This window comes from Lutjanus erythropterus, chromosome 1, assembly GCF_056507025.1.
Source record: "Lutjanus erythropterus isolate fLutEry1 chromosome 1, fLutEry1.hap2, whole genome shotgun sequence".
NCBI classification, from domain to species: Eukaryota; Metazoa; Chordata; class Actinopteri; order Lutjaniformes; family Lutjanidae; genus Lutjanus; species Lutjanus erythropterus.
Window position 1 is genome coordinate 47,421,964 of NC_139317.1, and position 72,089 is coordinate 47,494,052.

Consider the following 72,089-nt stretch of genomic DNA (forward strand, 5'->3'; position numbering starts at 1 on the left):
ATCTAACCAAGCTTCAAGTTATCTGCAGCCAATCGGCATCCTAGTAGGGGCTACTGGCAGCTATGGGCATGGTTTTAGGTGTGACAGCAGTGAGAGACATCGATGGAAGTGACTCGTCTCAAACAAGCAATGGCGGCTTCTGAAAGGTTAGCACAGATACTTGTGATAGCATCAGTTATATCAGAACTGGAGAGAATTTCTTCATTGAAAGAGGAGCAGAAGGGCTTTCTTTTCTCCATGGAAAAGATGTTTTCACTCTTCTGGCCAGCTTCAGCAAGAATTTGATCTGATTGGTTGAAGTTAGACCATAATAGACAAATGGTTCATCTGATCACCTACCAAGTATTTTTTGAAAGTGCCTGTCCATTTCCCAAGGAAATGTTAACTTTTACATGTCAGTAAATGAGACATACATCAGCCCTGCCATCTCTGTCCAAAGATCAAGACATACTGGAAGTTTGCTCTGCATCGCCCAAAGAAATTTGATGTCCATGACACAAAATTGGTTTCCATCTACACAGGCTACATGCATCCAGTGTTGAGTATGCAGCCCTTGGCTGGCACAGTTCTTTGGCTGCAGATCAGGTTAAAATGCTGGAGACCATGCAGAACAGGGCTTGTAAAATCCTACTTGGCTGGAGGTACTCAGGGTACTCGGAGGCTCTCTGTATTCTTGGATTGAGTACTGTAGCTGAGAGACACACTCGACTGTGTCGTGACTTTGGCAGAAAGCTGCTTAAGTCCTCACTGACTGTCAGCCTCCACCCTCACACCCCCTACCCCCCCAAGACAGGAACACACAGGTTGTCAGACAAGAAACTCAAACAAACTGAGCATCTCAAGATGTTAGATGTGGGAGATGACCAATCTGCTGTATGTGTAGACTCCTAAATGACAGTAGATTTTGTGATGTAAGATAAACATCTTAACTCAGAAAAAATTACATTTCTGCCTATTTTAAATTTTTGGTGCATTTTAAATTTTATGGTTTATTTAGTGTGTTTCACTGTGACAACAAAAAATTCAGTGTTTTTAATGACAAGTGTCTTTATGAAGCTGTGATAACGCTGAGAGATCACTAAAGTAAACTTTTCCAAACAGTTTGGAAGGACGACTTCCCAGATGGTTCTGTGTAACAAACCATCTGGTGTGTCAGGTTACACATCAGCAAACTGCTCTCTGATGTCAGATCAAGAATTGTGCTTTTTACGCCGTAATAAATCATCACTTACCCAGTCTGCAAAGCACACCCAGGTTAAAATGACAATCCTGGTGGCCTGGTGGCTCAGCTGGTCCGGGACTGTGGGTCCTGACAGCCGTTGGTTTGATTCATGCCTGCTCATGCCTCTCTTTGCTGCATGTCCTTCCCTCACTCTCTGTCCCCGTTTCCTGTCTTCAGCTTAGCTGTCCTGTTGAAGATAAAGGCAAAATAGTATATTCAAAAGACAATTCAAAAATCTCTGATTTCAGCCTTTTAAATGTGAATATTTTCTAGTTTCTTTACTCATCTCTCAACAGTAAACCGTAAATCTTTGAGCTGTGAGTAAAACAAGACATTCAAGGTTGTCATCTTAGCTTTGGGAAACACTAATTGACATTTTTCACTATTTCTGATATTTAATTGATTAATTTAATATGTTGTATATGTTTTACTGTCTTGTATCAGCCAGGTCGTCACTTGAAATGATAGTTGGTCCTCAGTTGACTCATCTGGTTAAATAAAGGTAAAATTAAAAAAGTAAAGTTAACTTCATGTCCTCCTGTCTCTGTTTCTGTCTCCAGGCTGATCTCTGACTGATGAGGATGCTCTCCTGAATCTCCACGCACGCAACACCCCCACCCCTTCATCCTCCTCATCGTCCTCATCCACGCCACCGCCTCCATCATGAACCACACCCCCAGCCCCCACCTGTCCGAAAGTGGGAAGTCGGCCGGAGGAGGCCTGCTGTGCAGCCTGGGTCTGGGGACCGACAGGGGGATCCGCTCCCCGGACAGCCTTACGCACACCCCCAGCCCCACAGGTGGAACCCCCAGCTCCAGCCCCCCGCTGCTCCTGTCGCCCGGGCTGGGAGGCCTCGGGCTGGGGTCCCTGGGGGCCATGGGCGATGCGGCCGGGGGCGACTGGGAGAGCAGGGAGGAGCTGAGGCTCCGGGAGCTGGAGGAGGCTCGAGCCAGAGCGGCCCAGATGGAGAAGACGATGAGGTGGTGGTCCGACTGCACCGCCAACTGGAGAGAGAAGTGGAGCAAGGTGAGACACTGCTTACTGAGGCCAGCAGAGACAACATACCTTTTTGCACACATTTATTAAAACATTTTATGTTATATATGTCTGTCTTAAGCAGGCTTTAAGCTGTCTTCACTCACTTTTTCTTGTTAACTTCATTGCCAAACCCAATTTTCACTTGCCCCTCACCTCCTTACTCTGTATTTAACTATTACATTTGATATTTGGTTTGCTTATTTCTGGCCCCTCAAGGCAGCTCCAGAACAAACAATGTGTTTAAAGGATAAATCTGTAATATATTTAGGAGTGTCCCGATCCGATATTGATATCGGATATTGGTCCGATATCAGCCAAAAAACGAGTATCAGATTTTATCGGACTGCATCTAAAATCTCAGATATAAGCGCTCTGATAAGCAGTCCATTTTCTGCTCCAGCACTTCTATCCATAGGTGACTCTGGTTGCTGACTATTGTTCTCTGTTTGAGTAACATCACTTCATCAAGCCTTTTCTAACATTCCACACTACAAAATAAGTAATAAAAGTATGTATGATTCATGCTGATATTGTATCGGATCGATATCGGTATCGTATCGGAAGTGAAAAAGTTGTATTGGGACACCCCTAAATATATTTACTGTAATAAATCATGAAATGATGTGTCAGCAGAGATTAAGGAAATATGTTCAGATGAAATACTCTTTTCTCTGACATCAATGCTGCAACCATGGTGTCCTCCAAATTTCTATTCCAGGCCAGAATAAGTCTTTTGTATGCTTAGTTCATGTTAATTAGAGTTCAAATTAATACAGAATTTTCTCTGAATGACTAAGTGTCTGTTTATGGTAGAGTCGTAACAAATCATTTATAATCTTGTAGAAAGAGTAGATGTTTATAACTGTTAAACTGAGCAAAATGTTAATGGAGTTTGGCAGGCAGCCGCTTAACTCATCATCCAGAGTGTGTTATTGCAGAGCAGTGGGCTTTTGTTTTCAGGTTAATGGGCTTAACTTTACACTGACAGACAGTTGTTTCCCATTACTCTTAAACATTCAGTAACGGGCAGTAAAATTTTGGGCACATCTAAATTCAAGTCCAAAAGGCACACTCTCATTCAGAGCACTTAAAACCCAAGAGCTGGAGCCAGAGAGCAGTCCCCTCAGTCACCTGATGATGAAGTTAGCCAACCAGGCTCCCAGCAGCAGCACTAATTCAAAACAACACAACAGAATAAAACAAATTCTGAATAAATCAAAAGATCTCTATTTGTAACACTGGGGAAATTAAACAAAAAACAAAGTAGACTAAATTGTTATTTAATTCTAAACAGAGAATATGAATTGGCTGAACAGAGCCAGAAAACTGAGTGTGATCCTCACCAAATACAGACTCGGTGAGCACCACCTGGCCATAGAAACAGGACAACAAAGACAAACATGGCTGCCCAGAGAGGAGCGCGTGTGTGGTCACTGCTCCAAAGGACAAACAGAAACAGATGCACTTCCTCCTCAATCGTGAGAAATTCTCTTCACTAAGAGACCTCCACTGTGGAGAAATATCAAACATTAAACCCAGCTTTCAAATGTTAACCCCTGAAGAGAAAGTGGCTGTTCTCCTGAGTGAAGGGACAGCAGCTCCTTTACATGACACACTATCCTGGTTTCTGCTGGACTTCAGGTAGTAAATCCAGGTCTTCGGGTTTTTGAAAGTGGGACAGGCTGTTGAATAAATGCACAAAATATAATACAGATACCCAGTCATAACCAGGTTATTAGTGTATGTATATGTTGCTCAAAACTCCATGTGCTAATGTTGACCACGAGGGGATTGAAAGCTGTGTAAAAATCTAGTAAGTGGACCTTGAGTGTAGATTATTTTGTCAAAAAATCAATCGTGGCTGGATCCATATAAATCCTACTGTCCATATGAGCTGTATCAGCCTTAATTGTGCCATGTCTAACTTCCTCCTACAAATGGTCTTCATATACATTTTTGTAGAAAACTTTGCCTGACTTGATTTTTTTAAATAAAAAGCAACGTAACAAGAAAACTTTTTAAATGCGGTCATGACAGCTAAATCATGATGAATGTTTTTGTGGTAAAACAACACAAGCACTTGGTTAAGATTAAGATGGGAATGATGAAATACAAAACAAATCAACACAAGACAGGACATGTTGACTTTTTCAATATTTAACTAAACAATGAATTTATCTTACTGACAAATACTGTGTATGTGTACACACAAAAACACTGTCGTTTATTTTGACTCAATCCCACATAAACTGTCCTGCTTCCACAAATACTCACAATAGCACCATGTGTGGATTAATCCGCTGTTGAAAATAGTCCCCTACAAATACACCGTTTCCTCCTGTTGGAGTGATCTTTCCTAGAAACTGCAGTGAGCAGCTGTTTTAGGAATTTAGTGAGCCTCTTTTTAAAATGGAAGCTATATTAAATGATATATTCTTGACTTAAGATTTACATCCTCAGAGGAACTAATAGGCTCAGGCCTGATAAGTTTGTGTTGTATATATTGACCCAGGTTCGTGCGGAACGTAACCGTGCCCGTGACGAGGTCCGTCAGCTGAGGCAGCGGCTGGACACCCTCACCAAGGAGCTGACCAGCGTCCGACGGGAGCGGCAGGAGTTGGCCGCAGAGAATGAGACGCTACGGCAGGAGGCACTCCGTGGTGAGCGCACAGCTCCTCCTCCGTCTGCCGCTTCTCCATCTTCCTCCCCCGCACACCCTCGAGGTGCCTCCTCCTCCTCCTCTCCGTCCATCCCTCCCTCCTCGCCCGCCTCGTCCTCCTCCTCTCAGGTCCACGCCGACACCAAGCTGGACAGGGTGGGGGAGGGACCGCCAGGTTCCCCAGAGCCAGAACCAGTGAGGGACGTGGACTTGGACAGACAAAAGACGGGTCAACAGAAGGTGAGTCTGCAGTCCACATGTAGATTACAGTAGAGTTTCTCATTAGATCAACTGGTGTCATCGAGATTGAATGTTTTTGTCTACACATCTCTGTGTAAACAAAAACTCAGCTCAGAGAACAGAAACATCCTGATGATAAAATCATCCTGCAGCCTAGATGATGGAAAATATAATTGCTTTAGATATTAGTGCCTGTGTTAAAGGTAGCCTGTGGTTTCTAGCCACATTAGAGCTGTGGCTCCAGTGATGGAAATATCAAATGTCTTTCTGTTGGTCTCCAGACTGAAAGATTTCACCAAGTTTGGATGGATTGCCACAAATTTTGAATCCTCCTTTGGAGATTCCCCTATCTTTCCTCTAGCACCACTGTGTTGACATTTGTGGTTCAAAGTCCAGCTACAGTCACACACTTAGTCTTCTATTTTTGTAAAAGTTTCCATTTGGTACATATATTAATGTCCTCCTCAGGGGGGGCTGTTAAAACAATCTAAAGTGTATTTACAATGTGTCTAACTCCACTTCTGCTGCTTAAACGGTGCATAATCTGGTTGCAGGTAAAGGGTTTTATTTAGTCTCTTAATTATGATTGACAAAGAATGGTTTGTAGGTTAGATGTGAAAATATCAGGAGAGGAGTCAGAGGAAGGTCAGACTTCAGAGAGGCAGCAGGGAAGAGTGGTGTGGACAGCCACGATATTTTCATACCTAACTTTATTTTTTATTTAAATAAAACAAGAGTTGGTGATTGTTGTAACAGCAGAACAGTGAGCAAAGATGTTTTTGGTGAGTTTAATTTTGTTCCGTTTGAATTAGTTGTCACTATACCAGAATTTTAAAGTTCAGTGTAAAGCTAGTATGAAAAGATGATACTTGATACCTCTTTTATTGTCCGGGCAAAAAGAAAAAAAGGCACCAAAAATAGTGTCAGTAACAACCTGCACACAGTGCTGGTACCATCTGTTTTTTAATGTAAGTCAAATTTCAGGCAGGACAATAAAGACTGAACAGAGTTCTTGAATGAGAACTTAGATCATCACTATGAAACACTTGGGATTGAAAAATATAGATATATCAATACTTTTGACAACCATAATGTGAATGAAGATCTGGTTTGCAGCTGTTGACTGCAGTGGTTAGTATACCAGTACCAATACCAGCATCCTTAATGTGACACTAATACCAGTAGAGTACCTCATTTGATACCTTTTTTCTACTTCATCCATTGATACAGATCATGTGACCGGGAACATCCCTGAAATAATTTTGTTTCATGGCATGTCAGCATGCTGAACTGCCGACTGTTAAACACACACCCTCGACTGTTTGGGTTGTAGTTGACCAAATGCATGTTGCATTAAAGCAAAGAATGCTTGCAGTGATTGGCTGTAAGCAAAACCATACATGCAGTCATTTTTTCTAGTTAAAATGATCAAATGCAGGTATTATTTGACTGGAGAGGTTTTCAATACTTCTTGGTGTTGGATGATTTTGATCGATACCTTAAAGAGACAGTTCAAATATTGTTCAGATATTGGCCATAGCAATGTCTGCTTTTTCTCCAATATAATGGGACTAAATGGTACTCAGTCTGCGGTGCTCAAAGCACGGATGGATGGATGGATGGATGGATGGATGGATGGATGGATGGATGGATGGATGGATAAACAGCACTACAGGCCAGGGGAAAAATCTGTATTTTTGATTTTAGGATAAACTGTCCCTTTTGAAAGTATTGAGTACTGATACCTAGCCCTAATGGTCTCCCAATACTGGACCAATTTCAAAAATTGTCTCCAAGTGAGACACAAAAACATGAGGAAAGGTCTAGGTAGAAAAATTCCCAAGTTACCTTTTAATTAATGATCCATTTTCATCTACAAATCCAGAACCTCACACACATTGTTGAGGTTCATACAATCAAATCTAAAATGATTGAAAGTAAATAGTTAAAGAAAATACTCAGACATCAGTACAGCACACAATACAGACAGTACCTGATGATTTAATGAAGATGATTTAATGATTAGTGAATGATGAAATAATGTTTGTTTGATAAGCTCATGTCACTTTGAACAGGATTGTGGTCTTTGCTGCTGACACCAGCTGGTGACTGAACTCACCTTTTTTTTCCTCTGTGTACATGGAAGGAGGCTTGTTTGGTCTCCAGGTGGACGTTCAGGACAGCTTGATGTCAGTAGTTATTAAATGTAGTGACTGTCTCCTTGATATCAGTGTGCTCATGTCCTCTGCTGCTACATGGACAAAGTGACCTGAGCCTCAATGAATGTAGGTCACACCGGCTGCTGCGTCTCCAGCCCTGTTAGATCACTCGCCGAAAGTGTGTGTGTTGGGGGGTTGTCCTATTTATGGGACAGTAACAGTGTGGGTACCCAGGTACAAACACACACACACACACACACACACACACACACACACACACACACACACACACACACACACACACATGCTCTGATCATGCTTGCTTATCCCTGAGGGCTCAGTGATGCTGCAGTACTTCCTCTCTGTCAGCCTGTCCTGTGCAGACCAACCTAAACCTTCTTTACAGACACACACCTGACCTGCTGCCTCGCTCAGCCTTGCTCTCACACACAACACACTCCTGAGGAGAAATTAAGCTTGTATGGGACGTAAACATTAAGCACCATCACGGGTCATATTTCAGCCATCAGCCAATCTGAAATGCTCTATGGAGGACATTTTATTGTGAAAAGATAGAGAACCAGAGTGAAACAGGAACTCAGATGACTAAAAGTCAGTATATTCTGTGGATGGTACATTTTTAAAAACAATAAAAGTATTGTTGTTAATGTAATATTTGTTTTTTAGTGACCTTTAAGGTATATCATTAAATGGCTTTATTAAATACTCGATTCTGATTGGTCAGTTATAGCATTCTAAGGTCTGTTGCTTCTGTATAACAGAGACTGCTGCTGTAGATACTGGAGGGGCAAAAAAAAGCTTTTAAATCACTGAAATCACTTTAAAATGAGTATTTTCTGTCATTTTTTTTTCTTTTGGTACATAAACATGTAACAAACAGGAAAGGGGGTTAGTGAACATGTGACTATTGTGAAATAAAGCCAAGAAAATATTTTCCTGTCCTGCATCATCCTGTCGGGATTTATATCACAATAATGACCTGCTCACTGTACATTATCCCTCATGTATTTCCCACAAGCCTGAGACCATCACCAGTTAAACATCAGCAGCCTGACAGACAGATGCTGCTTTCATGTCATGTGATGGATGGTGGAGATGGGGAAGGTCTGTGTTTAAGAGAATAATAACAGACATATCAAAGGGATAGTTTGGATTATTTCAAGTGTGGTTGTGTACCTCATACAGGAGTACTGGTGTAGGAGGCTAACCAATGTACTGCTGTGGACAGGGTCAGCAACAAAATGTAGTTTAGACACCTAAAAAAATCAGCATCAGTTTAAGTGTACGCTATATTTAGAATATTTTCACTGCTGTACCTTGCTGTCAGACAGACTTTTCTGATTGGAAACAGCTGTTATATAAGCCAAAGCCACCAGACTCCTTTTTGCTGGTCTACCGCTGCCTCGATTTCTTACTTTGCTTGTGTTACTCCCTCCCTCCCTCCCTCCCCTCACCCTCCCTCCCCTCACCCTCCCTAACAGTCAGTTACAGATGTACCTTCAGTGACTCTTTCAGTCCAAATCTGCCCAGCAGTTCACTTCAGCTCACTTCAGTTCCAACAACCCTCCGTCTGTAGTGTTGCAGTGTGTACCTTGTGTATATTCTGCATCTTTGATTTGTTTGTATGACTTCATTTTCTTTTTGTTTCCTATGAAAGGGTTTATTGCCTGTGAATATATGAATAATATTTTGAGTAATTGTAACAGGTTCTCTCAGGTGAAATTGGATCATAACTAGAAATTATTACAATTATTTCTTCTCTGAGCTCTGTGATCTTCCAATGCTGACCTCCTTCACTCATAGTATGTCCTGGAATGTAGCACCAGGGTTGGGAGGATTACTTTAAAAAGGTATTCAGATACAGCTTCTAATTACCTGTTAGAGAATGTAGTCAGTAACATAATCCAAGTATCAAAAATTAAAGAAATGTAAATTACTATCCCTGTGATGAACTGGCGACTTGTCCAGGGTGAACCCCGCCTCTCGCCCAATGTCAGCTGGGGTAGACTCCAGCAGCCCACGACCCTTCGGGAATAAGCGGTTACAGAAAATGAATGGATAGAAGTTGATTACTTTCAGTTTCTTTTGGATTACCTCAATATAAATATAGTGAAATTATTTAGCTGTTTTTTTGTTTTAATATAGTTTTTAGTTAGTTGTTTGATCCATTAAATGTCAGAAAATGGTGAAAAATGTTGATCAGTGTTTCCCAAAACTCAAGATGACGTCCTCAAATGTCTTGTTTTGTCCACAGCTCAGAGATATTCAGTTTACAGTCAGAGAGGAGTAAAGAAACTAGAAAATATTAACATTTGATTGATGGATTGGACAAAAAAAAGTTGTGAACTTTCCACCCAGTGAGGCATTTTTTCACTAGAGGCGTTGATAATGAATTGTCAGCTGTGTGTGCACTGTGCATGGTAGGATATCATTCTTAATTTTAAAATTGTAATCTGAGTAATAATCCCCAGTTTTACTAAGTGTATCTGTAATCTGATTACATCTTTTAATGTCTGTAACTGTAATGGAATATAGTTACCTCTTCATTGTGTCCAAATTACATAATCCTGTCACATGTAATCTGTTACTCTCCAAGCCTGGACAGTACCAGGATCAGTTCACGAGCTTAGTGCATATTGAGCTGCTGTCTTAGTAAATCATGTGCTGAATACACAGATTGCAGCCACAAACTAAATGACAACCACAGCACACATCTGCACATCTGCACATTGCTGTTTTCTAAATGTGGCTCTCAGTACAATACTTTGACTGTTCCCATTTTAACATCTATTGTCATAAATGAAATTTAATGCTTTAGTAGTTGAAAATGTTCTAAAAAGTCTTTTCTTTAAGGATGGGAAACTCCAGGTGTTTTGTCAGACATTCTGTTCAACAAAAGAAAAAGTGCAAAATTGAAAAAAATGACTTTAAAGTTTTTGTTGTTGAGCCAAAATAGTTGCAGACAGATGACTGAATATGTGTCAGTTTTATAGCTTTATATCAGGTTATTGTTTCTACATACTAATCCTGACCTCAGGATTGACCTTATTGTGATTTCTCTATGGCTTTTTGCAGCTACTGTCATTTCGACCCCCTATTTTCTCCAAAATAAAACACATTTGAGAGAAGATATTTGTCCACATGACAAATTATGTCTTTATTGTCACAAAAAAACAAAAATGAAAGTTACTGCCTTTGTAGGGCAGAGTGGTAGTCGTACTCTGAGCAGTAGCTTCAGTTGTACTAACAGCAGCACTCTGTTGTCTCATCTGATAACACTTCTCTGACCTCCTGTGTGTTACAGTTCATCTGGATCTCACTGAGCTCTCAGTGTGTGTTTATAGCAGTGCTGTGTCTTTTTGTGTCTTGGCAGTTGTGCTCTGTCTCACCACACACACACACACATACACACAAATACACACACACACACACACACACACACACACACACACACACACACACATACACACACATACATGCATGTGCATAAGCTGTAACCTCATAATGTGTGTGTCTGTGTCAAAGCAGCACTGAATAAAGATCACCATCACTGCCTATCAGACGTGACCTTCAGCTAGCTCAGGCGGGGTTTCCATGGTAACACACATGCACACACTTGCGCAGAAATACACACTGAGGCTGCAGCGTTCCAAGTAAACCATGATAACATGTCTGTCAGCGGTCATGGAGCGGCAGCTAACTGCTCCTCACACACAGCACAGCCTCATTTCCTGTCTCCCCCCATTGTTCTGCTTCTCACACTGAGTACTCCCACATGTGGCCCAGTACGGTTCTCCTCACCCACATCTGCTACACACCGGCTCCCTCTGTTGGCAGCCAGCTGTAATGACGGCAGCAGCGTCACAGCTGGTTTCAATTTGCATAATAATGCAAATCAAGCATGTGAAGTGTTTACAGAGGATGTTGCTGCTTTTCATCTGTCAGTTTCATGTCTGGCAAAAACAGTCCTGTTTGTAGATTGACCTCAATGCATTTTTTAAAACATTTAAAGGGACAGTTCACCCCAAAATCAAAAATCCATGTTTTTTCCTTGGGTCTATAGTGCTTTTTATCCATCTAGACTGTTTTGGTGTGAGTTGCAGAGTTTTGGATATCAGTCATACAGATTTCCACATTCTCCAGTATGATGGAACTATATTTCATGTGGCACTGAAAGCACCCCAAAACTAAATTTGGAACCAAATCAAACAACAACGTGTCTTTCCAGAAATCATGACCCGGTCACTCAAAGTAATCCACAGACCTTGTTGTGAGCAGTTTCAAGTAGGAACTACTTTCAGTATGTCATTTCCTCTAAAAGCATGCACACTCTTATTCTGAACTTCTTAAAGTACAGATTTGAAAATAATCCAAACCTCTGTGGATGTGAAAATATTCCAGCGATACTTAAAAACATTTTGTGGTGACATTTGTGTGGCTAAAATCTATAATCAGGCTCATTATTTATGTCAAACATGTTTGACTGTGACGGTCGCCCTGTCAGAGGAGACTTTTATTTAAAAGACTCTGGAGTGAGATGTGACTGTCCTGCTTCATCATTCTCCGACCATCCACTGACTCCTGTTCCCAGTGGATGCTGTGAGTAGTTCTGGTCTGGTGATCACAGACAGTTGATGCTGTCAGTCTCTTGTCCAGGATTCTTGCTGTTTCGCTGATGTAGTTAAACTCAGCAGAGGTCTTCTCAGGTCTGCTCAGCGTTGGTGTTGTTAGAAACAGATATCTGCATATGAATGTAGAGTCTGCAGGCAAACTTTTGGTGTCAGAACCATTTTGGTCTTTGTTGTCTGAGTAGTGAGGAGGATTTTTTTTTTCTTGCATGTGAGCAGAGCAAAACAGGTGGAATGCATTGGTCAGAATGGAATGTCTGAACCCACCAGCTATCATCTGATGCCTTTTATTAGCTTTTCACAAATGTATCTGTATGCAGATGTGTGTTTATAGAGATTACCCTCCAACTCCGTTCTGACATGTAAGTTGATAATCAGACTGTAAACATTGACTGGTGCACAGAAGAGGAAGTCTTGTCCTGGATCTGTTATCCATTACCTGTCCTCAGAGGACGGATCATCATCAGACAACAGCTGATGGGTTCTGACATTGGACCGTTCCCACATTATATTTAGTCTAATCTGTTGAGAGGGGTGTCTTAATGTACTGCCATAAGTCTCTGGTCTGTGTGTCAGTCTAATACCCAGGTGGGGCTCAGTGTATTCATTATTAGGGGTGGGAATCTCCTGGCACCTGAAGATTTGATTCAGAAGGCTACAGTGCAATTATGAAATGATCATTAATGCAACTTGATGCATCAAAATCTTTGTTTTTTTTCTCACTGTGTGACTACTTGCTACCTTTAAAATGTAGCATTTTTGTAATTATCCATAATTAGGGCTGTATGATATGGTTAAAAAAGTCATATTGTGATTATTTTGACTGAAATTGTGATTGCAATATCTAATATGATTCAGGGGATTCTTTTAATTTTGTGCTTTAAAATTTTCATTTTTACTGAAGAAAAAAATAAACATTGATGATGAGATATTTGTTGGGAGCTGTACCAAACAAACCAATTTTTTTCCATCTGGAGAACAAGATTTTTAGGTCAAGGCATCTCTGCAGCATCACAGTACCTCAATATAATGATGTTTTCTCACATCTTTCCTTTTGCAATTAATTGTGGATCCATAATCCATAATTAGTTTGCAATGGTGTGCTTGTCCCCTTTCCCTTCACCTACCATGGGTGCAGGTCAGATTGTATCCATTTGCAGCTGCTCATGCTGAGCCAAGTAACATTAAAGAACATAAGCACGTTGAATATGATCATGTTCCTCATGTCTCACCATCCAGTTGGTTCAGCTTAAGGAACATACAGCCCAGTCTTACAGAGTTGTCATAATGTCAAGAATTGGGTTGGGAACTCGGAGTAGAGCCGCTGCTCCTTTGCATAGAAAGGAGCCACTTGAGATGGTTCAGGCATCTTGTAAGGATAACACCTGGTCGCCCCCCTAGGGAGGTGCACCAGGCACGTCCAGCTAGGAGGAGGCCACGTGGCAGACTAAGGACTAGGTGAGGGATTATATCTCTGCCAGGAATGCCTCGGGATCCTCCAGTCAGAGCTGGCTAATGTAGCCGGGGAACGGGATGTCTGGGGTCCCCTGCTGGAACTGTTACCCCCGCGACCCGATTTTGGATAAGCAGTTGAAGATGGAGATGGAGATAGGTTTTAAATTTCAGATTATTGACTTTTCTGCAGCAGGTGCAGTGGTTAGCACTGCTGCCTCACAGTAAGAAGGTCCTGAGTTTGAATCCTTTAGCCAGCAGAGCTGCTTTGGAGTTTATGGCTGGGTCAGGGCCTTTCTGTTTCAGTTTGCATGTTCTCCTCATGTCCACGTGGGTTCTCTCCAGGTTCTCCGACTTCCTCCCACAGTCCAAAGACATGCATGCTAGGTTAACTGGTGACTCTAAATTGCCCGTAGGTGTGAATGTGAGTGTGAGTGGTTGTCTGTCTATGTGTCAGCCCTGTGATGAACTGGTGACTTGTCCAGGGTGAACCCCGCCTCTCACCCAGTGTCAGCTGGGATAGACTCCAGCAGCCCGCAACCCTTCGAGGATAAGCTTTTACTGATGATGAATGAAAATGAATGAATGACTTTCCAGCATTGATTTATAATCTTTCAAAACAGAATCACAGTGCATTCAAGAATTGATTTTTTCCCCCACCCTCACTCAGCATCACCCCTAATCATGTGTGAGTGTTTGTGTAAATTGTTGTTGAGGGTGCAAAATTTTGCATGAGTGCAACTTTTCAGTTTTATTTTTTACTAGGAGCACAGATAACGAGCCGAGCTACAGCTCATCAGATTTCATGCGGTGCTGCTCGGGAGCTGCAGCCAGGCTGTTTTGACACATGATGCACATGTCTTGAAAGTAACGGAGCACAAAGAGTTTTCTGCTGCTGAACTAAATATCCTGATATAAGCTGAACAAAAAGATGAGTCATGGAATGAAAGCTTATGAAAGTTCAATGTGGGAGGTTTTTGGTGAATGTAGATTTCAGATTTTATCGATCTGTCCACAAATATATACAAATATTCATTGTGAATATACTATAGATCTTGTATAATGAGACTGATGTAGTAAATAGCAGCAGAAAGGTGTGCTGAGAGAGGCTCAGTGGGTGAGGTTCTCTCTCTCTTGTGTGTGTTTATGAGCAGTTTCCAGCTCTGTGTCACTGCAGTAATCCTTTGAGAAACATTTACCCTGCTAACATTCCATAACTCCTCACAAAACTTCAGGATAAAGGCTTCCTTTCAGCTTCAGTTCCAGCAAATAAAGTTTCAGTCTCATTCCAAACTGCCCACATCTCTTATTCCGCTCTTCTGTCCTCACTGTTTCCCGCTCCACCCTCTGTCCTCTGCACCAAGGCTGCAAATCAAACCTTTTCATCCAGAGGATCATCTAAGGTTTCCTCCAACGTGCTGTCACAGCACAGCCCCAAAACTCTCGGGTGGGTTCTCATGACCAAACATTTTCACATCTCATTTTATTTAATGGCCTTACCAGAAATTAAATTGGAAATGTGGAGCTTTTCCTCCTCTCCACATAGTAAATCTGTCTTCTTTGGCACTGAAACAGTCAAAATCCAAATGTTTCCCCACCCTCTGCTGTATCTTTAACAGCATCAACCAGATGTAAAATGTGAGGCCTCTGTCTCCCACAGGCTGCATAACACTGTGTGGTTGTTTAAGATAATCATCATGCTGCCTTTAAGAGCTCCTCATAAATACATAATTTTGTGACTGAGAGCTGTAAAGATTTCTGTGGTTGAAAAGTATAACATGACCCTATGAGAGAATAGTGTTTATTGGCAGTATTGTTTGAATAAAGCAGCACAGAGCTGCTTTGTGCTGCAGGGACAGGATGGTGACAGAAATGACCACCAGGCATCTAGTATTTGGATGCATTTAACACTAGAACTACCAAATGTTATATTTTTGGTGATTTTGCTGTTCTGTACACGCAGCATCCGTTGCATATCTATCCATCCCTCCTCTGTGGCTCTCTCTGAGGTTTCTTCCATTTTTTTTTACCTGTGATACAGATTTTTTGGGGAGAGTTCTTCCCGACTCTTTAGAGGGTCTACAACATATGGGATGTTGTACATGGTACAGATTGTAAAACCCTCTGAGGCAAATTGTGATTTGTGATATTTGGCTAAATAAAATTTGACTTGATTACCAAGGCTGCTAATCTGGGCACCATTTCCCAAAGCCTCCTTAGCTAAGGTACACCTTCTGAAAGGTTTACCTTTAGAAGGGCAGTCTGAACCACTCCTAAGCTGTCCCTTAATGATGTGCTCTGTTCATCCTGTTACAATCTGTCTAATCTATGACACTAATCGACACGAAACACCATTTTTTATGTAATGGAGCTAATTGAGGATCTGGCTTTTCTGACTGTGTGGTTAGTCTATAGTAGCCTGAACCCTGAGCACTACCAGCAGAGGAGCACTGTGCTGACAGACAGCACATACACATGCACACACACACAGTGCAAGTGTGTGATGACAACAAATCTGTATTAGACCTTGTGTTTGTATGAGAACAAAATCATTCACCTATTAGCTTTATCATTTATCCTGACCTTTCATGAAGTCTCAGGCTGTGTCATATGTCCTAATTCATATTCTGTTTTATATTTTCTCTGGCTATAGGCTGCATATTCATTGGAACTATCACAGGGTCATATCTGGACTCTTCAATAGATGAAGCAGATGATTTCTAGTAGTCATAGCTTCCTTTGCTGTAATATTATATTGAGGTAAAATGATGCAAGCAAAGGACAGTTTATATGTACCTTGAATCAGTGTCTGTACCAAACTTCATGACAATCCATGTAATAGTTGTGAAGACATTTCTTGCAGAACCACAAATTTGAACATCATGGTGCCACTAGATTTATTGTCTGATAAACATGTGAGTGTCCATGAAATGTCATATAAATTCACCATGTAGATGTTGAGATGTGACAGTATAAATGAAAACGTTGCTGCTGGTGTCACTGGAGGAAAGGTCACTAAAGGTCACGATATGGTGATGTATGGGCACACCTGGGTGGCTCACTTGGTATAGTGTGCACCCCATGTATGAAGACTGTAGTCCTCTGCAGTGGCCCTGGGTCTGAATTCCACCTGTAGCCTCTTGCTGCAAGCCATTCCCCCACTGTCCCTCCCCATTTCCTGTCATATCCTCAGCTGTCCTGTCAATTAAGGGCATAAAAACCCCAAACAACAAGCTATGTGAACAAGCTATTAAAAATGGTTACATGTGTTATGTCTTGCATATCTGTGGATATGGACATTTTGATTGATGTATTTAAAACCCCTCTGAGCAATGTTGAGTGAGGGGGGTCAAAATACACAACTTTTGTGGTGACGTAGCTGTGAGTGTGTGTGAGTTTCAGTAATACACCAGTGTGTGGTATATTAATAACCTCTATTCTGCTCTGATTGTGTCCTCCCTGTCTCTGTCAGGACTTGGAGGTGCTGGAGTCAGTCCTTCGCTCCAGAGCAGAAGGAGACCCCGAAGACTGGGAGGGTCGTGGCGGTGGCGTAAACTTGGCCAGCTCTCGCTCGTCCTCCGGTCTGAGCCGGCAGGAGCGCAGCAGGCAGCTGTGGGAGGACATCGGCACAGTGGAGGAGGACTCTAGCAAACTGAACGCCCTGCAGCTCCGTCTGGATGAGTCCCAGAAAGTCCTGCTGAAGGAGAGAGAGTAAGACAGACAGAAAAGATATGAAGTGGGTCAAAACTACCGCTGTGTCTGTTGCAGCAGTTAGTCCTACTTTACTTTTTTTCTTAACTCATAAACTTGTGATGAAATGTAACATCCATTTCATGGTGCTTTTATTCCACCACATTTCATTTATATGACATAACATAACACAACATAATAAAACAGGTATATCCACTAGTTATTTGGCAGATTGATATTTAACCTACGAAACATGTCTTCAACTTATAAAGTACAGTCTTGTAGCCATTACATGTGCAAACATGAGTACAGCAGTCCAAATAGTGAGTTGGAGCCACAGACTGTATATTAAATAGGTTGTAAACCTTTTTATTATACAATCTATGGTTGAAGCAAGTTGTTTCCAGCCGCCCCCTTCCTCCCCAGACACAGGAAATCTCAGGCAGGTTGCAGGAGCTCTGCACGAGTGCAGGATGCATGCAACAACATAAGCTGACAATGACAGAGTGACGATGAGTTCTCCTGTGTAAGTTGATCAGCTGTTTAAAACTGTCAGTTGTCTGTCAATGTAAAGTTCCGCCTGTTATCCTGAAAACAAAAGCCCACTGCTCTGAAATAACACACTCTGAATGATGAGTTCAGTGGCTGCCTGTCTCACCTCACCACCTCTCATTAACTGTAATAAACATCTACACCTTCTACAAGATTATTTACAGTTCCTTATGACTCATAAACGGACACTAACTCATTTGGTGAACATTTGGCATTAATTTGAACTGTAATTTACATGAAATGGGAATACAAAGAGCGATTCCCGCCTGGAATAGAAATGTCAAAGGAGGACACCACAGCTGGAGTGTTGTTGTTAGAGTTGCGAGTATTTCAAGTTAATATGCTGCCTTCATCTCTGGGATTGCAGTAAATGTATTACAGATTCATCCATTAAACTACCTCACAGTAAATATTTAAAACTAGCTCCACAAGCTGCAAGAAAATTAAAATGTTTCTTTAATCAAGTGCCTCAGTAATAATAAACCAGTTTTACAATAACATAACACTGAACAAGGCCAATCTGCATGATGAATACTTTTACTTTTAAGCACATTGTACTGACAACATTAGTTTAAGGGCCACTCCGCCAATTTTACACATCAACATCAGTTGTATGTGGATCACTGTTCAGCCTGTGACAACCGTTGTATAATAAACCTGTGGCTCTGGAGATTTGTCAAGTATGAATAACAAGATGTGAGCAGCATGTTAGCCCTGCTGTCCACACCACATCCGACCTCCATCACCTCAGCCGCCTCTGTCCTCACAACCAGCTGTCCATCTGTCTGTTATTAGAGGAGCTGAAAGGACAGCGAACAGCCCTTTACCAGGCTGGCTGACAGCAGACATTTTCTGGACTGAAGTAGCTTTTTAGTGGTCTGCATGAGGATTACACAGGAAAATTGTGCATTGCATTGTTTTTATGCCTGTGTGCCGTTAACAGCCATGCCTGAAGGTTGTACTTCCATCTGTCCGTTCAGTTCTCGTGAACACAATACCTCAAGAACACCATGAGGGAAATACTTCAAACTTGTCACAAACATCCACTCAGACATAAAGATGAACTGAGTACATTTTGGAGGTCAAACATCACAGTGACCTCACAAAACACATTCTTGGCCATAACTCAATATTTCATAATTCTAGGATGATGATATACACCATGAGGTGATGACATTTTATATCCATAAGGTCAAAGATCAACTTCACTGTGACATCATTAAGTTCAGCTCTATCAGTCCTCTGTTTTTACAGAGGAGGACACAGCACAGCATGTTTCTACCTGGAAATTATTCACTGGAGTCACACATTCTGATATAGTTATAAAAGTACATTGAATACATTTTATTAAATCCCTTCAAAGTCTTCACTATATATTATTAGATGAGTCTGAACAGACGTGGACGAAAACTAATACTTATTTGGTGGAATAGACAGACCTGTTTATAAGACAAAGACAGTCACGTAAGACATCTCAAGAGACATTTCATTGTCAATAAACAGATGCACCAGTGCCTCCTCATGCTTGTTGTGTTGACAAGTTGACAAACACTAAAACTAAAGGCATTTCCTGAATATTTCTGTGTAGTTTTTGTTTTAACTTCAGTTAACTGAAATGTTTTCTCTCTCACAGTTGTAGGGTTTAGTTTAGTTTTAGTGAAGTGTAATAACTTTGACACCCAGTCAGCATGATGACCACCTCTGCTGACAGTTCTGTCAGATCACAGCAGCTGAAGCACTTTAGAGTGTGAAAATGTGAGACGTTTTAGCTTGATGCTGGCAATGTGCTGAAACGTGAGTGTGATGGGGTAAAATATTGGACTTGACAGGTGTGCAGTGATTAGATTGTTTCTAACTGAAGCCAGAAACAAACACAATCACTGCTAATATAACCTTTCCTCTGCTTTGAAAAACAAATATCTGTGTCCATGCATGGCTGGTTTTTAAGAATGGAGCCAAGGCAGTGTAAGAATGCAGTGTAATGTGGAATTCTTAATGGAGGCTGTAGATGTGAGTTACAGTTCACTAGTTTACTAGTTTTGCCACAGACCTTTTTGTTGTGAAGTGCACTGGGATTCTGAATGTATAAATCCATTTTCAAGTCATCTGCTGAGTCAGATAATAATCCACTCAGGCACCAGAGCAGTGTGACTGAGTGTGGAACATCACTAATGTGTGTTGTGTCTGTGTGCTTTCCCCAGAGACAAGCTGGCACTGAGTAAGAGCATCGAGAGGCTGGAGACTGAACTCAGTCAATGGAAACTTAAATATGAAGAGCTCAGCAAGAGCAAACAGGAGGCGCTGAAACAGGTGAGACATGATGGAGTCAGGAGATCATGCTGACAGTCAGGACCAGGACTGTATGTCTGTGTGCTGGTGTGACATTCTCCATTCTGCTTGGCAGAAAGGTATTCTTCTGTAGGTTTAGTTTCCATAAACAATATAAGTGTGTAGCTTTTGATCTAATAAGGTAATACATTCAATGTTTTGTGCTTTAGGGACTAACTGCAGGATTAATGTTTCATTTCACATAGAGGTCAGACTGTTAAGGCTTAGCTCAAGGATTGGTAGTGCAGGTCAATCAGTCCACCAATTTGCCGCAGACAAAAATTGCAGCTGCAAAACTAATGATATTCCCATCATCCCCAGCTGTACTTTGTGTCTGGTGTTAAACAGCAAATGTTAGCATGCTAACATTCTAAATGAAGATGTACATTAGGGCTGTGCCCGACTCAGCATTTAGTCAGTCGATTCAGATTTGGTTGTTCAGTTCAATCCATTTAAATTAAAAAGACTTTGTCTGATAGAAAATCATCATAGGTTAGGAGCTCACAACATAACATACAAACACAACATAAAAAATATATGGTACAGTCATGAAAGAGTCACATAAAAGTTGCATAAAAATAAATAATTCCATAAATAGATAAGAGCAGATGTGCAAATTTGTTCCTTTTTTCAGTTCAGCACCACCCTGAACTCCTCTATCAGCTTACACGAGTCTGTTTTACCAATAAGACTCATGTTTAAATGCTTTTCTTTGTCATCCGTTATGTGAAAACATCAGATTTCCTCAGTCAGCAGGGAGTAAAAGTGTGTGTCCTCCTGGTCATATTTGAGGTATAGATTCTGAGTGCACCACATCATGGAGTGTGTCTGCTGCCAGGCTGCTGACAGTGTGTCACCTGCCTTCCTAAAAAATAAAAATCCAGAGAATAATAATAAATAGAAAAAATAAAATGGTATACCAACTAACAACAGACTGAAGTGTGTAAATAAATAGGCAAATAAGTTAATAAAAGTTTAATTAAAAGCCCAACTAAAAAGCTAGGTCTTGAGTTTGCTTTTAAAAATACCAACATTCTCTGCAGCTCTCACCTGCTTAACATCAGCACATTATCATGAATCACAACCAGGTTTATCACCAAATAGGTTAACTCATACAAGGAATCTGCCTCAGTGATTTGGTGCATAAGAATAAACATTGTATGTAGAAAAATATAAAGTAAGATTAAAAGCAAGTACTGAAAGTCAAGAAGCACAAACAGAAAATAGATGATTGACCATAAATATTGACAATTGTATAAAAATACATACACTGTATTATTTAAATGAAAGAGTTATACTGATTTGTGCAGGAATGTGTCACCAGTGTGTGTGCAAAAGTTCACAGTCTGCAGTATAAGATTATCTGAAATGTGCAAGATATTAATAATAATAATTAAATAATAAAAAAAGATGTAATCCAAAAACATTTGTGTTAATTTAATGCACCGAGTCCGATGGCTTCGACTTAATGTTACTGTAACATTTAGTATGTGTGGGGAGAGGACTCTGGTCTTATTATGGTGGGCAGGGTCTCAAAAAGTTTGAGTCACAGTAGAGAGGGGTCCGTCACAATCTTCCCCGGCATACAGGTCCTACGGGGATGGCAGATTGCAGCCAATCACCTTCTTGGTGGAGCGAATGATCTGCTGCAGTCTGCTCTTGTCCTTGGCAGTGGCGGCAGCGTAGCAGATGGTGATGGAGGAGGTGAGGATGGACTCAGTGGTGGCGGTGTAACATGAAAGCACGGTTGTGCCTCAGTAAAGCCTCACAGAGTTGTTAGAGTGGCTGTAGACTCTGTCCTGTTAAAATATGTTTGAGTAGGAATCATACTTCAGTATAATGTAGATTTCCACAGCATTGATTCCATCAATCCATCATTACTATAGTTTGTTTTTCCTGTTTTTTCAACACTGTCACTGTAGATAATCTATTGACAGTAGTTTAAAAGCAATCAGTGTTGAAATGGAAGCAACTAAAATAATGAGTGAGTGAAAACAGTATTTCTGCAGCAGATGAGTAAGTCTGTTATACTGATGGAATTATGGCTGTGAAAATGCAGTTTATACTGAATTAACAGTGCACTTAAAGAGTACAGCAGAGTAAAGTTTAACACTTTGCATGCAAACTTTATCAGTGACTGGTGTTTATCTGTTCAGCTTTTATATCAGACTTGGTCCTAACTTTTCTTTGTGATTTTCACTTTGATTTCACCAAATTAGTATCATGACCCCAGCAAGCATTAAAGGTACATTTACACAAAAATGAAAATTCAGTCATTATCTACTCACCTTCATGCTGATTGAAGGTCAGGTTTAGTTTTTTAGTCCACAAAACACTGCTGGAGTTTCACAGGAAAACAGTGTTGCAGAATCTCACCAATAATGGAAGTGAATGGTGACCAGTTTTCAAATGTAAAAAAAACAACAGAATAAAAACATAAAATGCCTCCATTCTGCTCTTCTGGTGTAATTCAAGTCTCGTAAAGACACAGGTTGACCAAAAAATGTTACACCATGTTTTTATCCTGAATCTTCACTGTAGATCCTTAGCTTGGAGCCACGTTCACATGTGCATGCACACTGTCTGAACTGAGTGTGTGGAGGTATTATATGGTTTCTTTCCAGTTGTTTTTATGGTGAAAATTGGTCACCATTCCCTTAAATTGTTTGGGAGATTCTGCAACACTGTTTTCCTGTGAAACTCCAGCAGTGTTTTGTAAATCTGACCTTCAATCAGCATGAGGGTGAGTAGATAATGTCTGAATTTTCATTTTTGGGTGAACTATCCCTTTAATCCCATGGTTAACTCTTAGTTTCAGAGTGTCAAAAACTTTACCATTACACTATTTTAGCAGATTATTAGATTCCTACTGTCCTATCCTACTATACTATCATCCTGTCAGGATTTATTTTGCAATAGTGACTTGCTCACTGTACATTATCGTGCTTGTTTCATGGTTATGTTCCAAAAAATTTATAATTTGGTACCAGAATATTAATTTTAAATTTCCTCTAGAGTCTATAATCAAAACTATGTCCACAGCAATGGTCTGTTATACAGAAATAAGACCTTAGAATGCTGTAATTAACCAATCAGAATTGAGTATTTAACAAAGCCATGTAAACAAGTTGATTGTTGAGGAGTGTATAGGTGTAGTTATAATGTATTATAAGGCCAGTCAACCTCTTGTTTATAACTATCACCCATAAGAGACTTGACATTATGATTAAGTTCTGATAAGTCACATCAGTAAAGTTTTGTGACTGTTGTGCATATTACAGCATTATGTGTGTTTATGAGGATATCCATAAAGCACTATGAATCCATTATAATTCACTATGTATGATCCCATAACACACTATAGAAGTGGTCTTCATAAAGAGTGTTACCCAAGTGTTTGTCATCACTGTGGTTCCTCGGAGGAAATTTAAACACATGAGTCCAAGCCACAGATTGAAGTAGTAAACAGAAAAGTCTCCTTCCTGACACAGCTAATGGAAAAACATGGCTGTACTTTCTCCACTCCTCCGGCCTGATACCATTTTACTTGTCACATTTGTTCGTGATTTGAGTCCAGTTGTACAGCTCGAGGCAGTGAAACCTTTCATGTTGGACAGACATGGTTTTCATCCATCAGCAGCTGGACTTTGGTTTTGATTCCAGTTTGTTCAGATTTGATTGCTCTCAGAGATCTGGAACATGTTTCTTAAACAAATCTGAACCAAGCCTAAAAAACTGTGGCTGGCAGCAGCTCATTGAACACAGAGGCCTGCATGTCAGTGTCTAGTTTTTACTGGACTTCTTTGGTTTCCAAGAATCATACTGCACAGAAAGACGTGTTCCGGCTGTCAGTGGTTCTCTGAGGATCATTGGATCCGGTCTTGGACTCATGGCAGGTTAATTTCTGAGAACTTTTAAATATTATTAGTGTGTAACAATATACTGTTTACATGCATAGTAAGTTAATGACAGATTAGGGATGATGTAGCTGGGTGTGATGTTTTTCAATCTGTTGATGAATATAGATTGTATTACTTTCTGTAATTATTTAAAGAGAACCCTCTAGTACAGTAATCCACTTCTTGAAGAGTTTGTCAGGGGTTCTTTGTACCATAATATAAAACAATTCTCTAGAACCCCTGGGTTGATTCTAGATAAAAATCCTTGGTAGCTAAAAAGGTTCTCTGTAGAACCTCCTGATTGTGTCCTACTTAAAGCCTTTGGAATACAAAACCTCCCAAGTGTGTTCTAGATAAAACCCTTGGAATATAAACCCCCAACTGGATTCTTGTCAGCACCCTTAGAAAGGTAGAAAGGTTCTGGATAGAACATCCATAGGGGGTTCTAAGTGGAACCATTGCACCTTAAAAGGGTTCTCTGCAGAATGTCTCACAAGAGGTTCTAGGTGGAATCTTTCACAGGTGGTTCAAGGCATAACCCTTTATGTTGGGTACTGGGTAGAACCCTTTGAAACAGTTCCAAGTGAACTTTTAAGTTTTTCTCCTATGGGCACAAGCTGAAGAACCCTATATGTGATCAGGGTTGTTTGATGAATGCAAGATTTTTAAGATTTTGTCAGTATGATTAATCGATTAATTGATCATTAATTTTACCAATGATTGATTAAGGAAAGAGCTCACAATTTGCAGCCCTAATCCCTAATTAACACAATGAGATCTCTGGTAATAATAAGTAATGTGGATATCATGACTAAGTAGGTAAAGACAAATAATAGAACAGTCTGTAAGTTTAGATAATTACATCTTTTCACTGTAATACAGCCTTTAAAAAAACAGGAAAAGATACACACTTAGTCCATGTCACTATATCAGTATCTGAAATCCATCACACTATCTGGTGTCATATGTCTCACAGGAGGTTCTAGGTGGAACCATATCACAATACAATATCATACTGATATATTGCCCAACCCCCAAAAAAGAAGAAAAGAAACGAACAAAAAGTAACAGCAAATTACATGTGAAGCAGTTTAGGTAAACACAGATCATATTTACACGGATTAGACTGATTTGTTTTTACAGTCAACTTGTGGAGTCAATCTTTGACTTGATTTGATCCAGGAAAAATTGACTATGGCTGGATCAAAGTGACGGTTTTCAATTTTTTGACTGAATGATTTGGTATGTTTTGTTGGAAGACGTTCATATCTAAAAATACCTCAATGCTTACCATAGCATTAAGGACCTGTGGACAGAAACATGGCTGATGTTTTGGCAGTGTTACACCACTCGGGGGCAGTCCAGGCCCGCAGAGAGGAGAGACACGAGGAAGAAAAGGAGCCAGGACACACACAAACAGGTCTCATGGAAAGTCTCACTGAATGACACAATCAGCAGAGAGAAAGAAAGGAGGGGATAGGTCAGAAGATATGAGAGATGAGTAGATGGTGATGATGGCTGTTTTGAAGATAAAGTGGGTAAAAGAGATGGAGATGGAGATGGAGACAGGAAAGGGAGGGTGAAGTGCTGAAGGTGGAGAGGAGGCATGAGGATGAGACGCAGGCAGAGATGAAATGATGCGATAAGAACGAGGAGGGATGAAGAGGGATGGTAAAGGAGATTGGGTCATCCTTATCTACGCACTTGTTGTCCTGGATACTTCAAGATCACCAGAGATGTTTGCTTCTGTAAATGGCCACCTTTTATGAAGAAAGGGCTTTTTGCTTATAAATTTGAAGGTAACACTAAATGTCAAACAATTACAGAGTTTGGTTGACAGCTGAGCACTGAAGGTGTCCTGTCTCCACATCAGAACAGACCTGTAATACCACTTTATATCATAAGTACTAAACTCTAAATCTTATTTGGGGGAAAGGGGAATAAAAAAAATATGGATGAATGAATGAAAATAGTGTTTATGTTGCAATTAAAACTTTACAGATTAATAGTTGTGATTAGTGGGTGCTCCCATAGCTCAGTTGGTAGAGTGTTTGCCCCCTGTGCTGAGGCCGTTGGTCCTCTGTAGTGGTCGCTGGTTCGATTCCCCCCGTGACCCTTTTGCTGCATGTCATTCCCCATCTCTCTACAGCCTTTCCTGTCATATCTTCAGCTGTCTGTGTCTAAAATAAAGGCAAAAATCCCCCAAAAATAATCTAAAAAAAATAGTTATGATTAGTTATGAATAAAAAGCCCCAAATTACACCCACAATAAGAATGTGTCAATAACTCAGTTTTTACTAAAATGTCAAATAGAGCCTTGTAATTCCACATTCCACATGTAATGTTAGAATTTTTGCACCCTGGAGTTGAATTTTGGCTTCTAAGGAAGCAATCTGAGAACTCATCAGCTATCATCTGACAACAATCTACCTTCTGGGGACAACAGCCAATGTTTTGAGGCTTCTGGTGTAGCCAGCAGATATCCAGATACCAGATATCGGATATCTGGGCCACTTCCTCCTCTGTGCACCGGTCATTGTTTACAGTCTGATTATCGGCTCAAGCTGGAGGCTAATCTCAGTAACAAATATCTGCATATGAATGCTTTTTTTTTTTTTTTTTTTTTTTTTTTAAATAAAGCTAAATCATCATCAGATGATTGTTGATGGGTTCCAGGACTGCATTCTGCCTCTTCTGCTCTCCACATGGACTGTTTATCTGCATGCAGACAAAGCCCACTCACATATGATGGCTAATACTGCTCAGACGACAAACTGAAACCAGAACACTTCTGATACCAAAATCTTGGTCCTTGCATTCATATGCAGATTTGTGTTTATAGAACTTACTAAGGAGGTAAATCAAAGTGCATGTAGCCAAGGTAATCAGTCCCATAACACAGGAAAAATGCCAGAGTCTATTCAGTCATAAAAAGGATAATTTTATGACATATTCAATAAATGGCAAGCTTTAAAAAATGAAAGAAAAGCGAAGGGAGACAGACACAGTTAGAGACCAGCTGGTGAACATTTAGCAGCAAAAGAGCGGATATTTTTCTCAGGAGTTTGTGAAGACCAAGTTAAAAAAAGAGTGAATATGACGGATGTGTCCTGTGGCTGGAAACATGACTCTGTTTGTCTACAATGTTAGACTTTAGACAGAACAACTTTATATTTGTATTTTAGATGTGTTTACAATTTACTTGAAAAATTTGCAAATAGATTAATATGATCAAAAAGTAGAAGTTACATATTCAGGCTGACATCAGATGTTCATTCAGCTGCATCATCTTTAGCATCTTTAGCGTTTAGATCTTCATCAACTACAAACTGATATTGCAAAAAGCATGTAAGATGGTTTGAATACAAGCTTGGATTAACCCTTTTACGATTTGTCTTTTCCTCCCCTTCTTAACACCCCCCAGCTGAACCTGCTGAAGGAAATGCACCAGGACGAACTGGGCCGCATATCTGAAGATTTGGAGGATGAACTGGGAGCTCGAACCAGTATGGACAAGAAGCTGGCTGAACTACGAGCTGAGGTGAGGAGGCACAGAGGTGTAGGATGAAGTTAACAGCAGTGATGGATGGAGGGTGGACAGGTGTACTGTCTTTTTAAGCTTCATTCAGTAACATTTGTTACAGTAATTGATTTGATTTGAAAATCGATCAGCTACCTTTACTCTCAAAAAAGCAAAAAAATCAATCTGAAGCTGCAACTATTAAAGGGACAGTTAGCTCCAAAATTTAAAATGCATATTTTTTTCTCTGGCCTACAAAGTAGTTCTGGTAGATTGTACCGTAGAAAGAAAGTAGTTCCTTCAAAGAGTCTACAATAACAGTGAAAAATGATCACTTTCTTGAAGTGACACTGATACCATGCTTGAACCTGCCTGAGAATCATCACATTTTAAGTTTTCTTTAGTATCAGTTTAATTCAGTGAAGTATTCTGCAAAAAGCAACTGCTACTAGCTAATTTGGCTACTTAGCTACTAAAGGTGCTAATTTTCCAAAATATAAAAAATATTCATATTTTACATATGTTGTGTTTTTGTGTAAGCTACTACTTTGTGTACAATTACTGCCAGGGTCAAGTGCCAACTTCTGATAAATAACTGGCCCTAGTCTGGCCCCTCAGTTCCTCTCTTCCACACGAGCTGTGGTGTGAAGTTCTAAACATTTACAGCAGCACTCTTCCTGTCTAACTACATCCTTGTAACAGTTTATCGCTGAGCTGCAGCTGCTGCTGAGGGAGCACACCTCCCCTCTCTAACCTTGATGTTAGCACCAGGGTTGGCTGGTACACCTGAAAAACATTCGTCCTCTCAGTGTCCTCTCTCTGCGTCTCTCCCCTCAGATGGAGAGGCTGCAGGTGGAGAACGCTGCAGAGTGGGGGCGCAGGGAGCGCCTGGAGACGGAGAAACTGGCCCTGGAGAGGGACAACAAGAAGCTGAGGGCTCAGGCTGAAGACCTGGAGGAGCAGCTGGCCAAGAAACGCCGGCAGGCTGCCTCCGCACTCGACACCGACCTCAAGGCCATCCAGAGTGAGCTGTTTGAGAGGAACAAGGTGGGCAGGACTTCCTTTTTATAGACATTGCTTGAAGGAAAATTCCACTTCATTCCAACTTTTTTTCATGGTTTTGTCCATCATTTCCCTCATAACTGTATTCTCACCAAGTCACACACACTGCAAGAAACAAGATGATCTTTTAAATTCAACAGTAATTTTCTTACCACACCAACATATGCACACTGATGAAGAGATGTCTTTATGTATTTGGAGTTTCTGCTCTGACCTTGTCTTTCTGGAACATCTGTGTGTGCGCGTGTGTGCGCGTGTGTGCGTGTGTGTGCGTGTGTGTGCATGTGTTTGCGTGTGTTTGCGTGTGTGTGTGTGTGTGTTGGAGAGTAGAGAAAGAGAGAGATTGATTGTGTTTTGTGTACTGTTGAAACCATGGTATTGATCTGGACAGGGAATGAGAAACAGGGCAAAGGATTAAGACACTGGACACACACACACACACACACACACACACACACACACACACACACTTTGATTGATAATAGAATCATCTTCAACTCCAGCCAGAGCTGTGGGCATCAGTACTATTGCACAGATTGATGTTCACTGTCACACTGTGATGTGCTCATGTGTATACACACACACTTTTGTGGGGGCAAGAGAGAGCAGAAGTTGCCTTTTTGTATGGACAGTGTGCGTGTGTTTTGATAAAACATTTGTGGTCTGTCTTTTAGGCTGCTGATGGATCAGATGTATCAGAGAGTGTGTGTTTGTGTGTGTGAGACAGCTCATCATCATCTTTGTGATGTGATGCTGGGTTCCCCCTTGTCTTATGTGTTACTGCTAAGGCAACACACACAGACAGGCAGTATTTGTCTAACCTGTCCTGTTAGGTGTGTGTGTGTGTGTGTGTGTGTGTGTGTGTGTGTGTGTGTGTGTTATCTAAGATGTGAACTCTAATCAGTTTTCTATAATAGCTCTGTCTATATGTCATAGTGTTGGTAACAGTGCTTCATTCTTTCTGTCAGTGACACAAGAAACATTTATTTTTTATGTCTTTACTGCTTCAAACTTCAAGACCGCAAACTCTAGCAGATTAATGATGTAACATGACTTTCTCATTGCAGATTGTCAGCAGTATTTGTATAAGTGGTTGCGACACAATTACACACATTAATGTACCATTTCTCAGATCTATTTTTATTACTAACATTACAGCATCTTACAGTTTCTTACATACCTGTTTAAATGCTTTATTTAGAAGATAAATACAAATCAGAACACAACTCTTTCAGCTCTCTGTTTTCAGTCTTCACACAACAACTTCTGTCACTTTTCATGTGAACAACTGAAGTCCACAGTATGACTGTCTTCCAGAAGAGACTGCCTGTAAATGTGTCACGTTATTCCCATAGTTAAACAATTATCACATCTTGTTAGGGCTGGGTATCGGTACTCAATGCCTTTAAGGTATTGACCAAAATAACCCAGCACCAAGTAGTGTCAAAACTTTTCCAGTCAAATAATATCTGTACTCTGTCCTTTTGGTACCCAGATCTAGGAAAAACAAAGACTATTTGTGTAGTTTTGCTTGCAGCCAATCATCAGCTAAGTGTTCTTTGAATAAAGTGACATGTGATTGGCCCAGTCACATATAGTCTGTGGTGGTGAGATGTGGTGTTTTTGACAGAATTGGCAATTCAGTGTGCTGAGACTCCACATAAAATGTAAAAAATGAGGAGGAATTATTTCAGGGAATTCTGGTAACATGATAAAGCACCTCATCAAGCATGGAGAAGACTTCATCATGTAGAAATGGTATCAAATGAAGTACTCTAGTGGTATCAGTATCACTTACAGGGTGCTGGTATTGGTACTAGAAGCACAAGTTTTAAAATGATACTCAGCCCTACGTGTCGCACCTCTCCATGACAGGCGATCACCATCCAGTGTGGTGGTTTGAAACAGTTAGAAACTATGTCCTCACATTGTTTGAACTTGAACTTGAACTTTTCATACAACTTGATCAGACAACATACTACACATCATTCTGTCCAAGGATTAGAGCTTCATTAATCAGTTAATTGTCTGGTGAACATGTAAGAGAACACAGAAAACTGCCCTGTATTATTTCCCCAAGTCCAAAGTGGTGTCTTCAGACTCATCATTTTATCTGACAATCAGAACAAAATCCCAAACTGTCAAACATGACAAAGAAAAGCAGAGTATCATCTTATTTAAAGGAGCAGTCTGTAGGATTTAGTGCATCTAGCAGTGAGTTTAGAGATTTCTTGTCTCTCTTTTCTTTCCAAGTGTGAAGGAGAACCTACGATGTCTGTGAAACTCACTCAAAACCCAAAGGGCTGAATCTAGAGCCAGTGTTTGGTTTGTCTGTTCTGATCCAAATCCTGTGACGGTCCAGTTTTGCAAACCCGCCCACACCCACATCTTCAAAGCTGAGGACCAGAGCCGACCCGTTACCTGCAGTTCTTTCTAAGTCCAATCAGAACCTGCCTGTAGCCCTGAATATAAACCCCACAACCTGGCCTGTGATTAAACACACATACGTAGTCACTCACTTGTTGTCTCAACTGGTGCAGCTCCTGCAGCTGTGGATGTGTTGTCATAGTGACACCGAGCCTCGCTTGTGACTATCAAAAGCTAATACTTTTTGAAACTTTTTAGAAGCAGCAAAGCCACTGACAAAGTTACTCTCACGTCTTTGAGCTTCACCAAATCCTCCCAAACGTCTGATTTGTCCTTTGACAATGTATTGTCCTTTATGTCATCAGATTTAGGCAGCAGCAAAGCCTTCATCACTGTCAGATCAAACAGTAACATCCCATTGTTTGGCAGGATGTGTCATAGACTTTCACAATAAAACCCTGCCAGCTGACTAGGCTTGATATTACTTTATTAGTGAATAAAAATGTTAAAAAGACTGCACAATCATTTTAATTTCTTATTTATCCAAAGCATAAACATACAATTGTATTTTATCTGTTACATTATTATTCTCAACTGCTGCCTGCTTGCAATTATTTAATTTTACTCATTCCCTGACCCATTAATTTATTTAAATATATACATTCATATTATATATTAATTTCTTTCTATCTGTTACACAACATTTTTGTGGGTCAGCTGTCAGGTACCTGACCCGGTGCAGGACTCTAGTTCTGTGCTACTGTAGAAACATGGCAGTACCACATGGCAGACCAATAGAAAGGGTTCATTCTAAGGTCACCAAAAGACAATGATTCTTATTTTCAGGTGATTACACACTAATGAAAACATACTTATGAATATTAGATTGTGTTTCTGCTATATTCTGCGAATATATCCCCATAAATCTCACACACTGGACCTTTAAGAAGCTGAGACCAGGAAATGAATCAATGAATCGTTTCACCTGTAGTTATTTTTTAATGCTTCCAAAGCTTCACGCAGGAATTTTGATTTGTAGCTGTAGAAGCTGCTTCAGACACACTGTGAGACCCCCCACCCCCCACCTCATGACTCCTCCATTTCATCACAAACAGAACAGATGATACGTCTCTTATATGAGCTGCTGACGGTTTCATTAAGTTTATTTGTAGAGCACTTTTTATGTATCATGTTATGCAATAAACAGTATTTATCATAAAATAATGAAATCCCTGATTAATTCAAGTGTAAGTAGATGTCTTGTGATGAAGCCTTTGGTCACCAGGCGGGGTTGTTTACCCAACATGCACCTCTCTGGCAGGGTGAAGACAGTCAGGAGGACTCTGTGGTTAGCACTGAGAGGTGTTGAGACATTTTTCCTGCTTGGAAAGCTGGACATGGGGTGTGTAGACATATTCCATACAGAATGATGGCTGTGTTAACTTTGAAAAGTTCCAGGAATAACTATGAAGTCAGTTTGCATGGTAACAAGTGGGCCGGGCGAGGTGTGTGTGTTTGTGTGTGTGTTTGTTTGTGTGTGTGTGTGTGTGTGTGTGTGTGTGTGTGTGTGTGTGTTTGTGTGTGTGTGTGTGTGTGTTTTGATGAGGTCCCCTGATCATGTTAGAAACATCTGGGTTAGCTGCTTTGAGATATGTCATGACTCTGAGTGAGTGTTTCTGCTCCAAGCTGTTACCATCAGGATGTGTGTGTGTGTGTGTGTGTGTGTGTGTGTGTGTGTGTGTGTGTGTGTGTGTGTGTGTGTGTGTGTGTATGTGTGTGTGTGTGTGTGTGTGTGTGTGTGTGTGTGATGGTAGTCTCCTCGATTGGCCCTGTTCCTGTTAGCAGCCGGTCGGGTGGCACAGCCATGCACCAGCAAGTGTGTGTGCAAGTATGGTCAGTGTAAGTGGCCTCCATTACCAGCCGCCCCACAGGATTATTTATGAAGCTCTCAGGTTTATTTAATGCTGCAGTTAGCAACACACACACACACACACACACACACACACACACACACAGGGTACAGATTCTTCCCAATGAATCAAAAGGAGCGACAGAATAATTATTGCAGACATTGTGTTTGAGCAGAGAGGCAACAGGGTGAATGTGCTCACAGTCTCAGAGGTAGGAGAATGAGGATGGTGAAGGAGACAAAGAGAAGAGGGGGAGACAGACAAGGGGCAGAGAGGAAGATACAAAGCAGTGGGAGGAAGATGAAGAGAGCAAAAACATAAAGAACAAAGAACCAGGGAGATGGATGCAGAAGGAAGCAGCATGGCTGAAGTCAGAGAGGAAAAATAAAGCTTAGAAGCATGTTGCGTCTGGACCCTGTAGTTCATTATCACTCACTGGACCATGACCATGTTTTATTTCTAGTTCACTCATTGTTACTGCTGAGGAGGACTGGGTTATTTTAAATTAGTTTCAGTATATTCTACTGCAGAAAGAAAGTAGTTCATATGAAACTGCTCACAGCAATTCAAATGTATTTTTTTATGCTTTGAGCGCCATTTAGTCTCTGTACACTGGAGAGAAGTCAGACATCTCTAAAACTCTGCAGCTCACACCAAAACTATCTAGATGGATAAATAGCACCACGGACAGGGGGGAAAATATGTGTTTTGGGGCTTAAACTGTCCCTTTAAATGCATAAAACCGTGCACATAATTTGTCTCCACTTCATGGATTTTCACATTAAGAAAAGAAAGTTTATGTACAAAAGTGCAGGAAATAATAAAGCATGAACAAAAGTAGCTTGTTGTTTTAATAAACAGTCAGATTCAGTTGAGTTTCTTAGTTTGACTTGAGGTGGAACTTCTTAATAAAATAAATCTCTCTGTTCTTAATAACAGACAGAACCTATGAATGTGTTCATTAGCCTACTACTAAAAATATGATTTATAATAAACACCTTTAAACTTAGAATGTCAGCAGGTTATTTAATAATATCACAATGATTCAATCAGTGGCAGAACCTGCTGTATGTAGCTGATTGTGTGTAAAGACATTGTAATTTAATTCAAATTGTTGCAATATCTTTGATAGCATCTGAATGCACCACCATCACCATGGCGACAGCTATAAATAGGCTGTGTTGCACTTTTCTTTCTTTTTTTTTTTTTTTTGGAAGATGTGAGGGACTGGTGGTATGTCAACCTGGTCAGGATGTGAGAGGGGCTGCATGGCATAAAAAGTCTTGGCGACTGTTGATTTACACCGAAGAAAAACTGCATTTTAACATATTCGTTGTACATAATTAAGCTCGAGTCTGTTTTACCATTTATTTCACTCATCATTAGGGATTTAATAATATATTGAACATGGTGATATCACAATATAAAATAGTCAGTAGTGTTTGAGACTGTGACAGTTTCTACCATGATATTACATGGTTAATTATTTTATTTTATCATGTGTTTTTTTGTTATAAATAGGGCTGGGTATTGTTTAAAAAATTACTATATCAGTACTCTTAAAATGATACCATTACCAATGAAGTACTTTATTTGATACCTTTTTTTTGAAGGTTCATCTGTATGAAGAACACTTGTGCTGATTGGCTGTGAGCAAAACCATATGGTCATTTTTTTCTAGGCAACCAAATGCATTGAATGTAAGTATTATTTAAATAGGGAGGTGTTGATATTACTTGGTACTGGGTTATCTCAGTCGACAACTTAAAGTTATGAAGGACTGCTACTGATTGCTGTATTGTTTTTGTTTTACAGTTGTACGTACATGTTTCAAACATCCATCCATCAATCAATCAATCAATCAATTTACAGAGCTTTTTTCATACAAACAAAATACAACACAAAGTGCTTCACACAATAAAACAATATTTTATCATGTTAAAGAAGGGAAGCAGAAGCATTTCAGGGGTAAAAGGAAAAACAAATTCTGTATGGACAAAAATACTACACATCAAATTTATTATATAATTAAGTACATTTTTTCAAGGTGTCATTTTTGGGGGTTGTTTTTATTATTATTTAATTTATTATTATTTTTTATTATTGGATCTTGAATTTTTGGTATGGTTACGTCTCTGCTCCTCATACAAGCTTTTGACCATGATAACTATCTGCTTTGAGCTCATGAAGCCTGGGATACTTATGCAGTTTTAAGAAACTTCTAAATACATATTGAAAGAAATTATTTTGACCCTGTGTTGTAGAATGACAAATAAATGAACCCTGAACGTTGCATACATGACCCATCTCGTCCTGTGTGGCAGCAGGAGCATCTGTTCTGTTTCTATACATGCTGCCAAAGTATGAATGCTTCTCATATATTCCCATACTCATATTTATTCTCTGAGCTTTTATGAAGCTAACATCTAACATTTAAGTCTTCTGCTCGCTCTTATCTTCATCTCTTTTCATTTTCTTATTCGCTTCGGTCTTTTATTGAGCTGATCTCTTCTGACCAATCTGGTTGGAGCAGCGCCCATAAGTCCCTCCCCCACTCTCTTGGACAGCCCTGATTATAAACCCAATTCTGCATTCACTGTGTGTGTGTGTGTGTGTGTGTGTGTGTGTGTGTGTGTGTGTGTGTGTGTGTGTGTGTGTGTGTGTGTGTGTGTGTGTGTGTATGTAAGGGAGACAGACTCTGCTGTCTAAATTAATGCTAAATTCAATATGGTGGAGGGGGAGGGAGAATTACACTCATTCTGTGTGTGTGTGTGTGTGTGTGTGTGTGTGTGTGCAGAGATCTGCAAGTCTAAATGAGCTGTAGATCTGTACATCAGTTGCATTTGATTCTTTTTTGATTCACAGTAAAGAACCTTTTGTCAAGGTGATGAATGTGTAAACATATTTCTGAGCATAAGCCTGTGGTTTATTTGCATGTGTCTGTGTGTGTGTGTCTTTGTTTTAGTGGAACAGATGTAGAGGCAGACTTCAGGGTCCCTCCAGTCAAGGAGAAACATTTAACAGGCATTGTACCGTAACACACACACACACACATGCATGTACAGTAACACATTTGTGTGTGAGCACACAGACACAGATTTGGCACAAATACAAAAACCCAGAACAACAAGCGCATACACGCCATGCTCACATGCACACACATCCATATGTACACAGGCATATATACACACACATCCTCCAGTAATCCCTCATGTTTAATAGAGTCAAGGAGCCCCCCCTGCTCCTCTTCCTCCTCCTCCCTCTGAGACATTCATTACAGTGTTGAAATGATGAAACTCGGGGAATATGGAGGTTTCTGGCCTACATGTCTGCTTTGAGGCATACAGTAGAATCCTGTTCATTTATCAGGCCTTTTGTCTGACAGGGGATATTTTGGGATGTCCTGTTGCCCAGTGGATGAAACTTTAATGAACCTGTGGGCTGATGAAGCTGTCTGCAAGGGGATGGGAAGAAAATGGGAAAACAAAAGTTAAAACTACTTAACGGTGTAAAAAACACCCTATGTATTTCACTGTGTTTATTCATTTGATTGAGCAGGGCAGATATTTCATGCCACATTTGGAGAGGAAAATAAAAACGTCCCAGTCTGTTTCAGAGTGACTTAGACAAAGAAGGTACCCATAAGCATAGTAAAAGCTATCAGTCTCAGGTGTATGAGAAGACAGAGAGACTAAGATTACAGCATGGGAATAAATTAAAAAATAATAGCTTTTTGTATATTTCTCACTTTCCCCCAATGCTTTGAATAACTCACTAGATTTGTCACTTGTCCCCTAATTTATGTCTTAAATATTTTGGCAGTAAAAAGAGACCCCTGGCTATGGGCAGGCAGTGGGCCAAACCAATGTGAGCCATAATGAGGGGGAGCACAATCTTTCAAAACTTAAAACGTCTATTATTAGCACAGGTGCTCTGTCGCAATGCTGAATCTTTTTATCTAAGCTTGTCTAGACACTGACAGATAATAGTGGTTATATTTTATTTTTTTTAATCAAAATTATTGCTATTGCAGTTTGATAATCCCTGGGTATTAGTAGGGATATGTTCCTACCCTCCCAACCCAGTTCTACACCACTGTGATGGTGTATTTCATTCATGTCTTATTTTTTTAAGCACATTGTGTCTCAGCTGACTTTGAGGCTGTTGATTATTTTTTCAATAGGTCCTTTCATTTTGTATTAGCTTATTAAATGTCAGAGTGAAAAATGCCTTTCACAGCGTCCAATCTGACGTCTTCAGCAGTGCCAGTTGTACATTTGTCTCTCTGTCCAGCCTGAAGCTCGACCTGACTGCTACCAATCTGCTCCAGGATTCTAACGCTTGAGTCAAATTTTCAAGCTGCGTATAATAACAGGATCTAGTCTCTGGCTGGTAAAATTATATCAGACCCCTCTCATATTTAATTTGAAGAATATGCAGCCTTTGCTGTCAAACAGACGATTTTGAGTCCCATGGACTGGACTGAACTATTTAGTTTCTCAGTCTGTCAAACTGTTCAAATAGGAAAATACAAATTTTAGAAAAATATTCTTAATAAAGTGAAATCAGAAATCTAAATATCAGATTGCTTGTCTCCTGTTATGTAAAGACTTGAAGAGATTTAATTTACAGTGATATAAAAAAACAAGGACAAAAGCAGCAAAGCCTCAAATTTTAGTAGCTTTAAAATTGAATTCTGTTGCTGCTAATATTAGAATAAAATCATCTAATTGAAATGTTATTTTCCATTTGATTGCACATGGTATGTGAGAACATTTACATTTTTTTTAATCCAATGACTGCTACACCAAAAATTTAAAGTGAAAGTAAAAACAACTTTTTGTTTTTATTAGTTTTGTTTTTTAGCTTGTATCTCATGGAAATGACTTCAAAGATTCATGGAAGATTTCCTGCCATATGATTCATTCATTTTAAATGGATTACCTAATTTGAATTAGAATTTTGTCATACCTCATGCACACACACATAGGAAAAATTAATTTCCATTTGATTAAATCTAGCCTGTACTCTTTATAATATTATCTCTAGACCCAACATTTCCCACCAAGAGCAAGCACAAAGAGAACAGTGGTGAGGAAAAACTTCTTTTACTAAACAGGAACCTGTATGAGTAGGTGTGTTTCCTAAATTGGTGAACTATTCCTTGAAGAGAAAAAGTGATATTTTAAATACATGTGAGGAACCAGTGGGCTAAAAACAGCAGATTGAATAAAGAAGTCAGAAAGTAGAAATTCCCAGTAATAATACATTTTTTCACATAAAGGAAATGAGGTGTGTTGTGGTGTGCAGCAAAGGGCCACATCAAACCCACGGCTGCCGCTCAGGAGTCTTATCTTCTGTGTACAGGGCTTATTCAGTTTATTAGTGGTTATCAAACAACAACAAAGGCCAAAGTTAACTGTCATGTTTAATCTAGGGCTGCCACTAACTATTCATTTCATTATTAATTAATCTGACAATTATTTTCTAGATTAATTAGTTAATCTTTTGGTCTGCAAAATGTTGGAAAAAAGTGCAAAATGTCCATCCTGTTTTTTTTCAGTGTCCAAGGTGATGTCTGTCTTGTTTTCTTGGTTCTGAGGAAAGCAGCAAACCTTCATACTTGAGAGGAAAACAGCATTTTCTGCCATTCTTGCATGAAAAATCAACAATTTATCAAATATCAAATACTTGGTGAATGTTTTTGATTAGTTGTGTTTAGTTACGATAAGTTGACTAATCATTGCAGCTCTTGTTTAATCTTTATATAAGTAAAGGAATCCAACAACACAGCTTGTCATAAATGCAGAGCAACAAGCATTCTTTCATATTGAAAATGGCGTGACCATACCCCTCCTTCTCCCCTGAAATGGACTCAATATTCACGTGTTTAAGTTGTAAGTTCTCCAAAAATGATGTGTTTCATTGTTTTTTACCACTTGCCCGAGCAGGCAAGTGAGTTGCTAGATTTACTAGTCTTTTAGGGCATTTTACCTGCCCAGGGCAAGAGGGCAATCCTTATTGTTGAGCCCTGTAAACATATATATTAACAGTATGGGGTGAATCTAATATACCTATAAATAAATAAATAAGTAAAGGGCATTTCCCACTCCTTGATCTAGGCTTGTCTTTTATTGTTCCTGTCGATATCTCATTTCTTTCCACCGTGTTGCCGTATATAATTTGAGAAAAGCTTCTTGGAAGCTGCTCTGTCTGGGGAGCCATTAAGTGTGAGACAGCAGAGAGGGAGGCTGAATCAACGCCATCAAAGTACATGAAAGTGCACTGAGTGACAATGGTGCATTATTGATGATGCCATTAGCTCCAAGTGCAGACACCCCTCAGCTAATCCCTGCGCAAACCTGTGGAGTGGAGCTTTTTGTTGGCTCGACCACAATTTCCTAAAATTACAGCCTGATACATGAATGAATGAACAATATTTGAAACAGCTTGGAAAACAACCAGATGTTTACTTTCAGACATGGCCATTTAGAGGCCGTTACACCCACAAGGCTCTCGTCAGGACATCTTGGATGGTGTTGTTGGTCTTTCAGATGGGTTGCTCCCGCAGCTACGGCTTTTCAGAGACTAGAAAGTCATAGAGCCGTTCCTGTGTGTGTGTGACTGAATATAATATTCCAGCTAATGTTACCATAAATAATTTAAAGGGACAGTTCACTCCAAAATCAAAAATACATATTTTCCCATGGCCTATCTTACCGTTCATCCATCTAGATAGTTCAGGTGTGAGTTGCAGAATTTTGGAGATATTGGCTGTAGAGATGTCTGCCTTCTTTCCAATATAATGGGACTAAATGGCAAAATGAATGGCACTGCAGGCCTGGAGAAAAATTTGGGGGTGAACTGTCCCTTTAAATGACTTCTACACTGGAACTACTAGACAAACTGTGGAGGAAACATCAGTCTCTAAGCCTGTCTCTTCTGTCTGTCTGCTGTGCCCTCAGGAGCTGGCTGACCTTCGCCACGTTCACTCTAAACTGAAGAAGCAGTTCCAGGAGAAGACGGCTGAGCTCGCCCACGCCAACAGGAGGGTGGAGAGCCACGAGGCCGAGGTCAAGAAGTTACGACTGAGGGTGGAGGAGCTGAAGAAAGAGTTGGGACAGGCCGAGGACGAGGTGGGGAAAAGGCTCCACGTGTATTCGTGAATGTGTTGTTCAGAGATCAGCATTGTTTTCATCCACTTTATGAACATCTTTAGTTTGTGACTCTTCCACCAATTAAAACTCCACTCACTGTGTGTTTTTGTGTTTCCAGTTGGATGAGTCTCATAACCAGACCAGGAAGCTGCAGAGGTCTCTGGATGAGCAGGTGGAGCAGACGGAGAACCTGCAGGTACAATTGGAACACTTACAGTCAAGGTAAGACACACACACATGAATCCATACATGGCATCTGTTAATGGTGATATAAACATGGAAAAACACACACATACACACATGCAAACACACACTGCTGCTGGTGCAGGATATTGAACAGAACAGATTCCAGGTGACTGTGCCAGTAAACGTCTCAGTGGCAACACAGAAGATGAGTATCTATTTACAAGAGCTGGGCAGTATATCAATGTTATATTTATATTGTAATATGAGGCTAGATTTTGGTGATGATACATCATAAGTGTTGTCTCTTTCTGGTTTTAAAGGCTGCGTTACAGCAAGGTGATTTTCTGAACTTATCAGACTGTTCTAGCTGTTCTATTATTACCCACTTAGACATTATATTCACATTACTAATGAAAATAAAATATTGGAAATATTCTGTGAAAGCACCATCTGTCAGCACGACAGTACTATTGCAATATTGATATAGTTATTTGGTAAAAAAATATTGTGATTGCTTTTGTCCATATCAGGCAGCCCTAACAGAATTTTACTTTAGAGAAAATGTGTACATCAAGCTGCATGTTGTATATGGCAGAATAGCCTAAAAATATTTAAACAACTTTTTATTTTCTATTATTGAGATATTATTTATGAACCATATTTCCCAGCCCGAGGATGGTACAGATACAGTACTGATACTGGTACCTGGAACTCAGCACCTGTACCCAGTGTTATCTTTTCTGGTTGTCTCTCTAATAACAAAAATGTAATTTCACAGTTTCAACACTGGTGATTATTTTGAATATTTTTTATTTTATTATTGGAATTTTATATACCACATGAAAAAAATCCCACCATACTTTTTCTCTCCCCTCTCAAATGTTGTTGTTTATGTTGTTGTTATGTTTATGTTTATGTTCCTTGAAGCACTTCCTGTTTTGTTGTTATTGTCGTTAGCACCACTGTGTTTGAATACTGTAATGTTTACCTGTTATTAGTCTGAAATTCACAAATATTAGTTTCACTGAGGTTTCAGACATTCTAAAAACATCACACACTGCTGTAGTGTGCTAAATATCATGTTGTTAAGGAGTTTTAGGTGCAACCAGAGGCTGAGTGTTGGCTAACGCTAGTAAAAATGCTAAGTCAACCCAGACAGTGAAAACAGCCCAGTTATCTCCAATAATGACTTATCCAACAAGTTACTCAATCACCTGATGATGATGGTAAACTTGTTAGTGCTGTTAGTTAGTGCTGTCGTCCATAGAGGGTTCAGTTACACTGTTTAGATGCTGGCTGCAGTCATGCTAACATTATTAGCTACTGCTTCTGTGTGGGTTTTAGCTTTCAGACTATGAAAAGAGTGCACTCTAGCTTTTAGATGAACTGTACTTTGTGTTTGTTAAGTGTGTCACCCTCACCGGGTTTGTATTTCACATTACAAACATTACAGATTATTGTCTGTGTGGAGTTTTTAGAAGTTTAACCACACTTCTGACCCCTCTCAGCTCACTGTTGCCCTGACTCACTCACTCACTCGGCTCTGTGACTTGAACAAGATTCTCTTTTTCTTCGTTCTTGTCATTACTCTTTCACCCAGATGCAATCTCAGGTATTGAAATGTGGCAATGATTGATTTAACATGATCTGGTAGTCTGTAGTACAGATGCAATTTGGTTGGTAACCTAATAAGTACAGAGTTCGACACCGAAGCCTACACTTTAAAATGTTCACATGGAGCTTTAACAATCAATCTGAGTATTTTCACCTGACTGAGGAGACTATACAAGCATGCGTTGGTACTTTAAAGCAGAATAACACACTAATATTGGATGCCATTTCCTGTATTACACCTCTACTTGACATTATCCACCTGGCTGTAATGGGGGCTTAAGTTAACTTGGTACAAACCCAATGCCTGGCTGCAGTGTATCAGTATAAACCCATACATGGTCAGCTGGTTGAGTGGCTCTGACAAACAGCAGCCATAATTTTCCCTCTTAATAGAAACTCTATTGTTTCTTGTGAATGCACTGATGGCAGTTCTGTCAGGAACTCAGCAGCAGTTGTTGGAGTTATGGTCTTATTATGCCCAATCAACTACCCATGCATACACCTGTATTGAGCAGTGAAGACTTACTGAAATGATAACTTGCATTAAAGGTAATGTTTAATTAAACACATCATGAAGCTGTAATAATGTGGTGAGGGAGGTGGAGATTAATGCTGTGCTTTAAGTAACAAATGAAAACAATGATGCAAAAGGTGATTATGCCACAACTGATTGTACATTCGCTTAGTTGCAGAAAGGAAGTACTCCAAAGCCACTTTAGACAGAACACAGAGGCCAACTGGGCAGAATAATTTTCTTTTCTTGTTCAATTTAAACATGAAGAAAACATGGAAGGAACATGTAATTTTACATGCAAAGTGTCCACATATAAACTGCTTTTCACAAATTTTCATGGTCCATGGAATGAGTCCATATCGCCGTTTTGGCATCTCAAAATGGCAACAAATTTCAACCTTGACTGGCCATACCTGTCATTTCTTAGACTCTAATAATGTAAGAATGTTGACATAACATTATTCAAACTTTGTGTTTTTAGCAGTAAATATGAAAACACCCATAAGAATTTACTTTGTGGAGCCTCAGGCAGTTCCCTAAATACCCATTTACACTATTAAAGGGCCAGTAATTAAAAAACATGACACTTGCTTTGGTCTTTCAGTTATTTGGATCTCTTGTACAGTTTTGTCTGTCCCCTACTAAATGTCTCTATGAATTATATCTCTGAAGATACTGAACCCTAAAATTGACTTCCCACCTAACATGTCTTTTAGGATGCAAAAATGATTGCATTTTTGCATCCTAAATGACATTGGGTTTGTATCAAGTTAACTTAAGCCCCCAGCACAGCCAGGTGGATAATGTCAAGTAGAGGTGTAATACAGGAAATGGCATCCAATATTAGTGTGTTATTCTGCTTTAAAGTACCAACGCATGCTTGTATAGTCTCCTCAGTCAGGTGAAAATGCTCAGATTGATTGTTAAAGCTCCATGTGAACATTTTAAAGTGTAGGTTTCGGTGTCGAACTCTGTACTTATTAGGTTACCAACCAAATTGCATCTGTACTACAGACTACCAGATCATGTTAAATCAATCATTGCCACATTTCAATACCTGAGATTGCATCTGGGTGAAAGAGTAATGACAAGAACGAAGAAAAAGAGAATCTTGTTCAAGTCACAGAGCCGAGTGAGTGAGTGAGTGAGTCAGGGCAACAGTGAGCTGAGAGGGGTCAGAAGTGTGGTTAAACTTCTAAAAACTCCACACAGACAATAATCTGTAATGTTTGTAATGTGAAATACAAACCCGGTGAGGGTGACACACTTAACAAACACAAAGTACAGTTCATCTAAAAGCTAGAGTGCACTCTTTTCATAGTCTGAAAGCTAAAACCCACACAGAAGCAGTAGCTAATAATGTTAGCATGACTGCAGCCAGCAGCTAAACAGTGTAACTGAACCCTCTATGGACGACAGCACTAACTAATAGTACCAACGCATGCTTGTATAGTCTCCTCAGTCAGGTGAAAATGCTCAGATTGATTGTTAAAGCTCCATGTGAACATTTTAAAGTGTAGGCTTCGGTGTCGAACTCTGTACTTATTAGGTTACCAACCAAATTGCATCTGTACTACAGACTACCAGATCATGTTAAATCAATCATTGCCACATTTTAAGTCACTGACAAAAGTCAAAAAATGACACAATCCTCAAAATTCTGAAAACATATTTTACAGAATGTAAATAAACAAAATACCCTATCTTGTTTGACACAGAATGTGTCAACTTAGTCATTACTGGCACTAATTAATGCTAAACCATGTCTCACTGTACATAATAGTATGTGGTAGTTTGTATTTTTTTAAAACTTAAGAGAAGTTCAGAGCTTTCGTCAGTGTGAGATTCAGAATGCAAAGCTGTGGCTGGTTCCTGAACGCAGGACCAGTGCAGACATGGGTTGGGTGGCTAAAACAGTACTTTTAAAATGTTACCAATGCCTAAACAGTGCCTGAACTGATATTTTTTTGACAGAAAGCACAAAATGACAGTCCTTGACATGAAAAAACAGGCAAATTTGCATTTGAAATTAAACAAGATATTAACTGTTTAACTTATACTGAATACTGCAAACTCACATGAGAAATAAAACCTAACCCAACTACAACAAATTAACACGACATAACAGTTACAGTACTAATAATAGCAAAATAAATACAAATTCCAGCTTCAAACTTCTGCGACTCTTTTGAAGAATATTGTATGAATATTGAATATTTTCTAACCTGCTTTCATCATCAGTGGTCTCCCAACCTTTAATGACAAGTGATTATGACACGTCTCATCTGGTGTTTTTCATATCTATTTTCCCATCTCTGGGCCGTCTCCCTGTATGATTGTGTCCTAAACTGGTGAAGTCATGTCCCATGGGAGATAAGTTTGGCATCCTTGGAAAAAAAAATGGTGTCCCTGTGTGTTGCCAGATGCTTCTCTTGTTTGCACACAATTGTTTTTAAGTATTTGTTGGACATCCCGACTGGTTTTGGAATCGTTTCAGGTGAAAACAGCCAGACTTGAGGCCATTTATGGCCCTCTTCCATACACAGAGCTGGCCTGGCTTGACTCGGTTTGACTCGGCTTGTCGGCCCACCATGGCAGGGGTTTGTATTTCCATGACAACAGGGCTATCTGCTTGAAGTTGTGTATTTTAACTGAAGACAGGAAGGGAGGGTCATCATGGGTTGGCTGTGGCTAGCAAGACGTCACAGCACAGTCCGCTTAGAGGCGGGTTGGGATTACTTTGGCCCCACTCCAGGGTAGGTCCATCATGGGTGTGGCTCAGCACAGCTTGGCGCACTGAAAGTGATAATGGAAATGCAATTCAGCCCAGTATGGTTTGGTTCGGCGTGTGGAAAAGGCCCATTAGCTCTGCATTTCAGCTGCGTTCAATGTGGCTGCTACCTAGCAGAAGGCTTCCTGCTGCCAGGGCCATGTAGAGTGAGTTAACCAGGCATGTTTCTGCCTGGTTAACTCACTCACATCATTACAGTGATGTGTCTGTAATGTCCTCAGCTCAGGTGTGTGGTACCATAATCTATGTTGTGGTCTGTGGTCTGTTTTGGTCTGGTAGGTATCAGTAATTTAACCAGATTTCAGCTTCCAACCCCAGTTCAGACACAGTATTCATTTATTCATTTTTTTACCAGCAGTACTGGCTGTCTATTTTCTACCAATTATCAATAGCTATACTACGTCACTGCTAGTGTTAGTACTTGTGTGTTCTAAATATACTGTGAGATTTATTTTGGCATTCCTACCAGCTCACAAAACTGTGAATGTGCAGTTTAAGTTATTCAAGGATTCCAGAAGGCCTCAATGCACCATAAATATTGTGCACTCGTACCTTATTATCAAATCCCTCATAGACAGTGGAGTATCTTACCAAAGGGCTTATGCCAAAATGGGATTTTCGTACTTTAAGCAAGAGTGGTTCCATGTTTAGCAACACTCCTCACACTCCCAAACACACTGAGACAACCATGAAGGCACTCAAAACACACCATGTTCAGGTGTGTGTGTGTGATGTGAAGCTGACAGCCTACTTGTAGCTGCCAGGCTCACTGTGAGCCTCAGCACTCACTTCTCTTACCATTTAGAGATTAGCTTCCTCTGCTCTCTGTGTGTGTGTGTGTGTGTGTGTGTGTGTGTGTGTGTGTGTGTGTGTGTGTGTGTGTGTGTGTGTCTGTGTGTCTGTGTGTCTGTGTTGTCTGTCTTTCAGCTGAGCTCTCACACTCTATCAGCTCTGCTCAGTCCTCAGTTTCTTGCTCTCTGCCTCTCCCTCTGCATTCTCTCCATTTTTTTCCACGTCGTTGCTCTGCCACCCGACAGCCAATCGCCGAGCTCCCAGTCGCAGGTTACCGTAGTAACAGTGAGCTCTCTTGTTGCTCCTCTCTGTAGAGGAGTGACAGGCGTGTCGGCATGGTAACAGCTTCAGAGACTGACACAAATCTGTGTGTGTTTTGTAGAGGGTGTAGCTTACGCTTTTCTTCATTCTGGATTTTTTTCATTCAGTTTCTCAGAGGCTGTTTGACTGATGTGTGTGTGTGTGTGTGTGTGTGTGTGTGTGTGCGTGTGTGTGTGTGTGTGTGTGTGTGTGTGTGTGTGTGTGTGTGTATGTGTGTGTGTGTGTGTCTGTGTATGTGTGTGTCCTCTGCCTAAATATCACCGTGAGTGTGTTTTATCCTACTGAATATATTGATGAATGGCTCTGTTTTCAGTGCATCATTGCATACTGCCAACATGTTTTATGACATAAGCCACTGACACAAGTCAACATACACGGGAAGTGTGTGTCTGTATGTGACAGCCTCTATATGCTGTGTCATTTAGTTTTGTTATACAGTGTGTGCGTGTGTGTGTTACAGTCAGTATGTCAGAGGAGACTATGCTAATAAAGTCCTTTGCAGTTTGTGTGTATCGTCTTAGGGTTTATTTGCAACAAATAATCCATTTGGCATTGGGGCAGTTCCTTTTTAAACTCTGTGCAATCTGCCTTTACAAGGCAACACTGCTTAGTTTTTCTCTTAATTATATTGCTACACACCATGTGTTTACTACAACGTGTGTGCAATTGTCCTGCACACCATCCATATTTGCCCATATATCTATACATATATTCAAACATTTTCCATATGTCTGTGTAAGTGAAAGGTGTATATAGTCTAGAGTGTATAGTTATGTCAAATTTATTACTTTACATTTTATATTTTTGTAATTCTTTGATATATATTTTTTATATTTTACCTTTATTTTATAAGTTTTCTATTCCTGTACTATTTGAGCTAATGTAACATGAGAATTTTCCCGGTGTGGGATCAATTAAGTTTATCCTATCCTAAAATAACAAATATAGAACAGTGACATTTTGAAAAAGTGCTTAGGACACTGAAGTTTGTAACTATAATTTTTTAACATGTGAAGATCAGTTTATTTGTCATGAGAACTGCTGCACAACCCCTGATAATTCCTGGTTTTGATTTTTACTTAAAGTTCTTTACTATGTGAAATGTAGGATCCAGTGTTTTGGAGCCTGGCCCATACTAGAGAACGTTTTTATGATGACGTCAAGCTGTAGGTTGTTCTTTGTGCACCACTCTGCAAGATTGTTGATTTTCCCCAGATATGAAGTCTCATTGTTGTTTTAAATTCATCAGATAATGGTGGTGTCATCAACTCCACAACTGGATTCTCTCCCTGTCAGGGATTGCAGTCATGCGTGTACAGCATGAACAGGAGGGGGGTTCTGTTTGTGAGGAAGTTCATTACCCAGCTCCAGAGTGTGGTGCTGAACCCCAGACTGTTCAGTTTGCCAATCAGCTTAATGAGTAAGGTTGTGTTAAATACAGAGCTGAAATCAGCAAACAACATTCTGATGTAGGTGTTCTCAAGTTGAGTCTGAGTGGAGGGCAGTGGAGATGGCATCCTCTGAGGGTCCAGCCTGGCTGGGATGCTCTTCTTTATGTTCAGGAGAACCAGTTTCTCAAAGCACTTCATTAGAATTGGGCTGAGTGCTGCAGGTCAGTAGTCATTTAGACACTGCAGACTTTTTAGGCACAGGGACGATGGTGGCTGTCTTGAAGCAGGTGGGAACGCCCTCCTGTGACAGTGACGTGTTCAAGATGTCAGTAATGAGGTCTACCAGCTGGTTGGCACATGTTTTAGTTCATGGTTCACTTTCAGCAGGATTTTTCTCACATCCTTTGTAGAATCTGACAGAGGCAGGGCCTTCGGAGTAAATTTGACAGCTGACTCTTTGTTGAGATTTAAGTAGACATAAAATATGTTTAGCTCATCTGGTAACTTGTGTTATCATGCATGATGGAGGCTCTCCTGCTTTTATAACCTATGACGTTCTAGTTCCCTTGCCACATGTCTTTGGTGTTGCTGGTGTTGAGGTCTCTCTCCAGTCTCTGCTGATACCAGCAGTTTGTATCCTTGATGCCAGCTTTCAGGTTTGCTCTAGCAGTCCTGTGAGTTATTATGTCACCTGACTGAAAGGCATTTGTTTTGTTTTGGATAGAGCTCTAATATCTCCATTAATTCAGGCTTTCACCTCATCATCAACACATTTGCTAATGTATGATATCACTGATGATTTATACTCCTCAAGACTGATGTGGTTCCCCTTGGTAGCAGCATCTCTGAACATCTGCCAGTCTTTGCAATCTGAACAGTCCTGTAGAACAGCTGTAGCTTCATCTGCCCACACTTGGGCAGATGAAGCTTTACTGATGGGTTGACCTTTTTTGTTTGCTGGGAGTAAGTAGGCAGGAGAAGCAGGTGAATGTGATCTGATAGGCCAATATGGGGATGAGGGAGGGCTATGTAGCTGCCAAGAATGTTTGTATAAATATGGTCCAGGATATTGTTTCCTCTGGTAGAGGTGTGAAGATGCCAATGGAATTTAGCTAAAATAGTTCAGAGGTCTGTTTGATTGTGACCAGCTACAGAAAAAACACCATGTGGTTGTTTTGTCATATGACAAAGTGCCATTTTGACTTTATATCTAAAGGAATGAAATAGATCTAACTAACTATACAAGAGTGTTGTATTACCTGGTAGAACTATTGTCCTCCTGTTAGCTTACTGTACGTTTATCAAGATGTTGTGAAGGGTTTATGATGATTGCCAAGTCACCTGTCTTTTGTAACCTCCTCCACTGGTGCCACAACTGGCTTTCTTCACAAACTTGTCCTTAATTGAGAAGTCCATTTGTCATCTTGATGACAGCAATAAAACTATCTCACTACAAGGTCAACTCAATCACTATTTCAGAGCTTTTGTTAATATCAAACTACACAAATGTTTCTGGCTCCTACAAAATTCTCTCTTGTCCTCATTTCAGTCGGTCATACCACACAGCTCTCCAGGACTGTTTTGAGGGCACAGACTAGCAGATGTTCAGAGATGCTGAGAAACAGCTGATAGCATCCTGACTGGAAACATCACAAACTGGCAGAATCCAGGGCAGAAAAACTCTACAGCAGGTCATTAAAACTGCCCAGAACGTCACTGGCACCTTTCTATCGAGCATCAGTGATATAGACAACACCCACCCCATTAACGTCCTGTTCACTGCTATCATCAGGGAGGAGATACAGAAGTATCTGCTACTGAACCACCAGACTGAAGAGCAGCTTCTTCTCTCAGGCTGTGAGACTGCCTCATTCATCTTTAACCCTCCAGCACCAATTCCATTCAAACAAAGAGGGAACTACATCAAAATCTCATTTTACAATCTAGTTGTAAATGATAAATACATTGCCTCCTGTGCCTGTGTCCTCCACAGCAGATGGATTTACCATCTTAAAAGACATACTTGAAGTGCTCAAAGGAATGGAAATGTAAACATTTGCTGTAAATGTCCATGACTAGCTTGTTAGCTCTGTCGCTAATGATACAATAAATTCACACAGTTTATTCAAGGGACATACTAGTACCATCAAAGTCTCATAACTGTCTGTTTTCTAGCGGTTCATGTTGCAGATTTGCTGTGGATGCCAAAATTCTGCAAAAGATGTTGCATATTTATTTTGTCCCCAGTAGGAAATCCACTGATCACAGTGATCCCACTGAAGTGAGCATCATTTCAGGCTTTAAAATGCAAGAATTATACCATCTTGGGGTGACTGGGTCCTAAAGGCAACACAGTTTTCCGCAGGGGGTTCCCAAAGCTGCTCAGCACCCATGCTGTAGTGGTTCATGTTCGGAGAAATGCTCAAAACATTGCTGTCTTGACATAATGCTCGGCAACCACAAGGTCCGCTGACACACACACAAACACACACACTGCCTTTCAATCAGCGGTTTCTCAAGTTTCCATCTGTGGTGGAAGGAAGATGATCCAGTGTTTTGGTGTTTTCGCAAAAGCCATCGATCCTGCTCTTTCTCAGCGAGACAGTGACCACAACACAGTTTGAAACAAATGGATGGCCAGCATCTCCTTCTCCCTCCTGACTCGCTCTCTCCTTCTTTCTTCCTGTCTCTTACTGTAGATTGATAGGCATTCATGTCTGCAGCTTCGCTAAGTGTTTGAAGACTCAATAGAAAAGCTTTTAGTGGCTGAGCTGCTGTTGTGGTCCAGATGTTTTATGGTTTATCTACCAGTTGTTCTGACCGAGACCCGACCTGCTGACTGACAAATGTCCGACAAAGCTACACTGAGAATCAGATAAAAAGAAAGAGAGAGACTAGTGAATGGAAGGAAGGAGGTAGGAGAGTGAGAGGGAAAGAAGGTGAGGATCACGAGAAGCCAAGGTGAAGGAAATGGAAGACATGGAAAGCAAAGAAAACTAGAAGAGGTCTCTTAGAGTGCAGATCTCTGCCAGACAAAAGATGGTGAAGCACCTACTGCAGTTACCACAACTTATTGATTTACATATTGCAACAATATAAAAGATATGAAAAAAAAAAACATTTTCGGAGAAAATCACAAAAGCTGAACTTCTAAATAATTTACCCTTGATGTTGCATATTCTTAGGTCTGAGCCTGTATTTCCCAAGGTGGGTTCATGTTTTAGCATAGAGCTGGTTAGATTGCCCACAGTGACTGATAGTAACCACCATCATGTTCATTTTCTCATTTTTATAACAAATCAAATGTTTATATCAAATCAAACAAAATGGGTGCAGAATCAAACAAGTTACACTTGATTTTATAGTGAGGTCTGAAGCTCTTCTTTAGTCACTAGCAGACCTTAAATGCTCCAGTATGATGACTGCACAGACACATAGTGGCAACATACAGTGAGGATTGTTCATCTCATATCATGCCTAATGTTAGTGGATCATAATATATTAAGAATGGAAGTAACTTTTTTTTTTTAAAAGTTTAAAGTCAGCACCAGCATTTTTGACAACCCCCCCCCCCCACACACACACACACACACACACACACAGAATGAGTGAATATGTGTAGCCAAGGAATGTTGGTTAGTTGTATCAAAAAATACACTTTTCAGACAAAAAATTGAGAAAACAGTATTTTTGTAGCATGCATCCCAGGGGCTGCATTGTGAGCAGCCTCACTCTGCACCTGGGTCAGGTTGCTCTCTGCCCTGCAGATCTGCAGATGAGCACCAATGTATTTTAGGTTATGCTGCTTAATTCCGATGGTTCTCTTCTTCTTTGAGTGGCAAATTTTTGTCACATGAGCCGCCTGGCTGAAAACAGCAATTGGCGGGGAAAGAGATAATTTGCTTCACTTTAAGATGTGACCAAAATTTTGAATGGGTGTCTTTTTTGAGTCATGACAAAGGCCTGCAACAGACTAGATAAGACTTGTTTTTAGCCTAGCAGTTGTTGATGACTCACGGTCCCTATTATGAGAGAAGATGGTAACCTTGTTCAAAGATGATTTCTGGTGTGAGATGTGAACGCCCCCTTTCATACAGTGTGAAAGAGCTGAAGAGGATTTAAATAGACTCTAGCAGTCAGAGAGCTGAAGCCTTGGTGCCTCCAACCTTCCAACCATTCTGACAACTTGTGTGTTCAGGGAAAACAAGGGTGCCCAAATCTATCTTCAAGGTCTGTTTCATAACAGTCCTCACTAGCATCTTTGAAAAAAATCAATAGTCATTGTCTTTTTAAATCAATTGGAAATGCATACAGCTCAGGGTGAAATTAAATCTTTTTTCATTTTGTGGCTCATTGAAATCAACTCTGCCATGTAGATCACATATTTCCTGCTATTTTTTGCTAGTCCTCAGCATAAATGAACCCAGAGATACAAGGGATGTGTGTTGCTTTATCTTTAGTGAGTTGGTAAAGTGTACTTCTCAAGTATTTAAAAGCTGTTACTTCAGTACCGATCTTTGTAGCCCTGTGTCCATTGATTGTACCCCTCCTTTGACTGTTGTCCCAGTCAATTTGCCTCACTGAAGCAATCCAGTATTCAGTACAGAAGCTATTAGGGCTGTTGCACATAGAGTTTAAGTTGGAGTTTCTTAGCCAGCTTCTTTTGGCATCTAATAAAATCCATTACCATCACAGTAAATTACTGCTTGTCATTGAGCTTATAGTGTTTATTGTTGTCATAACTCTGACTGAATCGATTTAGGCACTTTGAGATTATTTTTTAAAGCTGTTGCCATGCTAGCAGTGGGGGTCTGGGGATGGCAAAGTAGTTGGTCGATTGGTCCACCATCTCCAAACTGAAACATTTCAGCAATATTTGACATGGAATTTTAATAATGTCCAGAAGTACAAGTTTAACGTCTTTGTTGATCCCCTGACTTTTCATCAAGGGCCAACAGCAGGTCAGAATTGTTCACCTCCAATGAAACATCTTGACACTTTGTCCAGTACTTGTTGCCGATGGTATCATGTAGCTCAAAGCACCACTGTGCCTATGTAAAGCCTAACAGACCCACAAACATTACTGTACTTCTAAGAGCAACACACATAGGCAACATTATGAAATGTCACATCAGTTTTGGGCACATCACAGTATAGTATAGTAACCTGATATGCCAGATGGTTTGTTACACAGAACCATCTGGGAAGCTGTCCATAGAAACTGTTTGGAAAAGAGCAGACACTTTCAAAAAAAATCTGGCAGATGATCACGATCGAGTAACCTAAAGAGCAAAAATATCTTTTCCATCGATAAAAGCTTTCAGCGTCGGTCTTTGTTCGTGACAAAATTCTCTCCTGTTCTGATATAACTGATGCTATCACAGTATCTATGCTAACCTCTTCACCATTATTTGTTTGAGACGAGTCATTTCCATGGATGTTTTTCATTGTTGGTGCACCTAAAATCACGCCTGTAACTGCCAGTTGTCTCTCCAAGGACACTTATTGCCTTGCACTTTTCAAAAACTGTCCAGCTTCTGAAGATCAGTATCTGCCATGAAAACCACTTTGATGGACTCTCCAGTTTGTCTTGCTGATGTTGACAGATGACAAATGCACACTCTCCAAAACTTCCATCCATCCATTGTCTTCCATTTATCTGGGACTTCCCTCTCACTGGACACTTCCTCCAGGTCTTCCGGGAGGATCCCAAGGCGTTCCCAGGCCAGCCGAATGACATAGTCACTCCAGCGTGTCCTGGGTCTTTCCAGGGGCCTCCTCCCAGTGGGGCATACCCGGAACACCTCCCCAGGGAGGCGTCCAGGAGGCATCCGATATAGATGCCTGAGCCACCTCAGCTGGAGCAGCGGATCTACTCTGAGCTCCTCCCGGGTGACAGAGCTCCTCACCCCATCTCTAAGGGAGCACCCCACCACCCTGTGGAGGAAACTCATTTTAGCCGCTTGTATCCGAGATCTTGTTCTTTCAGTCATGACCTAAAGTTCATGACCATAGGTGAGGGTAGGAACATAGATTGACCAGAAAATCGAGAGCTTCGCCTTGTGGCTCAGCTCCTTCTTTCCCACGACAGACCGGTGCAACGACCACATTACTGCTGCCACTGCACCAATCCATCTGTCAATCTCATACTCCATCCTCCCCTCACTCGTAAACAAGACCCCAAGATACTTGAACTCCTCCACTTGAGGCAGGGACACTTCTCTGACCCGGAGGGAATAAGCCACCTTTTTGTGGTCGAGAACCATGGCCTCGGACTTGGAGGTGCTGATTCTCATCCCAGCGGCTTCGCACTTGGCTGCAAACCGCCCCAGTATATGCTGAAGGTCCTGGTTCAAAGGAGCCAACAGGACAACATCATCCGCAAAAAGCAGAGATGAGATCCTCTGGCCCCCACACCGGACTCCCTCTGGACCCTGGCTGCGCCTAGAAATTCTGTCCATAAAAATAATGAACAGAACCGGTGACAAAGGGCAGCCCTGCAGGAGTCCAACATGCACCGGGAACAGGTCTGACTTATTGCCAGCAATACAAACCAACAGTCATACACTGTACAGCCTTTAGCAAAGAGCACCAAACTCCATACTCCCAAAGCACCTCCCACAGAATGCCACGAGGGACACGGTCGAATGCCTTCTCCAAGTCCACAAAACACATGTGGACTGGTTGGGCAAACTCCCATGAACCCTCAAGCACCCTGTGGAGGATATAGAGCTGGTCCAGTGTTCCACGACCAGGACGAAAACCGCATTGTTCCTCGACTATCAGCCAAATTCTCCTCTCAAGTACCCTGGAATAGACCCTGGAGTGTGATCACCCTATAGTTGAAGCACACCCTCTGTTCCACCTTCTAGAATAGAGGGACCACCACCCCAGTCTGCCAGTCCAGAGGGACTGTCCCCAACTGCCACGCAACGTTGCAGAGGCGTGTCAACCAAGACAGCCCTACAACATCCAGAGACTTGAGGTACTCAGGGCGGATCTCATCCACCCCCGGTGCCTTGCCACTGAGGAGCTTCCGAACTACCTTGGCTGCCTCAGGAGTCCCACGAGCCATCCCTTACCTCTGGTGTCCACCACTGGGTTCGGGGAGTGCCGTCGCGGCAGGCACCGGTGACCTTATGGGCACAGCTCCGAATGGCCGCGTCAACAATGGAGGCAAAGAACATGGTCCATTTGGACTCAATGTCTCTGGCCTCCATCGGGATCTGGTCAAAGCTCTCCCGGAGGTGAGAGTTGAAGACCCCTCTGATAGAGGGTACTACCAGATGTTCCCAACAGACCCTCACAATATGTTTGGGCCTGCCAAGTCTGTCCAGCTTCTTCTTCCGCCAGCAGATCCAACTCATCACCAGGTGGTGATCAGGTGACAGCTCAGCCCCTCTCTTCACCTGAGTGTCCAAGACATACAGCCAAAGGTCAACTGACACGACTACAAAATTGATCATTGACCTCCGACCTAGGGCGTTCCATGCCACGTACACTGATGGACACCCTTATGCTTGAACATGGTGTTCTTTATGGACAAACTGTGACTAGCACAGAAGTCCAATAACAGAACACCACTCGGGTTCAGATCGGGGGGGCCGTTCCTCCCAGTCATGCCCCTCCAGGTAACACTGTCGCCACCCACATGGGCGTTGAAGTCCCCAGTAGAACAACGGAGTCCCCAGTCAGAGCACTTTCCAGTACCCTTCCCAAGGTCTCCACGAAAGCCAGGTACTCTGCACTGCCGTTCAGCCCATAGGCCGAAACAACAGTGAGGCACCTATCCCTGACTCGAAGGCACAGGGCGACGACCCTCTCATTCACCGGGGAAAACTCCAGCACATGGCAGCTGAGCTGGGGGGCTATAAGCAAGCCCGCACCAGCCCACCGCCTCTCACCGTGGGCAACTCCAGAGTAGAAAAGAATCCAGCCTCTCTCAAGGAGTTGGGTTCCAGAGCCCAGACTGTGCATGGAGGTGAGCCCGACTATCTTTAGCCCGTACCGCTCAACCTCTTGCACCAGCTCAGGCTCCTTCCCCCCCAGCGAGGTGACATTCCATGTCCCCACAGTGAGATATCATGTCCTGGCATTGGGTTGTTGGGGCCCCCGCTCACGGCTGCCACCCAACCACACTGCATCGGCCCCTTCTGAACCCTCCAGCCCCTGGTAGGGTCCTAAGATCCTCCTAAGATCATTCAGGTTCTCAAACCCCTCCACCACGATAAGGTGGCAGTCCAAAACCTCATCTGTGTTAATCCACCAATACAAAATCTCCAAAACTTCACAAACAACATCCTCAAAGACCATGATCTGCAAATCTTCACCACATGGCTGAAAAATCTGTGACTGTTACAACGTCTGTAGTTTACCAGGGAAATATCATTAAAGCACTCCAGCAAACCTTTTAGAAGAATTATCCAGGCCAACAGGAGCACCAGGAAGTGCTGTCTCTGTCTGTCTCTGCACCTGTCTCTGCACCTGTCCAGGTGTGAGTGTTAGGGTGGGGCAGCTGTAGCAGCTGTTCACAGCATCCAGGATCTGTGAATCAGTTGAACGAAAGTGATAAAAATTGCTGCTGTTCTTAGGGAGCTGACCCACACCCACACTGGACAGTCTGACAGTGGTTAATCCTGATGCCTTCACTTACATGTGCTGCTGTTGTGTGTCGATCTTTGCTCTTGTTATATCTTGAAGCTGAAGTTACAAGCCGAATGTGAGACTGTGAGATAGATTTTTCTTTGATATTGGATGAATTCATTACACCATGTATGCAGTGAACCGGCATTTTTGCTTTCCTTTCTCTTGCTATTTCAGTGTAATTGTGTATATTCCCAAAACTCATTCATACACACACAAAGAAACACACACAGGGTGGAGTGGAGGCTTACCTAATGTGTCTAATGTAGAAATGATATCCAGTACTGTCATAGTCTTTGGCATTATAACCATTGGATGGAAAGAGTGTGGAAAATCTATACTCAAGTACTGTTTTACTAAAATGTTTCTCAATTACAAGTAAAAGTCAAGTAGTACTGGTTTTAAAAAATGCTACAAAGTACAAAGTGTTCTTCTCAGTATTAGTTACTTTTTAACTATTTTTTTCTGTCAGTATGTTCTGGTTTTGATTGAGCTGTTTGCAATCAGATCAACTTATTGGCTGCTAAAATGCAGATGAAAGGTTTGAATATTAAATCAAATTGTACTCAGTCCTCAAGTATGATTTCAAAAGTGACTAAGTAGATTACACGGTGCAATTCATTCTTAAGAACAGGTAAAATTACAGACTTGAAAATCTACAAGTACCTACTTACTTCCAGCCTCGATTGTAACACCATGCTCTCTGTCTGTGTCTCAGACTGCGGCGGCAGCAGCAGAGTCCAGGTCTGTTTGGGAAGATGCGAACAGCTCGGTTTGGTCCAGAAAACCCAGATGGTCCAACCAGCGACATGGACGAGGAGGATGAAGAACTGCAGCTTCAGATCCCATGACACACACACACACACACACACACACACACACACACACACACACACACACACACAAGCACAAACACACATAGTGATACAGGATATACTTTTAAACAAACATCAACAGTCACATAAAGAAGGTGAACATTGTTGCTCTTGGGGGGAAACAATTAAAGGGTCATTCCAACATTTCGGGAAAGATTTTCCCAAGAGACATTTCAGAAGTCCTTTATCACTTTTATCTCTGTGCATCCACATGCACATTTAAGGCAGATTCCTCAGCTGACTGCTGGTCATGTGATATGGACTACAGCTGCACCAATTAATCAGATAATCAATTATTAAATTGATCACCAACTATTTTGATAATCGATCAATCGGTTTGAGTATTTTTTTTAGGAAAAAAACTCAAAAGTCTCTGATTTCAGCTTCTGAAATGTGAATGTTTTCTTTACTCCTCTCTGACAGTAAACCAAATGTCTTTGGGTTGTGAATAAAGCAAGACATTTGAGGACGTCATGTTGGACTTTGATTGATATTTTTTCATAATTTTCGGACTTTTTGAAATAAACAACTATTAATCGATTAATCGAAACAATAATGGACCGATTAATTGACTATGAAAATAATCCTAATATGGACATGATAAATAATGAAATGATGAATCATTACTCTGAGACTTAGAGAAACCAAATAATTGCTCAGCTGGAGTTTAATCATTAAGAAAAGAATGTGACAAAGTCTCCACCCAGCAGCAATAAGATAAGGACACACCTAACCCTGATGCAGAACACACACACACACATGCTTGGACATACTTTGAATAAACAGATACACAGCAACCAGATCAAACCCAGCAGGAGTGTGAGAGACACTCACAGGATGTGTGGACAGTGTAACGCTGAATAAAAAGATCTTTCTTCAACTTGTTTCTAGCTGAGGCCGACACGTATCATCCTTTCAATGTACTCACTCATCCTTACCTCATATCCTCACGAGCATCACAGCAGACCCATCTCAACTGTGCTACTGTATTCAAACAAGCCTCAGCATCACCAGTATTAATACTTTGCTCATAGCTGTCAGCTGTGAGGCCTTCCACGTCCCTCTGAAAGTATTATTTGAAACTATCACAAAGGAATGTCAGTCATATAAAAACTGACATGTTACTGAAATGGTCTGCAACATTTGAACCAGTATTTATAAAGAGTAAGAGTATTTTCTCCTTAATAAAAATTCTAAGTCTTTTGCTCATGTATTTATGGATCACAACCAATGCTGGGAACACACTACACAACTTTTAACCCCATTACAGCTGCAAGTTCGATAGAATAGGGCTGGGCAATATGAACAAAATCTAATATCCAGATCTCTTTTTTTACCAAATATCTTTATCAGTATTGCAACAATATTGCAGGGATGACTTTTGGTGCACTCACAAAATATCACAATGAGATTTTTGATAAATAATTTTCAGTAATGTGAAAATAATTACTAAGTAGCTAAAGGCAAATAATAGAACAGCTCAAAGAGTGGTAAGTTCAGAAAATTACTTCACTTTACTGTAATGTAGCCTTTAAAACCAAGAAAAGACAACACTTATTCCACATTACCATGATAATACCCAAAATCTAGGACAATGTCTATTCTCATATTACAGTATCAATATAATATTGCTCAGTCCTGCTTTGCTCCATAGCAAATATGGTTAATGCTACCCCCAGTTGCATTCTGGTTCATCACCATGAAGGCTGTGTTCTGCTGCAAGCTAAACCTTTGCCCTGAAAGAATCATAAAAAAGATCTTAACAGATGGAAATAAGCTATGTAAGCCTTAAAGGACCAGTACATAGGATTTAGTAGCATCTAGCAATGAGCTAGCAGATTGCATTTCATGTCACTCTCCCCTTCCAAACATGTAGGAATACCAACCACGGCAAAACTTCCACAAAATGCAAAAGGCTGTATGTTCATATTTTCAGGTGATTATACACTAATGAAAACATACTTATGAATATTAAGTTCAGTTGACACATTCTGCCAATAAATCCCCATAAATCCTGCACACTGGAGCTTTAATTGTGCCTTTCAGACCTGACCAGACCGAACATGCCTGGTACTGCTGATTTAAACCCAACTAGAGACCAAGACTGTATTTTGTCTGTTTCTTCTTCAAAGACAAACTCATATACATGCATTGAAAATGTTTCTCCTGCACATAAATAATAACTAATCTGCCATTATTAATGGACTAACACAGAATATGGCATGTCGGCCTAACACCACAGTCCCATCCTGTGTGGCATGTCTCATCTAAGTGTATGAAGTATGTTTAGTTGATGATGTTGTGTGTTCCCAGCATGTCTGGAGCTGCTCCCTTACAGTAAACACAATGAACTGTCCATAAACCTCAGTGAAAGATGATCAACATCTTTATAGAACAAACAGATTGAGCTTCAGATCAGTGGGATGTCCTGGATGAAGATGGTAGTCAGATCTCTTCTGTTGTGTCTGTGAAGGGGGACATGCACCAGTGAATGTCCACTAAAGGACCGGTCACATCCTGACGGAGTTAATTTGATTTTAATGGATTCTCCACGATCAGTAGGGTCAAGTCTTTCTGAGTGAATTTGATGTGGTGAACATTGTTCATTTGTAACTGTTAACCAGCAGTAAACTGTCCTGGCAGTGTTAACCTCCTGAAGGAACAGACAGCCACAATGGCTGAAGCTATTGTAGCCTATTAACTTATTGAACCTTCCTCTGTCAGAGGATAAACTATTACCTTAGTGTCCAAGTAGCAACCAAGCAAAGGAGTTGCAAACTGACCCTTGGAAACCTAACCTTCTCCCCCTTCAATAACTCTAGTGAATGAAATGAACAAACTCAGGGGTTAGTAAACTGCATAGAACAGATGGAAGGGAAATCTCAGAGTCAATGTGCTTGGCTAGCATTAGCATGTTCCCAGCTGGCTGTTGCAGCTGTTAGCAGTTAGCTCAGCAGATATATTTGTGCACCAACTACCCCTGCAAGCAGTCTATATCCCAAAACCTCTTACGCTGCAGATATACTTGTTTTTAACTGCACGTTTGCATGACCATGGTTGCTGTTACTTCCATACACAAAATAATATGGTAAGTTTTTTAACAGTCTTAGTTTTCTGGTGTGCCCTCTAATGGAGTCCTTCAGTAACAACATGATTACCTTCACAATGCAGCAGGTTATCTACGCGAATGCACGGTTAAAAAGCAAGTATATCTCTGGCTAACACCTATTTTGGAAAAATGAATTTCTCTGTCTCTTTATGGTGCGATCAGTCCTTAAAATGATAGTTTTCCCAAAAAGTGAAAATTCAGTCATTATCTACTCACTCTCATGCTGATTGAAGTTTAGTTTTTTAGTCCACAAAACACTGCTGGAGTTTCACAGGAAAACAGTGTTGCAGAATCTCCTAAACAATGGAAGTGAATGGTGACCAAATCAAATGGAAACAAAACAACAGAATAAAAACATAAAATGCCTCCATACTGCTAGTCTGGTGTAATCCAAGTCTCCTAAAGCCCCAACATGCCAAGTTGACCACAAAATGTTATTTACACCATGTTCTTAGTGAGTCTTCACTGTAGATCCTTAACTTGGAGCCACGTTCATGTGCACACATAAACCCAACCCTCAATCAGCATGAGTGTGAGGAGATAATGATTGAATAATAATGAATGATTATGTTAAAGACTGAAGATCAGTGGTATTGTGCTTTAAGAGGAAGAGATTTATTGCTAATCTGTATAGTCATTATAGTTAGACTGGTGGTCTGATACTGTTGACTTGCTTTTCAGCTGTATACAGAACCACAGAACCGACACCAGTGGAACCAAACTTTTCTAGACAGCAAAGGCAAGAACTACAGTCAAACTTCTGCTGTTGTTCTGTTCTGAGTTTGGTGGTGCAGATTTGATTTTATGCAGTGTTTATGCTGTTGTTCAGTGTTTTAAAATATTGTAATTTTCCAGGAGATAAAAACCCTGGACAAGTGTTTATGTCCAGTAATTTCTCCAGGACTGTATTCAGTCAGGGTGGAAACACCTCCAAAGCAGCATTTAGACCGCCATGAGATAATGACAGACTCAGTCAAACACAGGTCAGTCAAGTTCCTGTAGGCTTAATACACCCAGGCTCCTTTAACATGACCCATGTATTCAACAGTGTGGGGGGGGGGGGGGGGGGGGGGGGGGGTTGGACTGAGGAGTTAATTTATTTGTACCAAACTGTGAGGGGGCCACATGTCTCGCCTGTCAAAGAGCTCCAGTGTGGTTGTGGATCTGTGCAGTTGTGAAAGCAATAAACCCTTCATTTCTCTTCCTCCACCATCCATAGTCACTGAGCGCCTCAGCTTCACCTCTGACGCTGGAAGGGGACCAAGATATTTTTACTGATCAGGATTCTGAACTATTTATGTTGTCGTTGTTATGGTTTACTTTTTATAAATGATCTGTACCACAGTGGTTTTGTATTAGCTCTATAAATGTCAACTGTACATAAAGAAGCATGCGTCTGTGTCTTTTTTTAATCCACACTGTATTCTTTCAAGCCTGGCTACACAGTTTCAGGAAGTCCTGCATCTTGTGATTGTGACACTATCAAAATACCAAAATCTGTCCACAAGCAGGCATACATCTATACATCTGGCAAAGTACTTGGTTCCAGCTACATTAGGTGTCAGAATGTGGCCAGAGTAGGGCTGTACAGCAGCACAGCATTATGAACCCAAAAGTTAGAAGATCAAGCTCCGAAAACAAGGATGAAAGAATGTACGGAGAGTTGCGCTGTTTCCCACGTTACCTACACACAACTGAACTCAGCTGCGGGTGCGAGGTTTTTATTAAACATGCCCACAATGGATATCAGACAGCTGGCCTGTCAGTTTGCCCATCATTAACACAAAATAACAAATGAACATTTAATAATTGGGAGCACCAACTCAACACCCCCACTTGCTCTCACATTACATCAAATCAAAAACAAAAAATACATTTTTTTTTCTCTGTTCTTTTCAGTTTTTTTCCCAGTTATCTCCAAACATAAACTTGGCTAACTTAATCAACTTAAATTTTGTTGCAGGTTTGGTCATCAAATCTGCTATCATCTGATCAGTAGGACAATACTCTAAGAGTGTTTTCCCATTGTTCACAGTGGACCGTATAAAGTGGTACTTGATGTCCACATGTTTACACCTCTGTCTACTGACAGGGTTTTTGGCTAAGGCAACAGTACCTTGGTTGTCTTCATACAACTTAGGTAATGCATATAGATGTTTATCTATGCCCTCTAAAAGTCGTGTGAGGTACAGACACTCTTGGATGGTAGCAGCAAATGCAATATACTGTGACTCACAAGTGGACAGTGCTACGGTTGGCTGCTTTTTGGTTTTCCATGACACTAAAGTGCTGCCCTTGGTTAGGCTTATACAATAACCTGATGTACTTCGTCTATCATTGACATCAGCAGCCCAATCCACATCACTGTATGCTTGTATTCCCAGGTTCTCATCAATTTTCCTGTAACACAACTCTTTGTTACTTGTGCCCTTGAGATACCTCAGTACTTGCTTAACTGTACTCCATTGCTATTCGGTAGGTTCAGTAAAGTACTGTGATAATTTGCTTACAACAAAGCTCAAATCAGGTCTGGTACAGACAGTCAAATAGATGAGGCTTCCTATTGCCTCTCTGTATCTTGTGACATCATTCATCAGTGCTGCATCATCCGTGTAGTTCAGTTTTTGTTTACACGGTGTGGATCTAGGCTTACAATCCTGCATGTTGAACCTCTCCAGGATTTTTTCAACATACTTTGTGACATCGTTACACAGTTGTCACTCTGGTTAAAATCAATGCCAAGAAAATGTCCAAGTTTGCCTAAGTCCTTCATTTTGAGCCTTGATGTAAGCATGTCTTTCACAACCTTCAATGCATTTTCATTACTTGCTGCAATGATTAAGTCATCAACCCAAATAACCACGATCACCTTATCATGTTCTGTTTCCCTTGTGTAAACACAGTGGTCAGCCTGGTTCTGTACAAACTTGTTTTGGGTTAGATAGTCATGCAAAACCTTGTTCCAATTCCTGCCTGATTGTTTTAGCCCACACAGTGACCTCTTTAGCTTACACATCAACTTTTCATTTGTGTGAGATTTCATCTCGTACCCCGCTGGCTGTTGCATGTAAATCTCACAGTCTATTGGTGCATTTAAGTAGGCTGTTTTTACATCCATTTGGTGCAAAATCAAATTTTCTCGTGCTGCTTTCTGCATCAGCACTCTGATACTAGTCAAGTTAGCTGTAGGAGAAAATGTCTCCTCATAATCTACGCCCATCTTTTGACTGTATCCCTTGGCAACATATTGGGCCTTGTATTTCTCAGATCCATCAAGATTGTTCTTAATAGCATACACCCATCTACCCCCCACTACTTTCTTACCCTTGGGTAAGCTGGTTAGGGTAAATGTGTTGTTCTCTAAGTGAATGCATTTCCTCATCCATTGCACTGACCCACGCTTTCCATTTATCTGAGGTTACAGCTTCTGTGAATGAAGGTGTGTTACACATGACTCGATAACAGTAATCTGTGTTACTCTGGACTTAATCAATCTCCTCATCAGACACATATTTAGACATTCTGCAATCTGTATATCTGTCTGGCATCCTTCTCTCTCTAGAAGGGTAACACCTAGGCTCAGGCTCACACTTGACCTCTACTGGCTGTGGTTGGTGGTGGCTCACTTCAGGCTTATGTTCTGTTCCGCAGTGTTTCTCGGCCTGGAACTCCTCATCAAACCTCTTGAACTTGGCAAGATCTGTGATGATATGCGAGGTTGCCCCGCAGTCAACCATCAGGCCCCTCACGTTGACACCTGCTACCCCCTTGCTCACTCGGAAGGCATACTCTTTATCCTGGTCTTCTGTCTCCCCGGAGACTTTGCATGCGTTGTCTCGGTCTCTGCGCTGTTTCCTTCTGCAAGTGGTGTCCCGGTGTGTGGTGCTCCTGCAGTGGCCAGGTGTCCCTTCAGGCCACATTTCAAGCATGCCAGGTCCGCTGCGCTGGCAGGTCTCCCTTTCTGCTGTTGCTGCATGCGCGCCTTCATCACATTGTCATCTGTTGCTGCAGCCCGCGTCTTCTCTGTGTCCTCGTAGCTGCGTAGCTTTGTTTGAAACTCGGCAAAAGATATGGTCTCATCATGCAGATCAGATGTTTCCCTGCTCCAACACACCCGATTCAAATGATCAGCTCGTCATCAAGTCTCTGCAGACACCTGACAACAACCTGATGATTTGAATCAGGTGTGTTGGAGCAGGGAAACATATAAAACATGCAGGGCAGTGGTCCCTGAGGACCAGGGTTGGGGAACACTGCTCTAGTGAGTATTTGGGGCAGCAGGTCAGTGTGTGTGGGACTGAGACCAAATAAACTGCAGTGTGTGTGTGTTCATGATAAAGGAACATGTCAGCCAGTGCAACAGTGTGACTCACTGATGTGTTTTAATAGTTTTTGGACAGCAGTGGAGCTCTATGGCCCACAGGAAGAAGATATAGCAGGTTCTGATAACCCACACAATATTAGTCAGGAGTTAGGATCAATCAAGAAACATAAGAGCAACAATATCACACGTTTGGAGTAATGTTTGAGTCCAGCTGATCAATAATCAATCAATGATTAATAACTCTCCTTTGGTTTGTTTTTGGTCTCCACTGGCTCCTGAGGGAAATATCTGTGTCTTTAGCTGCTAAAGGCACCACTATGTTTACCAAATAACCTCTGACTGTGTCTGTCTGCTGCTGAGCAGGTAGTGTACAGTGGCTGCACTAGAAACAGCTGCTGCTGCAGCAGCTCCAAACAAGATTGATATGAATAGATTTATGGGGTAAAATACCTGGGTGGGCAACAGTGTTGGGTGATTTTAGCACCATGTGCAACACCGTACACAGGCCTCTCAGGGAACTTTAAAGGAGCAATGTGTAGCCATTACACATGAAATAAATGATTACAGCAGTCCAAATAGGAAGTTTGGGCCCCACACTTTATATTAAATATATTGTAATCCTTTTTAATATACAGTCCATGAAGTGAGTTGTATCCCCCTGCCCCCTCCTCCCAAGACATTGCTGAGACAGGCAGACAGATGTGTACAACCTTGTAAATTGCCAATAACAGGTGATGACAAGTCCTCCACTATAAGTTGATCAGCTGTTCATAACGGTCACTTGTCTATCAATATAAAGCTCAGCCTGTTATCCTGAAAACAAAAACCACCTGCTCTTAAATAACACACTCTAGATGATGAGTTCAGTGGCTGCCTGTCTCCCTGCCTGCCAAACTCCATTAACATTTTGCTCAATTTAACAGTTAGAAACATCTACACCTTCTACAAGATTATTAATGATTACTTATGACTCATAAATAGACACTTACACATTTGGCTAAAATTCTGCATTAATTTAAACTGTAATTTAAAAATAATTATTTCAGTCCAGAATGTGAAGCACACATGTTTCCTTGATCTGTGATGACACATAATGATCATTTTATGATTTATTACAGTAAATATATTACAGATTTCTCCTTTAAAGGACCAATGTGTAGGATTTAGTGGCATCTAAAGGTGAGCTTGCAGAGTGCAACAACCTCATCTCACCCGCCCCTTCCATGCATGTAGGAGAACCTATGGTAACGCTGTAACTCATGAAGAACGTGAAAGGCCATATCTAGAGTCAGTGTTTGGTTTGTCCGTTCTGGGCTACTGTAGAAACACGGCAGTGCAACATGTCAGCCTCCATGGAAGAGGAGCTGCTCCCTCTGTAGATATAAAGTTCTAATTCTAAGATAACAAAAACACAATGATTCTTATTTTCAGGTGATTATACACTAATGAAAATAACACTATGCCATTTTTTTTGATATTCTGCTAATAAACCCCTGTAAATCCCCCACACTGGGCCTTTAATATCAGAATAATGCAGGCTTTGTAATTGTTTAGAGAACTGTTTTAAGATACTTCTTAACCTCCATGGCAGAATAATGGGCAGAATAATTACAGTAGCATGAGAGGTTAAGAAAGCCAGAGAGTTAGAAAAAAGGGACAAAGGAGTCGGAGTGTTAAACGCACACACACACTTGTGGTGTGTTTGGCAGTGCAGGCTGTTGTGTACTGCACGGAGTAGACACAGTAATGAGACTGAACCTCAGTCTGACTCCCCACACACAGCATGGGGGAACAGCTAGCATCTCCCTGTGAGATCATATTCTTTATTGTGTGTGTGTATGTGTGTGTGTGTGTATGTAAGAGAGAAGCCAAGACATATAATGAATGTTTTACCCTTGCGTAGGCTGGAGTCAGAATGACTGAAATCATCGACACAACTCTGGCTCTGCACTTTGTAAGTGTGTGTGTGTGTGCTTACTTTGCATAAAGCAGATAGTTGTATATTGACAGTTTAGACATACAAACTTGTGCAAGTATTCAGAATGGTGCCCCCGGGATAACTGCAAACACACAACGCGCCCACACACTCAAGCTGTTAGCTGTGGATGATGGTGTGCGTCTTACTGTGTGTGTGTGTGTGTGTGTGTGTGTGTGTGTGTGTGTGTTAATGTTTATCTCAATCCCATGTGTACAGTAGAGAAGATAATTCTGAAAACTGTTGGCTAAGCATGACACACACTGTAATGGGCCAAGGGTGTGTGTGGTGTTCAATGTATGCGTTTGAGGTGGTTGTTTTCCTTATTTGATTTCCACAGATGTGTGTAAGCATGTGTGTGTGTGTCTGTGTGTCTGTGTGTGTGTGTGTGTGTGTGTGTGTGTGTGTGTGTGTGTGTGTGTGTGTGTGTGTGTGTGTGTGTGTGCAAAGCCTGGAGCCTAGTTCATTATGTTAATTTTCTCTGTGTCTTTATTAGGCCAGTAATGGCTGACAGCAGGAAGGCAGAACATTACATTGATCCCTCTGTAATTATTCCACAGCTACCACAGCATCTCCTCATATGCATGCGCTGTATGTGTGTGTGTGTGTGTGTGTTATTGTGTGTGCATGCTTATGTATCACTACAAAGTACAAACATTGTGAAAATTATTCATGTTGTGAGAAATAATGGATTTCATTTTCATTTCCAGTGTGGCCGTGATGACAGGCTCCCTCTGCCTTTCTGTTCACTTTTATTGCTCTGAATTGGTGTCTGCCTCTTTTGTAATAAACCAATTTAAGCTTGACTGCATGTGAACAAGGTCAATAAATGATCCTGACACACACACACACACACACACACACAGGTCATTACCATCCGTACGGGCTGTTTGCAAGCTGAGAGACATTCAGATTTTTCTGTACCTTTTATTTTCTTCATCATTGGCTTTTCTTTTTTTCCATTTTGAGTGTGACAGTTCATTGAACTTGGAAACAGAAGGAAAAAAGGTCCACTTGCTGGTGTTTTCTGGTTATCATCAGCTGATGGAGTTTGCTCAGTTGTCACAGATTATTATCAAGTGACATGTAGGGGCGAGGCAGGGGTAGGGGGGTGGGGTTCCTGTATGTATGGTGTACTAGCAGAGATCTTTAAAGGAATACTATGCAGTATTTCTCGGTTTCGTTTGTAAACACACAATTTAAAGTTGGCCCTTCCTCCCCAGCTCAATGAGCAAGAGAGAGGGCGCTGCACTGTTTGAGCGAGGTTAGTGTTTGTGTGTATATCTGTATTCTCAGTCAGACACACAGACTTGCAGCCAGGTCTGTGAGACAAAACCAGACCAATGGCAGATCAAAACCAGCCCAAAACTAGCCCATTGGCTACTAAAACTGGTGCTGGAAGGCTGGGAGCAGAGGCACATCATATTTTTATATGTTGTCGTGCATGTGATGCATGCCAGATCAATCAGTCAAATTTTATACTGTTACTTTACTTTTTTATACTAAAGTTTATACTGTGTGCAACATCCTCTGTCTTGTAAAAACTAAGGAAAAACTCTCAAAAAATAATTTTCAAATATGGATGTGTATTTGTAGATATTATTAATGTAATTTTGCATGCAAAATAGATTCACTCACCCAGCAGACAAAAAATTTATCCCACAGCAACATCTCAGAAGTACCGTATTTTCCGGACTATAAATCACACTTTTTTTCATAGTTTGGCTGGTCCTGCAACTTGTATAAATTAAAATATATAATTTCACATGTTCTTAAATGTTATTTCACACTGACCAACATGACCAAGGAGTAAACATTACCTACAGCAGCAAGAGGGCACATTAACTAGTGAAATGCAGCCGAAAATGGTAATCGAGCAGCAGAAAGAAAGTTTGGACTGAGCGAGAAACTTGTGAGGGACTGGCGAAAAGCGGATTTTACTCTTACTGCAATGAAGAAAACAAAGAAAGCTAATCGCGGGCTAAAAGCAAGATGGACACAGCTGGAGGAACGAGTTCACAGATGGGTGCTTGAACAACATGCTGCTGGGAGAGGCTTGTCAACGGTGCAGGTACGTCTCCATGCCCTGGTAGTTGCCAAGGCAACGAATATGAATGACTTTGCGGGAGGACCTTCTCGGTGTTACCGCTTCATGCAACGCAACCGCTTCTCTATCAGAGCACGGACAACGGTTAAAATAAATTTCCAAAAAAAATGCAACTTATAGTCCAGTGTGACTTATATATATTTTTTTCTTCTTCATGATGCATTTTTTCACTGGTGCGACTTATACTCCGGAGCGACTTATAGTCCTAAAAATACGGTAGCTAAATTCTGCAGAAAAATGCAGACCTGGCAGCCCTGCCTGCAGCTCTTTACACATCCATGGCACAGATATAAGTAAAGCAAAAAATTATGGAGGGGGCAAGTGTCCAGACCCCTGCTTTCTGGGAAAAAAAAGTTGTCCCCCTCAATATATTAATGTAAACTTAACACTATACATTAAGATAATATAATAATATACATCGAAAACACTAATTATAGATGCAAAACAAGTTTAGAAAAATTGTAACCCCCCCGATATGTCATGCAGTGGTTTTGTTTACTGTCTGCTATCCTCTCACACATTAGCCCTAAATTAGCCTTTTCATAGATTAACTGAAAACTAAGGATGCATCAGATGTTTTTCTTCACTTCTACCACTCAGTAAAATAAAACACAACCACATTTGTAATCAGACTGCATTTTGTTCATTCATTTACCTCACAGGTGAATCTTGTGCAGCTGTGTCCCCTAATGTATGTATTCCTATGAAGGCAGGAGGTCTGTTCTTAATTTAAATTGTCATAACTCGCTGAATTTTTGATTGACTTCAAGTTTACTTTCATTTGTTACAAATATCAGATGTCTATTTATGATACTGGATACTTAGTTAACAGGACAATCAGATGGAGGCAGGGACAGTCAGACAGAGTCAGACAGGCAGAGACAGGAACAGTCATACAGAGACAGAGACAGTCAGACAGAGTCAGAGACAGTCAGACAGAGACAGGGACAGTCAGACAGAGACATAGACAGTCAGACAGAGACAGGGACAGTCAGACAGAGACATAGACAGTCAGACAGAGACAGGGACAGTCAGACAGAGACAGAGACAGTCAGACAGAGACAGTCAGACAGAGTCAGAGACAGTCAGACACAGACATAGACAGTCAGACAGAGTCAGAGACAGTCAGACAGGGACAGTCAGACAGAGACATAGACAGTCAGACAGAGACAGGGACAGAGACAGTCAGACAAAAACAGTCAGACAGAGTCAGAGACAGTCAGACAGAGACATAGACAGTCAGACAGAGTCAGAGACAGTCAGACAGGGACAGTCAGACAGAGTCAGAGACAGTCAGACAGGGACAGTCAGACATTATGAAATAAAGAGCCCTCTCTTATTAAGAGAGTCATAATCTTGCTGTTGTGTTGAATTGTGTTTTGTGTAGTTATGAGTATGGAAACAACTTAAATCACTCTATTATTATTACTATTAATAAAGAACATTTGAAATGGTACAACACTTAAAACTATCCAGTTAATTCCAGTAATAAGTGTTTCCTCTATAGACATTAATACAAGAGTACTTTTAGCAGCACCTGTGGTGTCTCTTTCAGGATTGCTCCTCGTTTTTTTTTCTGTTTATTGTCCCCCAACAGTAAAATGTAAAATTGGCCTTTGCACAGACAGAGAGCAGAGGAGACAGATGGAAACAGCCACGTTACCTAGATGCTACAATTTTATAGAGCCCACGACCCAGAATCCCCTTGGATGCACATTGTGAAGGTCAGCGAATTTGCTCTCAAAGTCCTTTAGTCTAACCTTTGCTGCACAACCTAGTAAAACATGCTACAGCTCTGTCAGCTGCCCCAGAGAGTACAGCTGCTCTCTGCATTATCATCAAGGCTTATTTCATTGGAAATTAAAGTCCTGTGACTTGAAGACTGGCTCTCATCAGACTCCCATCAGTCCAACTACATACTGTACATATGACTGGATTTCTCCTGCTGTTCGTGCTGGTTATATAAAACATTTACTTAGAGTTAGATAAAGATGTTAGAACATTTACAATTTTGTTGCTATGAAGTTTTGTGAGTTCTAGTTTTGCGTTTTCTCCAAACAGAGGAGACTCATTACTAACATTGTTACTAGAGGTCTTTGTCACTTGAACATAAATGCAGTTTTTAGGCATTTAAACTAAACACTGATGCTGGCATTCTTGAAATTCAGTACAGTATCAGTGCATGACTCTCCAACAACATTTGCAAACAACATTTCTTGATATTTGAAACAGGCTGTGTCCATGTCAAATGTGCCAAAGTAGTGCTGAGTAAAGATTTTACTGGTTGACATTTATCACAGGTTTATGATATTAATCTAATGATTCAGATCTATATTTTGGGGGAGCCTCCTATTAAATACTAAAAGCAGTAATGATCCTGAATGTGTTGGAACAACCAGCAGAAGACTTGGAAAGTGTGGGAATAAATAACTTCCAATTTCACAAAAAACAATACTTGTGGACTTTTCGTGGATAATGTATAGTTCTTACAGATTCTAATTTTAATTTTATACATTTTTAATCAAACTTGCTCCTCAACTGTCTGTCTGAACCCACCATGTCTTCATCGTCCCTGGAGTCAGATTCCTGTGCATCACCTTTTTAACATTATTGTATTCCATGTTGTCAAGTTGTCCTTCATTGATCTTGGAGGCTGTCTAACTAACTGAGCTAGCTAGCTAATAGCAGCCACAGCAAAGTTAGCAGCATTTCGTTTTCCTAGGAATCCTCGGAAATGGGTCCTAGGCGTGTCCTTCTAAACCATTTCCCATTTCCCTACACAAGTGGGAAAAACTTTTATTGAAAATATACAGAAATTTTTTTTTTGTTGTTGTTGTTTTTACTAATTTCCCAATATATATAACAGCATGTGCATGCGCTGGTGGAGCAACCTGAACACTTTAATTAACTGATTAACAAATACAAACACTTTCAGACTGTTAATGCAGTCAGTACAGTAACTTGTGGCTCTACCATCTAACACAATGTGATGTCTGACACCAGCTTTGTGTGTAAACACTTAAAAATATTAATAAATATGTAAAGTGTGTCTGTGTATGAGGAATCAAAATGTGTTGAGCTGAGATTCAACAAGTGGTTGGCTGCAACATTTGCAAACTCAGACAAAATTTCAAGTGAAAACCTGGAGCGTGTAAGAACACTGGATCCAAATTTTGTTCAAAACACTTCTGGGTGAAACAACAACAGCGATGGCAGCATGTGAAGAATTTACTTTCAGCAGTTGGCTGCAGTGAAAAGCCTCTCACTGAAGATTCCCCTGGAGCCGAGTGCACTAGCTGGACGTACACCTGGGTGTAACGTTATGTCCGACTTACGACCAGTTTAAGGTTACGACAAGTGCAGCAGGTAGTCTTGTGTGTGTTGTACCTGGCTGTAACTTTTATGCCTAGTATGGAGCAGGCGTACGTAGGAAACTCAGACTTTTATCCATGGTTATTATGAGAGAATCACAAACCAGAAAAAAAGAAGGACAGGAGTGCGTCTCGTTTACAGGAGGATTAACGAGAGGACATTCAGAAGAGA

General features: G+C 40.8%; 1 protein-coding gene and 1 long non-coding RNA gene across 2 annotated transcripts; both read left to right on the forward strand.

The window, feature by feature from the left end:
* Positions 1-1,805: 1,805 nt before the first annotated feature.
* Positions 1,806-57,402, forward strand: ccdc102a (coiled-coil domain containing 102A). The gene is made up of 9 exons (XM_084722500.1): positions 1,806-2,248; positions 4,773-5,159; positions 16,892-17,130; positions 19,863-19,971; positions 27,313-27,429; positions 28,246-28,455; positions 39,713-39,883; positions 40,023-40,126; positions 56,875-57,402. Exons 1-9 carry the CDS (start codon positions 1,886-1,888, stop codon positions 57,005-57,007), a joined length of 1,833 nt encoding a protein of 610 aa, XP_084578626.1. The 5' UTR covers positions 1,806-1,885; the 3' UTR covers positions 57,008-57,402.
* A 33-nt stretch (positions 57,403-57,435) lies between these two features.
* Positions 57,436-59,364, forward strand: LOC146333386 (uncharacterized). The gene is made up of 2 exons (XR_014771201.1): positions 57,436-58,736; positions 58,826-59,364. It is a non-coding gene; the product is annotated as an uncharacterized LOC146333386 (long non-coding RNA).
* The last annotated feature ends 12,725 nt before the right edge of the window (positions 59,365-72,089 follow it).

Excerpts from the sequence above, each read along its gene's own strand:
- ccdc102a (XM_084722500.1), top strand. The coding sequence starts at position 1,886 with ATGAACCACACCCCCAGCCCCCACCTGTCCGAAAGTGGGAAGTCGGCC. Across the intron at positions 5,160-16,891 it reads AAAAGACGGGTCAACAGAAG|GACTTGGAGGTGCTGGAGTC; the intron begins GTGAGTCTGCAG and ends TGTCTCTGTCAG. Across the intron at positions 40,127-56,874 it reads TTGGAACACTTACAGTCAAG|ACTGCGGCGGCAGCAGCAGA; the intron begins GTAAGACACACA and ends TCTGTGTCTCAG.